The sequence below is a fragment of the Stegodyphus dumicola genome, chromosome X1 (assembly GCF_044657685.1).
Source record: "Stegodyphus dumicola isolate Sdum_Otavi_A_Nest chromosome X1, ASM4465768v1".
Lineage (NCBI taxonomy): Eukaryota > Metazoa > Arthropoda > Arachnida > Araneae > Eresidae > Stegodyphus > Stegodyphus dumicola.
The window spans coordinates 183,555,920-183,628,008 of NC_140780.1; the positions used below are offsets into that span (position 1 = coordinate 183,555,920).

Genomic DNA, 72,089 nt, shown 5'->3' on the forward strand with positions numbered 1-72,089 from the left:
CATTAAAACTCAAAAAAAGGTTATATATAATGGAAAATAAGAAAATATGAAATAAGTTTAAAATTCATCCCATATTCAATTTGGATGAACCACAAGCAGAAACACAGTGGCAAACTGCAAGAAATAGAGGGGAAAAATATGCCAAACCAAAATTGAAAATGAAATTTACACCTTTCGCTGCATAGTCATCAGAAGGGTGGTGCTACGAAAGAAGTAAATAAATAAAACAGCCTGTTTCTGAACCGAAGAAGACGCAAATTATAGTTTAAAATTTAAGATTTATAAATAATATTAGAAAAACAATCGAAGTAATATGTCTTTATCAGTCCACCCCTACAGGCAGTATAATAGCAAAAGTAAACAGTATATTAGCAAATGTAAAATAAATGCAAAATTGCCCCTATAAATGCAAAATTATAGCATCAAAATCACAGACAAAGTCAAAAAATTGCGAAATAATAGACAAGTTAAAAACATGTTTCGAGTAGATCGACAGGCCACGTTAGAAAGTAGCATAAATCATAAACAAGCAAAAAAAAAGCTTAAATATCTAATAAAAATTGTTTTCAATACGAGTGGACCAAGTGTTAAAACATGGAGAACAGACGTAATACAACATATTCAAAAATAAAAGAAACAATTGAAAATTTGATCTAAAAAATAGAGGACTAATCCAGGTAATTCTTTTCAAATTATTCATTTTTACTTCATTCTTCTTTGGGTTACAATAGAAGATTTTTCTAATTATTTTATTGAGTTTAATGTTTAAAATTTGTTGTTTATCGAATTTCATTACTTAACACATTTTAGGCTTCTCTGCTATTCACGCGTATATATATTTTTTTCTTTTGATTTTTTTCTTTTTAAAACTTTTGATGTCCTTGTGTTACAGTTTTTAAGAATTTATATCTCTATTTTTTATTTTGTATTTTGTATATTTTAGGTAACATTTTCATTTATTTCTTTCATTTTTGCATATGTTGGATTACTTCTGTTTTCCATGTTTTAAGACTCGATCCACTCATAATGAAAAATATTTTTACTAGATTTTTATGCCTTTTTGCTTATTTATGATTTATGCTATTTTTAACCCGGTTTGTATGTTTTCAAAATTTGCGTATAGATTTCTTATTTCCAATTTCGAAGTAAAAAACTTGCATATGTGTTTTTTACAAGTATCAGATTAATCTTTTCCAAGTTTTGTTTTGGGATTCGATCTACTCAAAATATTTATATTTTTTAATTTGTCAATTATTTCTCAATTTTTGGATTTTGATTTTGATACTATAATTTTGCTTTTTTGGTACTGCTTACTTCAATCTGTCAGTGTTAGACTGATAAAGGCGTAGACTACATTAATTGTATTTCTAAGAATTTTTTCAAACTTAAAATTTTTAACTTTAATTTGCGTTTTAAATTTTAACATTAATAATTTAAGCATTAAATTAAATATTTGTAACTTTAATTTATCGACTCAGAAGCTGGCCTTTATTATTTATTTAATTCTTTCCCACCAACCCACTGATGACGATGCAGCTGAGGATGTTACAAACTATTTTAAATGCGAGCAAGCTGCTTAAAATACATTTCAGTCACCCTAAAAAAATCAATTTCCATCTTCTAAACGAAACATAACATAATGTTTCCTTCTTTCCTATTTATATTACATAAGAATGTTTCTGCAGTAGAATACTCCTTCGATTATATTAATTAAAAACGATGCTTTTCATTATAAACAGCTATTCTGTAAATAAATAAAAACTGAAATTTTTATAGAGTAAATTTATACTAAATTTGAGTTTATATTTGTTTACCAAATAATTATACATACATATATACTACTAGAAATCGTCTGTTCATGTACAACAATGGCCCTAATTATGTTTCAGAAATATACGAAATCTATAACTGATTTCCTGAGACTTTCTTTTATTTATTATAATAAACACATAAAAACACATAAAAATTAACTGCGTACAATATGCCGCGACATGTTTTCGGGGTAAATTAGTAAATAGGTCTTAAAGGTTAATATTTCAAACGAATCAACTGACTTCTAGAGTACAAGTTGGTAATAAAGAATACAAGTTGAAAGTTCAGGTTATTTTGCATGAAGAACTAAATAGAAGAAACAAATTTCAAACGTTCTCGCAATGCACTGTCCTCATTTTACGTGACCTACAAGATTTCCGTCACCTGCCTGAGGCACACTTAGTATCTTTCAGAATGAGACATGTTCCAGCGACTGCACTCACTCTTTCATATAGTCCCTTTCACTTTCCAAGCTGTGCTCAGTTGTCCGTTGCTGCAGAAGCGCCGATTTGGTAGGATTAAAGCTATCTCAGAAACCCAAACACAAGGACTACCATTTTATTTTTTTATTTGTTAATAGGGAGAGTGTTTAACGATACAGGATATAACTCTTTCTGAGAAGAAATAAGAAATATTTGTTACCAAAGGTAAGTGGACTTACTAATTCGAAAAATTTAGAAGTTAGGTTTTAATTCAGTTACTACAACCGATGCTATTTTTTGTACTTAATTCAATTTTAAGGTAGTGAAATTCAGTATGTTCCGTTATTTCATTCAAGTTTGTAACTTACTCTAATGAAATTTATTTAAAATTAATACTTTCGGAATAGAGAAAGAGTTGATATCACAAATATCTTTACAGGTATGCATGACCTTATATTATTAACTAATAAGTTTCTAGTTAAAGTTATGGTTTTCATACTAAACGCTGAGTAAATGAAATGTATTTTGTACAAGCAGTAAAGTATCTAAATTGGAAAGGAAATTTGATTTTTTTTTATTTGTTACATTATTATTGAATTACGTAAACAGTTATGCGTTTATATGCTTTATTTTAACTTCATCGTCTGTTTTACGTATTATGAAAGAAAATCACAATAAAATAATCATTAGTTCATAAGAACAAGATAAGTAAGAGATAGGATGTCTTTGATATTATATGTATCGTACATATAGTCTTAGTTCAATCCGTTTTCAGTTATGAAATAATCTGTTAGAGATTTGGAGATATTTGATAATAGTACTATTTTGAAACGTTAAGAGTTTATTTGAGCTATAGTTTAAGATAAAAACTTTTTAAACATATATTTAATATATATGGTTGAAATATAATATATTATATGTAGCTTAAATATAATATGTTATATGTAGCCAAAGTAATAATTAAATAAAATAATTTGATATAAAATATTTAATATATATGTAGCCAAAGTAGCTGAAAACGTCATTTGGATTTCTTTAATTTGCTTTAGAAAGACTGCTATTAAAATTTACATTTCGAAAAATATTTTTTTTCAGTCTAATAATTTAGAAGTATTTTTATCTAAATTTCAATAGGTTTTAATTTTGAAATGCTTGTGTAAGAGCCCAAGTCTTTGTGTGCGAGCATACAACTTGAATATGAGCCAGTTCCCCTTAAAAATGTCTTCCACGAAGGTATCTTTGTCTTGCCAGATAGCTCTTGCACTAATTAAAGCAACCAAAGTAAACCCTTTACATGACCCATTTTGATCAGTTAAATACCTACTGAAAATTTTCTTTATCATTAATTTAATTTATCAGTAGTAAGAAATGCTAAGTTAACGAGCAATATCCATTTTCTGTCATGAACAAATGGGACAAAAAACATCGTTAAATAATAATTTCTCATCTGGTCAATGATTTTTTGAAAACTGATAAAGGAAAAGATATATCTAACACCTTTCTATTAACTCTAATGAAGATAATCTGAGCAATATATATGTATTTTCAAGAAAAGACTGCTTAAAAGGACCTTCATCGAAGTCAATAAAACATCAACTGTTTAGCTAATAAAAATTCGTAAATAAAGTAAATATTCTAAGCGATAAAATTTTTAATATGAGACTCTTAACTAGGTTATGTTAAATACAGTCTTTGTTACTACTATAAGCCTCAGGAGGAGGGAAAACAAACTGTTAAGTGTCGATACCGTCTGCGAAATATTTGCCTTTGTGCTCCTTAATTTACACTTATTTTATGTTACTAAATGGAGCTTTATTTTAAAAATTGGATTTTCTGTTTTTATTTTTATTTCTTTATTTAATAATTTTTGACGTTTCGAGCTGCTGCGGTAACAGCCACGATATTTTTTTCCTTGCAAAATTCAATCGCTTTCCTGTAGTTACTAATGAAAATATATTTATATCTTTGGGTTAGGTTATTCAATTACGGCAAAGCTTCGAGGGCTATCTGCCTGAGGGGGGATGCCTTCGTGAAGGACTTTCTAAGGGCAACTGGCTCGTATACACGTTACACATGGGAAAAACCACGAAAATACCCATGCAGCCAGCCCGTTCGCGAGATTCGAACCTCAGACCGAACTACCAGTGTTCAGCGACTTTATTGCTCGGCCGCTGGTGGGCTTATATCTTTGGGAGGCCTTTATATCAGAGAAAACAGACAGCTAATAACAAAATATTTTGCTTCAAAAAATTAGTTTTCGAATACTCATCTAATACAAGAAAATTAGAAATCAGATGTTTGAATCTACGGATCCTATAAATCTTTTAGTACAAGATATCGCGGGGGGGGGGAACAAAGCAAGGAGAAAACATCGTGGCAGAAAAATAAAGCGGTGCAATTACTTCGCAGGTTTAAGCATCGTCGTAAAAAATAAAGCAACTACAAATTATCGTGTCATGATAACATTGTAAACATGCTTTTCTGACTATAAAACTCTTTAGAAAATTTGGGTAATATTTCCTGAACACATGAAGTAAGTAATATTTTTACCTCCATATTTAATATTTTTGTATTAACTGATAAATTTTTATTGAAAAAGAAAGAAGGAAACTTCAGCATTCAGAATTTGGAAATTAATAAACTACCCATTGCAGTTAATAGAACTTTAAACTTATTTTGCGAATTATTAAAATTCATTACTTAATTAGTGTCTCCTATAAAGACGCATTAGTGGACTTTCATAATGTATAACATAAAAAAGATTAGAAAGAGGAAGATAACTAAGCTCAATATTCTAATAACTGCTGTACGTAGCATTAATCCTTACTAATTCCCAGATTTTAAATGATCAATTTTCCTTTTCGCTTTTTTCAGTAAAAATTTATTGGTTAATACAAAATTTGTAAAACATAGAGGTAGATTCGAGTATATTACTTATTTTCACTTCTTCTGCCAAACATTAAGCGAAAATTCAGTTATAAGTTTTCAGACAGAAAGCATTATTCGATGATTTGTAGAGGCTTTATTTTTTACACGATATTTTGTACTACAATGTTTTAAACCAGCAAAAACGTTCCTACTTCCTGCAATTTAATTATAATTGCTGTTTATTTCATTCTTCATATCAGTCATAGTTATCTCTGTATTTTCAACATACTTTTTGATGGTAAAAATGGTTTTTATGTCTGGACATGAAAGCTAGCTGTATCTGAGCTACTAACAATAAAGCTACTAACAAACCTATTGATGCTACTCAAAACAGTCTTAATATAAGGCATTTTTTTCAACGGAAAAAAAATAACGTTAATGCGGGAAAAAATTCAGTATCTGTGCTGCAGGTCATTTTGTCTTCCTATTACCCACAACAGTTTTTGTATACTACGTGTTGATAAATTCGGAAAATGATTTGAGTTTATTAACTCAGGTGTAACAAATGGGAAAATACCGAAAATCTTATAACGTTTTATTAAAGATGCCTATCAGAGTTGAATGTATGAGACCACTGAACAATGGTACATGGTTTCGGATTCGGTTCCCAGAAAATGGCTAACTGCAGGTGATTTTCATGGTTTCTCCATGTGTACACGAATATTAGCAATATTTTAAGGGGGATTTTCACAAGCCGTCTCTTGAAAGCAAGCTGATCTTGCATGCTTTCCCATAATCTGCGAATCTACCAAATTAACATAGGATCAAGACATAAAGGATCCATAACTCTTTATATACCAGTTGTGTCATAAGTACAATATAACTAATAAAAATTAAATGTTCACTGCATTTTCATGCATTTCGAGATAGATGTTATTCCTTAATTTTCTCTTCTTTCCACTAAAGTTTATAAACGTCGTATCTGCCAATACAGCAATTCAAGGAGATCTAACAGAAGTTAAATCTTATGCGCATATACTGGGCAAATTCATAAATGGTTTTGATAACTTTTCAAAGCTATCTAACTTTCATTTGCAGAATACATAAGAAAATAACAGTTCTAAAATTTCAGTCTAAATTCACTAATTCCAACATTTTCACAGTTAACTGTTTTTCTGCGTGATAAAATGTCAAGACCATAACAGCTAACTTTATATCCAAGGGGTTTGATGAAACCGCATCCTAGGTGCCTGTTCCCGTGTTATCAATACAACAACGAAGGATTAATACATGTTTTAGAGTTAAAGAAGCTTCATTTAGCTCTTCAATAATATATTCGGTGCAAATATTTGTGATTATTGTTCCGTACGTTTTCATGAATTTACTGTTAGAACGTTTGTTTCCCGTCTGAATATGCATTTCATGAATTTAAAACTATAGTTATGTTCTGGCTTGTAATAACTCAGGGTTTTCACATCTGAGAAAATTCTGATAATCATAATAAATTTTTGATAATATATTTACTTTAAGCAACACTGTTATGCTGTGTTAGATTTCATGTGGCTGACTACATCTGAACAACAGCCTTATGAAATGTAAAATTTTAGAACTGCGATAGTCCATTCCACACATTTATTGGCATGTTTAATGAAGGACATAATCTGTTCAGGCATTTCCCTTTATGTTTCAGTTACGTTTCGATATTATATGTGTGAGAAATAACATTCTAGAAATGGCTAACAACTGCTGTTAAACAGATACATTAACTTAATGTGTCTAAAACAGATACGTCTAAAGTAAGTCACAGGTAAGTTATTGCTACAGAATGTGCCCCAACTCATTTTTTGTAAGTGATCGAAATTTGCTACAATGTACTTAATCCTGAATAAGTATTTTCAAAAATTCATGATTTTAAAATTTTAAAGTAAACATATTAACGATATTTAATAAACAATGAAAAGGAAAAGTAAAATAATAACAGAAACAGAAGTACATAAAGGTAATACTGGTTATTGAGAAAGCTAGTGCAACTGGGGTCAAACTAAGAATTCGAATCGTAAACTCTCTCTTCTCTCGACTAACTTTGGCCAAAAAGAAAACAAAACTCCCGCTTGAAGCTTTCCTGCTTGTTACTGAATATAAAAGGACTTATTACTGAAGGACTGCCACCAAATAGACTAAGAGGAGGAGAGAGACCGTTTGATAGACCTGTAGTGGTTGACATAACACGAAGGAATAAAAAAAAGTTTCCCTATACTAAAACTCTTAGTATCGTACACGAAGCTAGTCAAAAATGTTAACTATCAGAAATGTTTCAGGGTTATACTAAAAAAAAAAAAAAAAGAGTGAAATCCATTAGTCGCATTTTTTTTCAGGATGAATAAATTCTGAACGATGGAAGATTTGATAAAAAAAAATAGACTGTTTCAGGAAATCGGGATGAATAAAAGCCGAAAGCAAACAATTAACATTTCGTCTCGCCTCGCCGTTAAAATCCACCAGCGGCCTAGCGGTCAAGTCGCTGAGCGCTAGTACTTTGACCAGGATTTGATTTCAAGCGAACGAGTTTAACTGCATAAGCCTTTTTCGTAGTTTTCCCCATGTATGTATACGAACCATAAAAGTTTTATATCCTTAAAGAGTCTTTACGGAAGACCTTTAGGTTACGCAGTCCTGGTGTGCTTTGCCATAATCAAATAAACAGAACAACCTTGTCGTCAACCATAAATTTTGTGATTAATTTAATTATTTAACTATTTTCACCATAGTTTATTGATTAAAGTTTAAAGAAAAGCATCTGAAATCTCAACCTGAATTTTCCCAATGGAACTCCTATCTCTTTGAAATACGTATTCAAACGGATAATTATTTTTTTTAACTGCTTGTTAGTATCATCATTAGAACTATAACATAGAACTGAAGTATGTGCGTTGTAGGGAAACGTCATGGGTTCTATTCTTGAAAAATATCAGCTTTTTTAGATATTATTATTCATTATTTTAATGTTATGATTTTTTTTAAATTGTATTATGCAAATAAGTTGATTCATAAAACTACCTTTCAAAGCAGAATACAGAAAGTGATGCGACATAAAGCCTCAAAGAGCATTTATACAGCTCTAATTTGTTTTTTACTTTTTATTTATTTATTTTTTGCAAATTTATTGACAATTAAAAGAATGCTGCTTATCATAAAAGCAGTCAAAACAGTAAAAACATTTGGACACCGTTCAAGAGACATCGTTTATTCGAATTCGAACGAAATTGGTGATCCCTCTCATTTCAAAATGGATTCCTTATTCCCTAACGAATAATACTCATACTGTAAACTGTAAACGAGATTTGTTGAATAAAAATAAAATCATTCATCACTGATAATTTAACCTCATGCTGGCTTTGTATCTTTCGTGACGTTTCTCCTGAGAAAGTCTCTTTTCCTTTTCGAGCCAAATGTTCTTTACCTGATTCTTTGCAATATGCATATTTAATTTAATTTTCCTTGCAAAGCTAATTATTGAAAATTCTGTTAAGAACTCTTAAGCCACGCATTTATTGACAAGGGAAGTACTGAGTAATTAGTCTAATACTAAGCAGTTATCTTTTTTCATTTAATTTCATATGAGGTATTCTAATTTGTAAATGTTTTACTGGACGAAAAAATTACTTTGAAACCATAAACATTTATGAAGGCTAGGAAAAATTCGATTAGCGATTTCTCAAAAAGTTTGAGAGAGTTTTTTCAAGGTATACTATAAAGGGAGGAAAGAGAGAGTATTAAAAGATATAATGAAAACTTGCTTTAAAGAAAAATAAATTGTATGAATTCTATAAAAATATCCATTTTGCGTATTTTTAAGATAATAAACTTATAAACGTTTCTTTATGATTTCACATATCTACGTGCATCTTCTCTCAAACCTAAATAACCTAAAGTAAATTTTTACGGTAGATTATTTATTGAAAATTCTTGAACACTTATTGAAGATATGATTGGAGATATCGTTCTACAATAAAAATATATACAATGGCAAACTGCTAGATAAGAAGTGAAAAATTAGAAGCCTGCATTAGAAGCCTCTTTGCCAAGAGAATTAAGGAAATTTTTAAATCTTTCATATTAAAGAATTGCAATATCAGTCATTGAGCTCCTTTATTCATAAATATAAGGCTATAATTCAGTAACCCCAAATAGTCAATTTCATTACAAACCGTCGTGGTACCTTATAGGTACCCTGCTGGACAATCAGATGCAAGACCCACGATTGAAGTAACCAACAAGCTCGTAATTTAAACCCTCCATAGACCTCGATAAGACGAGCATTTGCATTGCAGCTTGTATGCAAATCATGTTCGCCAGTAAGTCCACCCTGAACTGTTATAAAAAGGGAGAGCAGTAAGCTGTTTTAAGTACTGAAATTTTGCGTTTTCCCTCTGCTCTTGTGTCAGAATCTTTAGTATACCTCGCCCTAAAAACAGGCATAGCTATTCGAGAAAATGTTTGAATTTGACGGCTTACAGAAAATGTGAATTATCTTCTCAACAAATAAAGGCTCATATTGAACAAAATTAAACCACAATGACGAAAATACGGAAACAGTGGATAAAGAAGGGACCGAGCGGACTGATTGTTTCAGCCTCAAAACATCAACCGATTGAGAGGATAGGCATGTTGCGCTCATAATAGTGATGGTCTGAAGAGCAACATCATAAACGTTAGCGCACAAATTACAACATATTACACTACAGTCTATGTTAGAACGTAGTATTCTAAATGATCTGCAGAGGTAGAGAGTCTGAAAAGCGTCATTTTCTGCCATCTAGAAGCACTAAAGAAAGGGAGAACAGCAGGCAAGGTAATTCACGATGATTACACTTTGCATCACAAGTGTAGGTAGCTGCAATAGTGCGTGTAATGTCGGACATAGAAAAATAAAGGAATCAGTAGCTCACAAATCAGTTGCCTGTTCACTAAATTAGATGAAATACCCGTAATTTAAGGTGGAAATAGAGATTCACTTTGCTTTCAAATTCAGCTTCGCAAGACTTTAATTAATAAATAAATATTATTTTATATTTCACATTTAAATATTAAACTAAAAATATGCGTTTATCCCTTTCCCATTCTAAATTATATAAATATTGTGTATTTTTCAGTAATTAATTAAAAGGAATTTACTATCATTACTGTCCAAACATATTCACATTCGTAAACATAATCTCCTCGTAACGTATCTTGTTATCTTTTCATCTAAAAATGCAATTTTTGCAGCTAATCAGACTCGTGTTTTGCCTAACAGTTTGCCGAAATTTCGAGGTGGCGGCAGTTTTTAACCGCTAAACAGCAAACTTTCTGAAGATAAAATGCTCATTCAGGCTAAAACTACGGCAGTTTGCATATCAAAGAATCAATCCAGAGTATTGTACTCCATCTGCAAATGCTGGAGAAACATAGGAACATTATTATTGCTGTTATGCTTAAGAAACAAAAAATTATGTATATTTTATATACAAAGCAATTTTGTATGTAGAATTTATTTAAAGATTACTTTGAAAACATTGTAAATTAATCCAATTATACTCATTAAAATAATTCGATTTAATCAAAGCAATATTAATTAATATTCTAAGCCTCCATTCCATGTAAAGTTAACCACATATAGAAGTGTCATTATTAGTGTTATTAAGTATATGATCTCAAAGCAAAGGAAGCCGTTTTACGAGAAACATTAGGAAATTTATTTATGTCACATTTATATACATGTCACATTTGTAATTACATCAATTGTTATACATGAGCATAATTTTTAATTAAAATTAATTAGCTGTGAAATTCACATTCTAATTCTAGTAATTATTTCAGAATAATAAACCTAAATAATTATCCAGTAGATAAATTTTGTAGAACTGTGTGATACTATTTAAAAAGACTGAAAATAATTTTAATGAACCAAAATAATTATAAATGTTCAAGTGTGAAATTTCATTGAATGAAGAAATCAAAGTAAAGAAAGAAAAATCGCAAATTTCCATATGGAAAAACGTACGCTTCGCTGACTTGAATGTGATATTTTATGACTTGTTAGGCATAAAACCGGAGTTCAGCTTCACTCAAAGATTAAGAACACGGGAAATGAATAAAGGATGTAAAAGTTAAATAACTTTCGAGCACATAGGTGTATTTGCAAAGAAAAGAATTCCATTACTCATAATAAGTCTCCGAAACGGAAATATGTTCCCACTATTAAAAGGTTTGAGATTTGTAGACTTAGTCTTGCATATTTTATTTCTTTTCTCAAGTGTTTTTCTCGATTTTCATAATAATATAACAAAATATAAATTATATCGAGAGATGAAATATTTCACAGCACACGTAAAATATCATCACATATTTTTTTACGGTACTAAAAATTATTTGCCAGGTCTTTTTTTCTACTTTTAGACCAAGTGGAAGTACCGTAAGACATATAAAGAGATTTCTCACAGTGCTTTTAAAAATTAAATTGTGATCGTCCATTCACTTGCTTAAAAAGAAAGACTAAATTAATCAAATATGTGCTTATCAAAATATGGATGCAAGAGATATTCAGCGAAAGAGCTTTAGATAAGGCAGTATAACTAAATGTGAAAATAGGCGATATTCATCCTTGAACAAAATATGAGTAAAAAATAGACCTCTATTTCGAACCTTATTTGAGACCTTAGTTAAAAATTGAGCTTATTTCAGCACTGAAAATTCTATATATCATGTTAACAATAAAAATGTCTTATATCTGCTTTAGTGTATAAATATATTTATTTGCTCATTTTCTTTCCATTTTGAGAAATCATATAATAACAGAAAGCACTAAAATTTGTTTATAAATATTAAAAGTTAAGCTTCTCTAAAAATACCCAGTGGAAAAGTATTAATTTTTAAATTTTGCATTCTAATAATTTTGTAAAAGTAAGATTTATAAACGAATTAGCATTCTTCAAAAGAAATTTTCATTTTTTAAAGTCTTAGATCAACTATTGGATATAAAAATACTGTAAATTATTATTTACACATTATGGATTATTAAGACTTTCATTTACACATTATGGGAACTAATTGTAATGAGCCAAGTAACTGGTACATTCAAGCTCGTACATTCAAATTATAATGGTACTCTCTAGATGAAATCGAATTCAGTTAGCCAGTTATGATAGGGAAAAGAATCCATTTGAATATTTTATATTATAATCGTCTTTATATAATTAAACTTTCAAGTTAATTGAAACAGTCGTTTAAATAAGCAGTTAAACATAGAAGTGCAAATAATATTCAATGAAAATGAAATTCAATGAAAATTCAATGACTATGGAAAATTCTTGATTGAAACAGACAACTAAAACTTCTCTCGATTCCATCGCCACAGGGTTGAAGAATGGTTCATCTACAGAATTCAGTGTCAAGTTGTGAACTTGGATGAAGGGGAACGAACCGCTGAGACTTCAGCCGCAAACGAGACCTACCTAGACAAAGCGAGGTCACGTATTTCGTGAGATTTAAGTGGAATGATTCTTCAATATCACTCACGCAAGCCGCCAGTATCCGCATCAAAATGTATTGTAACAGCGAGTGAAGCATATCACTGATAAACTCATTCAAATGCGCCCTAGGACTCAATACTTTTCGATTTCTGTACGAAAGCGCATAACTGCATTTGGGAAGTGACTTGTCAGAAGTTACCAAAAATAAGCTGAAGAATTTCGCCTCTTCCTCTGCATAACAAGAACATAACATTGCACTAAGAATCTGTCATATTTTTCGGTCGCTGAGCTGTTTTCGAGAGAAAGGTCTGTTGTGTAATTGTTGCTTGTGCTCATTTGTCTGACGTAGTCAGCCCAAGCTCATGAAATTCCTCGTGGCAAAGAGCGCTAGATTACGCCTGCCGTTGGCAACAGCCTTGAGCATCATTCCATTCAGGTGACAGTGGGATTTAGCTAAGATCTGACTCCAATTTTGATGAAGAGCGCTCAGTTCTGCCCCCCAACTTTGAAACTTTGATGAAGAGCATGCCGAGAGGACGGGTCCGAGGGTCTCCCACCCTTCTTCCCTTCTACTAAACTACTCGAGAGGACTTTCGGCTCCACGCATATTTATGCCACAGAGAGAAAGGTCTTCGTCGACGGAGCTGAGGTGAATGAGTAGCTGCCGATTTCTTTGCTACTACATCAGCCCATTTCTGCAAGAAAGCGATATCCGTCTGAATATTGGCAGAAATTTGTCATTGCAAACGGTACCTATTTTCCCAACGATTATCATCGCAACTAAGACACATTAATTAGTATTACATTAATCAGTATGTGTTAGCATTTTGCTCATATATTTTAGTTTGATATTAAACTAATAACCGGGATAAATAGAAAAAGAATTCTGACTATGTCTTTTTTGTCTCATTCAAATTATTGGATTATTATTATTATTTATTATTTAAAAATTTTTCTTGGTATATTTTAATCTCATTTCCTTATCATATTGATGCCGGGTTTAAAAATGACATATGAAGTATCACTGCTTTTCTTACACTACCTTTTTTTCGACACTATTAAGTATTTTTAGAGAGAAATTAAATGTAATTTCCACTTTTAGAAAATTATAATAATGTTGTTTTAAGTTGGTGCACCATTTAACAGTTAGTAGATCATATATTGATGATCGAAAACCGAGAATTATTCTCCATATTTATCAATAGTGAAAAACTTTCCTTTCAAAAGTACATGATATTTTAATGCTTTAGACTATATTTAATATTTAAAGATATTTTTAGATCTACATTGCGAGTAGACATACATAGGGAGGTGAGTTAATTTAGTCTAATTTGTTTGATTATGGTGAAGTACGCAAGGGCTATTTTTCTTAAGAAAGGGATGCTTTTGTGAAGACTTTCTAAGGGAAAAGGTCCAACTAGTGGTTCAGTGATTTATACTCCTGAATACTGGTAATTCGAACTGACTTGGTTTCGAGCTCAGAAGAACTGGCTAGCTGCATGATTGGTTTATCCCATGCGTAACGTGAATTCGAGCTATTTTCCTCAGAACATTCTCTATGAAAACATCCTCCTCTCTTAAGCAGATGACCTTAGTGGCTTTGGTTTAGATTTAAATAACCTAATCTCCTAAGAGAAAATGGTTCTAATCTATGCCAAACATTGGGAAAACTACCAAAACACACATGCAGCCACCCGTTCATCGACATAGGATTCCGGGTTGAACTAACAGTTAGCAACTTAACCCTTCGGAGAAAATGTTATGTGAATAACGTAATTAAATCTCACTTTAAAGTTCCTGTTTTCGACATTTTCACGAACTGTTGATATCTGAAAGGAATTTCCTTATTTTCGAAATAAGTGAATTATGCTTGTTTTTCTTCGATAACTGAAACAACCATTGGTAATATAGAGCATTCGTACTTACTAATATTCCTGCCATTTTACTTTTTCGAGAATTTGAACGTTAATGTTCTATTAGTTAAAAATCAATAATTTTATATTTCATGAAGGACTTTAATTGTCATATAAAGAAAATTAAGCCAAATTTCTCAACGAATTACGCAGGTATTTCTTCATTTTATTATTTTGTGAAGACAAAGGCCTTTTACTTACAGTTGAGTTAAATAAATTAAGTATTTATCTGATTCTTTTGCGTTGAAATAGAAGAGTAAAATTAAACAAGAAAATTCAACTAAAGCTGCTCGTTACTATTCAACTTCGGAGTTTTCGGATGCAATTCAGTGACTCAAATGACACTTTTAGCTGTTCTACAAAACTACGAGGGATGTTTAATGCAGCGGAACAACTTCCTTGAAGCATCATGGAAACGCCTGCAAGTGTGAACAGTCATTTGTTCGAAGGCTAGAATAGTTTCAATATAAATTTTCATACTTCACTAGTTATAACAAATTGAAGAGACCTACTTTTCATCCAAACAATACCTGACTCACGCTAAAAGGGAAAGGAAAGTTAAAATATGTGCTAATTCATACTGTTGTTACATTCCCTGAAAATAATTATTGTGTAATGAATGTAGATATCGAAAGTGATCGTGAAGAGAAAGTTTTGTGCTGAAATTTATTTCGTCAAAGTTAGTTACATACAATAATAATATCATTACTTTGAAAATAGTTGAATAACAAAATTAAATATAGCTTGAGTTTTAGAATGTTGTTGTTATTTCAGTTTCCAGTATATTTTCAATAGGCTTAGACTAACATATGTTTTCCGTTTTTGTTGTTTTAGAACTGCGATGTTTTCTCTTTGCTTTATTTTCTCCCACGATATTTTGTACCACGAAGTTTTCGCCTTGCGTTGTTTTCTCTGCGACGTTTTCGTCCGCGATGTTTTGGGCTGTAACCACTCGTACATAACACCGTCTACAGAGTAACAAAAAATTAAAAATCTGAAAAAGTGGCTAAACCTTTTTCTCAGCAGGAAGCAGAGATGTCTAGAATGTGTTTCCTAAATGTTTTAGCAGCCAGCATGTAGATGCAGTTTATCGAGGCCTGCATGAATGTAGCCGAAGCGAAAAAGTACAGGAATGTAACAACGAAACGGATCATTGAATCAGAGCAAAGCACACTAGGGTTATCTGCGTAAGGGAATTGAGGCTTTCACGGAAGATTTTTCTAAGTAACATTGACCATAGTTACATTACATATGAGACAAAATGTGAAACTGAACTTGCAGTCAGCCCATTTAACGCTCGGAAATAACTCATTTCTAAGTGTATGCTAGATTAGCAGTTCAATATGTATCTACGGTTGTATGTTGTGTTTTCATGGATAATCTGCCTTAGAACATATGTGGGAAAAAAACTAGTGTATTAAAAAAACGAATTTGAGGCTGCATTTTTTTCACTAATATGTAAAATTATTCTTATTATTACATGTGCTTTTAATTTATTACATGTTTTCAATTATTACATGTTATTTATTATTAAATTTATTACATGTTGGAGGAAAGTAACTTCAATGGAGAAAGTCTTAAAATTTCCTCAAGTTAAATTTTCAATTTTCTTTAAGAACTTAAAGCTTGGTAAATGTCAAACAAGGGATCCATTTCAGCATGTAACTCTTTAGCAGCTTTCTACTTGCATAGTGTTAATCAAACAACTCTTATTTATTTTTGAAATATAAAGCCTCACTTGAGTTAATGATATCCATTACACTTTTTTCACCTAGAGTGACACATAAATATATTCATTATTGTCTCTTCTAAACCAAAGAACGGTTTTCCAGTTTTTGAAAGCACAGACTGGGGCTGTATGAATTTTAAAGTCATGATAAAGGTACCTTGCACATATGCTCAAGGCACAAACGTCAGAAAATTACTAGGTTTGCGATTGCATTGCAAGAAATCAGCATATTCTTTCAAGAGAGTTCTCGTGCGGTTTCGTAAGGGTTCATCTGTAAGTGATTGCTCAGTTCACTTACTAAATTGTAAGATCCATGTCTAGAATCCCAGATAGAATGCAGTTGGTGTTTCATGGTCTCTCCTCCGTTTATTATTATAATTTATTTATTTTTTAACTTGTTACAATAATTTTTACTCTGGCTCTTGAACTAAAATATGATAAACGTAACTCCACCACCTGGAATTACGCAACCGGATCTCGTGCCTCTCCACACTAGCTCTTTCAGTGGAGAGAATGTAAAGAATTACCGTATATTTCGTGCATCCTCTTGTGGTGTAAATGATTAAACACAGAACTAGGAAAGAGAAAGAAGTGAAAATCAACAGTGCAGTCGATAAGTTTGAATTACATCAAGGGCAATCTTGACTTTTTATGTTTTCCTACTCCGAAAAACTTGTTAACTTCAATATAAAAGCTTTATTTGCATTTATACAAGAATATGCATTCAGATCTTTGAAATATTTTCCCTTGAATGGCCTTTTATAAAAATTGTTTCTCCTAAAATTCAATTGTCTGTTTCTTCCTATCTGTTATTTGAGAGGTTTATATTATTGCGGAAAAAGGTTTTTTTTTCCCTGAGAATCCAGGATTCCACTTTTTATGAATTATCTCATGTTTTCATTAGATTTTTTACTTTTCGTAAATCCAAAAATCAAAAACAACGAAATCTCATCTGGGCCTGCTGACATGGCAGCTGCCTCTATACAGACAAGGCAACAATTGCAATTTCAGATAAATCTACCAGTTCATAAATGACCAAAGCCGCAAAGCACTAGTTTTCAGCCGGCTGAATTAATGCCACCTTCAAATTTTTCATTTTCATGAATCTTTATGTTTTCTAACATAAAGATCTTAACATTCTTAACTTCTTAACAGTGCAAACATCCTTCAGTTACTAAATTAGTTACATTCATCATTCAGTTACGTCGGTCGCATTCAGTTACGGAAGTTAAGAATAGCTTTACATCCCAAACTGCTTATTCAATAACTCACTGTTATAAATTTTCTGAGTGATTCAATAGTTTAAGTTGTTTTACATTTTAGGAATGGGAGACAGACGTAATTTAATGTTTTGCTTCTTTTGAAATTTTGTATTTAACATAAACAGCTAAAATTTCTAAAACTTTATTTTAAGGCTATTTATATATTATATGAAAACAGTTTAGAATTTACCCTGGTCTTTTGGATTGTACGCTTTCTATGAAATAAATCGCAACTTATAATACAAACATGTATCATGGGAAGACTGAATGAAATATGATTTCTGCTTTATTAATATCATACATAAAAATCGCAGTTCATAAATTCTGGTTTATGAAATAAATAAATAATTAGGAGTAAAATTAATATTAGGAATAAAATTTATTTTTAATAAAATTCGTCGTTTATTTAAGGAATTTAAAGTTTATGAACAAAACTTGTCAGGTTTATTTAATTTACGTAATTTTTAATTAGCTCGCATGTATTTAAATAAGGGTTTGAGATTGTTAAGTTACAGCTTCTTCTGCTTTTTAAAGACTACGGTTTGTTATTCAAGATAAGAGTTTCTGTCTTCGTCTTTGTTACTTGCCCATAGTTTGAAGTCACATCGGTGAATTCCTTGTCAACTTCGGGATCAAATTTCTCTTTGTAGCTTTAAGCTATTAGCTATTTAAATTTAGTTATACATTTGAAATTCTACATTGAGTTCTAGTCATAAGTACTGACGGATTTGCAAGCACCAAGAATGCCTTCTGTTTATCTTATTGAGTTGAAAATAAAAGGACCTTTTAGACCCTTCTCAAATTTCTGTACTTTAATTTTAGACTAAGCGATAAGTCGCATTTGAAGTCTGCATAAAAGGTTAAATCATATTTTACAGAAGACATTAAACCTTATAAAATAATGTTTTTCTAGATGTGTTTATGTATGATTATGATCATATTTAAGTTCGTTCAGACAATTTTTATCTCTTAAAGAAGTGTTCACGTTAGACAGAACGATCATATACATAATAGATTAAAATTAAAGTAAATAGCGCGAAACTTATCTGTGATCACCAATCATGGATTTAAATTATTTTGGTCTTTCGTGGAAGTAATGCCCAAAACGGAAGTTTGTTTATGTTCTCCGAAATACTCGTCTCTTTCGGAGATGGTCGTCTACAAAATGTTATTTCCAGCAGAGGTCTTCTATGTATTCATGATCGACTTTGCTGTTTTTCAGTATAATAATTTTCGTCAAGAAATGTTAACTTACTTGTTTACGGTTATAGTTAAAACATTTTATGTAAAATTAAGAAACTGTAACGTGTATTGTTAAAGTGAAATGTTCGTGTTAATTTGTTCTGGAAAATTTAGACATATTTTGTTTGTCTATAAGAACTAATGTGATTTAAATAAAAAATACAACATTTCCTGCGTATTTAAAAGAATTATAATAGAGTTTTAATAAGTTAGCTATAGTATTAATAAGTCATTGTTACAATAACAGGAAAATATATCAAATCTATCAAGTGTGAGTAATCGATTCTGAATTAAATGCGTATGTTAGGGATTATGTTGTTCCTCTTACATCTTTTCTTATCGTGTAGTGATTAGCGTATCCAATTAGCAACCCGAAGGTTCGTGGTTATGGAGCCGGAATCTGGGCACAACCAATGACAGTGAGAAAGATCAAATGTTTCAATTCAATTCAAAGGCCTTTTACTCTTTGCATTACTCGGGCGTATCGCACAATTTCAAATATAGCACTTGATACTTTAGCTGGTATTCTTCCATTATCAATCAGTGCAGAAATGGAAAGCGCCTATATGAAAGTCCTTCAACTTAACCAAGCCGCAGAATTCAACAACCAAACCTTTTGGACATCCAACTATGAAAAGAAAATTAAACCCAATCTTATCCGCCCAGCGCTTCGCTTCAGCAAAATAATATTCCCCACGTCTGAAGAAAATTCAAGTTCATCTCCAATTGCTTATACTGATGGATCAAAAATTGCAGGAAAAGTTGGTTCCGCAGTCTTTTTTCAAATCACCCCCTCAAATATCATCAAATGGAAAGGCCATCTCCATAATAATAATAGTGTTTTCCAGGCGGAATCGTCAGCTATAAAAGCAGCGATTGAAATAGCCATTCTAAAAAATCTCAACGAATTTAGCATAAAATCTGGCTCCCAAGCAGCTATTCTAGCTATTAAGAATCCCTTACCTTCCTCTCCATTGATATCTGAGATAAATTCTCTTCTTGGCAAAATTCCAAGCTACAAAATTCAAATTTCATGGATCAAAGGACATAGTGGCCGTTTTGGTAATGATTAGGCAGATAAACTAGCCAAAGAAGCAGCTATTAATCAAGATGGTACTGAAATCATCATTCCGTGGCCCCGCTCAATTTTCAAGTACCAACTAAAACAACTTACTTCAAAATCTTGGCAAGATTTGTGGAACAATGCTCCACAGGGAAGACGCACATATAACTTGATCCCCAATGTAAGCTTCGCATCTCTATACTCGAATATTTCACTAAATTACTTTATAACAGGACATGGACCCTTCCCCACATATTTCTACGCAAGAAATTTGGCAAATTCTGATATCTGTATGTGTGGGGAACAGGGAGTTCCTGATCATTACACTTTCTCATGCCCCTTAACTGAGAATATTCACATAAAATCCCCAAGAACTGATCTCCTGGTATTCCAAAGGTTTTTAATCAAAGATAAGCATCAGTATCCAAAGTTTCAGAAAATTATGCAACGACTCTCTTCCAATGGCCTAGATCTCTGTCAAGTGTAAGTCCACATACTGCTTAGTGAACTTTTACTTGCTTTGATTATGGATAAAATGGCTCCCCTCGTGAACTTTATAAACTGCAATAAACCAATATATCTGAATTAACCCATGAACACCCACCTCTTTAGCATTATTATTATAATTCATTTTAACATTGTGTTGCCAGTACTAATTATAATTATCTCATTATGTTTATTTCCTATTTTTGTTGCACCAAATCAGATGTTCAATTTATCTTGTGAATCTCAAATTGTATTCCGACTATTTTGTAATCTACTTATGTCCTACATCATTATTTTAATTAAATACTGGATGCAGGACGTAATGTGGGATTGCACGGTGTACCATAATAGGCAAACTCTAGACCTTTTGGAAAGCTTCAGTCTAAGTAAATTCCTATAAAACTTGCAATTCCCCCCCTTTTTTTAAAGAGTTAGTATGGGAAGGCATTACTAGTTGACCTGTGGTACATCGCTGGTGTCCCCCATACTTTTACCTTTACCTTTACCTTAGGAAAACGATCATACCAATTAACCGCTGTGGTAGAGGGGTGGTGCTCGAGTCCTCTGTCACTTGTCACTTAGGAAAACGATGCGAAAACCTACAGTGTTATTTCAATTCATCGAATATCTAAGATAGAACGAGGTTTCCGCTTAGGAGATAATTATATTATAATAAGTTGTTTCTTATAAATTCAATCAGGAATAACTTTATGACTTCAAAATCAGATGAAATCTTTCCTCGACGAATCCATATATGCGAATATTAAAGGTCATTAAAATATCTTTCCTTGTTTAACATTATTTGAATGATGACTCTTAAGCAAATGAGTACACAGATTTTATATTTTATTCTTTAAAGCTTAAATTCTTAAAGCTCGTTCTGATCCGTTTCTTCCCTCATCAAAAGCTTAGAAAACCTCTAGTATCTAATCGCTATTGTCATTGAGAAGAAACTATTATCTTGACATCAGATTTATATTATTACCCGGAGAATATTATCAAAAGAGGAGTCGTGTACTTAAATTAATTTATATTTTGATTAAATGAAGAATATCTACATATACGATGTATATCATTTAAATATTTAGAGAGAGTTTCGGATATCACATCTTGAAAGCTATTTCCTGTCGTCGAAAATTGTATTTTATTAGTTAAATTATAATAGTTAAATTGCAGAGACTATGATTTGTATATACAGCATATATACATTCGTATTTGTAACATAGAGTGTATTTTGTAACATATTGTACAGAACACAAATATTTGTAATTATTACATTATTATTTTTAATTAATTATTTGTATGTAGCATCAATCATAGCTTTCTTTAACCAGTTGAATTTCTTAACTATCATGCACCAATAAAGAAGTTGACAAAGAAACACAAACCTGATTTCAACATCTTATCATTTAGATTGCTACACAACATCGCTCAAAGGCTAAATATTCTCTTTGGCCTCGGTTATTACATAAGAAAAAGCTGTTCTTACTTTATGAAGAAATTTTCCAACCCCTGCCACTCACTCACTGTTTGAGTTCAACTTTTGACACTGAGTGAACTGTTACCTAACAGGTAACTAACTCATCGCAGTTTGAATGACGGCGACCTAATTGCTTTGCGAGTTACGCGCTGAAAAAAATAGTCCCGTCGTGATTTGATCTTAAATTTTCACTTCGGAAAGCTGTAACTTTTCGGCAGCCACAGAGTTTTTGTTATTTTTTTTTTTAATTTCTTTGATCTACTTTACACAGGAAACTAGGCAAATGTCACTCACTTTCGTTATTTCTATATGCAAGTAGAAATTTCTTAAAATCAAATGCAACAATTTCATAGAATATTTTTCATTCCGTTATTGATACAAGTGCATTACATCGATATATTCTTATACTTACTATAAAATAAATAGAGGATCATGAAACTAAATTAATAACACGTTTTCAGTGTATTAACTTTCAAAGAGGAGATAATAAAAAAGATAATGTCTTCTGACCATGCTCGTTTAAAATTCTTCTTTCAGGGTGTGTCAAAAGTAACATTTATAATTACTTTCCTATGGCAACGACATAATTATTTATATGAGTGAAACGGCAAATTAGTAAATAATACAAGAAAATAGGAATTACTCAGCCATAGCATTTTATAGCCTCAGACAAAGGAAAACAAATAACCCATTAATCGATAAAAATAGAACAAATTCAAATAAGCATACTCTCAAAAACTTTTGTAATTATCAAGAAGGGAAAGAGAGAATAATTAGAAACTACGGTAACAATAATGAAAAAAATACAATACAAATATTTCTTTAACGAGTGACTTTAACATTAATTTTATGCCAGGTATTTAATAAAGGACACTAACAGAAAATTAAATAAGCATTAATTCATGCTTAAATATTACTAAATGTTAAAGTTACGATAAATAAAAGTGAAGTTTATATATAAATATACATGCATGGTACCCACTAAAATCCGGTACCACCCGTTTAACTGTCGAACAGCTGCAGCTATAGTCGTAAAACTGGTGTCTAGATATTAGTAAAGTGGCTATGCGCCAAAGGATGAGACTGCTTACTGCGCCACCTGTGGAAAACAGCGAAGTTAGCGTTCCTATCCCAGAAACAGTATGGGATAGGAAGAAAAAATGAATTAAAAAGTTGTAAAGAATTATCAGTTTAATACGGAAAGCTATCTTGTGAATATGAATGTTAAACGAATATTTGTTTCTTCGAGATTTCCGAAACTGTGACGTCACGAAATTTGAACGAAAGGAGAAAAGATTAATTTTGGGGCGAAGAAAGAGTGTTACCGCTTGTAATTCACAGTTGATAAGATTATGGTTCAAACCCCGTGGGGTGCATCCTAGTACTTATTGCCTTTACATACAGGGTAGACAGACAAAATACAGATCGTGTACAATCATGTCGCAAAATTCATCAGCTCAACGCAACTTGAGTTCGGTGTGTGAAATTTATGCATTATGAAAACAGTGTATGAAACGTCACACCTGTTCACTTGAGACAGCTGTAAAAGCGCTACCTCCTCGAAACGACATGTTGAACTCATGTTCATGGAACGATTTTCAAAAAATGATTAATGAAAAATGGTTGCTGTAAAAGTTTATAACTGTATTTATGAACCCTTTAGTTTAATATTTATTTCGATTTTTATTTCATTTTCTTTTTTAATCCATTTACCTATTGTTAGTTTAAGCACTGTTCTGTATGATTACTTTTTTTATTTTAATTGTTTCCAATGGGCTGGCATCGAGTCGGGGAATTATCTCGCGGACGGAATTAATAAGATGAGACTGGCATATGTTAAATTGTTACTTAAAGGAGATTTTTTCGGATTTGCGAGATGACGAAACGCGCTGTTCATGAATTGTTGATGGTTATATGGAAAGATTCCAATTTTCTTTGAAAAGTCAATATCTTTCCATGAAACCAGCAATGAGTCTTCTGTTTTATTCTGCTGTTTTACTTTTAATTTACACCGACGTTTCTTTATTTATTTCAGTGTCCTTAATAGTGCATATTAGCTTTCAAAAATGCTTTCTTAATTGCCAATTTTTACCACAATAGTACACTTTTGTATTCTAAATATATATATATATACACACGCCATGTGTTATGTAAATGCTACGCCAAAGTCCTGGGGGACGTAGGACACATCATAAGGATTAAGAATTGCACAGGAACCCAAGCCCGGAAATGTCAGGGGTAAATGATAGCAGAGGTAGAAGATGGGAAAAAAAAACAAGAAAGTGGTTAATTTGAAACATTTAATTGGAAATGAACACAAATGGTGTACGACAGCTTGAATATTACAACAGGTGCTCGAAGGTTCCACCATCAGACGCCAAACATGCCTGACACGCCCGACATGTTCAAACACACCGGAAATTTCTTAGATTGTAGCAGCTGCGTAGGCGAGTCTTGCCACGAGATAGGATCGTGATACACGACACTTTTGATAGCTCCACACAAAAAGAAATCAAGGTTCGATAAATCCGGTGAGCGGGGGGGGGAGGGGGCCAGGCAACCAGTCCATCACGCTCAATCCTTCGATGCAGGAATGATCTGTTCAAATGGCTACAAATATCCATCCCATTAATTGAATACATCATCCCTATTGAATGTGCCCTCATCGGTGAACAACACATAAGCTGGGAAATTAACATCACGTGCACTTTCTTGCAGACACCACTATGCGAAACGCGCACGTTCAGGATGGCCATCGGGGAGCAGTAACTGAATGCTTTGGAGACGAAAAGCGTGGAAGGACTCGACGTTCAAGACCCACTGGACACTGGTACGAGACATTCTTAACTGAGAGGCAATGGCACGTATGCTGGTCCTTGGATTAGTTTCCACCGTATCCAACATACTTTCTTCCCTAACGACCGAGGAGTCGATCGTGATCTACCCTCACTTGCCCTGCTACTACTTAATGAGCCGTAGTCGCACAAATTTTGATGCAGACGTGCAAACAAACTGGGGTGTGGTTGATGTCTATCGGGGAAGCGTTCTCGATAAAGGCGTGTAGCCACTCGTCCTTTATCCTCAGCTATTCCATACACTAAGTGCATGTCTGCAAGCTTTCCATTTGTATGGCGCTCCATGTTCTTCGTATGGTGCTTGCCGTACGCCGCTCTCCTATACAGCACCCCAATAAAAGTTTCAATAAAAAGGGATTAATTATTATTTTTATATTTTTATTAGCTTGTATTTTTTTCTCTTTTGCATTTTCAATTTTACTTTTAGAGTTTGTACTACTATGAATTCTTATTTTAATTTTGATATGTTTGAATATTGTGTTAAACCTCTTATACATGAATGCTAATATTAATACTGTTGAGAACGAACCTTGCTTTGACTCCAAATTACTTTTAACTTTAGAATCTTTAAGACTATGTGTATATATATATACACACATACATGAAGAGAAAAAGAGGCTATCGGAAACTTTTCATTTTTAAGCTGGTAGTACTCCATCCTTTCACCTCTTGCTTACAGAGTTCATATTTGTCCTTTCCAAGCAAACAGAACATTTTTGTTACATTTACAGTTGTGATCATAATTATGGATACATCTTGAAAGTTTTTGTATTTTAAAGCTTTGGATGTTTATGAAAAAATATCATGTTTCATTTAAACAAAAATTTTTCTGCATTAAGTAGACGAGAACTTATTGCAGTATTAGGGATAAAAATAATTCTAATGGCTACTGTATAATAATGTTCTTATGAAAACTCTATGCATGTTTAAATAAGTACAGATATGATTAAGTTAAGCAACCGATTGTAACTGAGGATCCTACCGTTTTCCTTGTATCAATAGTATCTGTGATGGGTCATCTTTCAAACTAAGAAGCTTAGTTTCGGCAGCTTGATTTGTAGAATAGAATAGTTACTGAACAACCTTTCTTGAAGATCATAGACGTAGCTTACGCACAACTGAAAACTAAGCAAATATTGTTAGTCTTTTAACAGATTAAAAATATCGATATTATAACTAGGTCAATGACTTTTGTAAGAATCACTTGTCTGTCTTCTAAAGTGACAACTGAAGTCAGTGTAGAAACTGCACAAGAGAAGGGTTAAAAGCACCCTTTATTAAACTTTTTAAAACTCACAATGCGTCGACTTGACACTAACACACTACGCCTCACTCAGGCTGTGACTGAAATAACAAAAATTAAAATAAAAATTCGAAGATTTTAACAGGTAGTAGAAATTACGCAGCAGGGCTCAGGACACCTGTTACTTAAAACCGCGTCGAAATCTAGCGGCAGCAAAGTAATAGCTATTATGCCACGTAAACCAGCAATAACTGTAGTAATAGAAACTCAAGCTACAGAGGTGACGGCGATTGCCCAAAACTCTCTCACTTCCCTTCTAGAACTTCTAGTATTTAAGCCTTTCCTCCTAAGAGTAGAATTTGCATTACTTAACGCCCGCTACCAAATTTTAATATTCTGGCGTTGACAATTAGGGTAATGAAGGCTTATAGGAAAGAACTTAAACTAAATTTCTTATTTAAAATAAATATAAATTCCTACACTTTTAAAAATAAAACTGAGTGGACAATTAAGAAAACAAGTAGTATGCGAATCTGGCTTTTTCTTTTCTGAAATTAAAATGCATGCAGACTAAATCACGGATATAAAAGTTTGTTTTCGTTGTAGAGATTAAAATCGCTTTAATTGGGAATTTAGAAAGGGGTTCACTTTGGACACCACTATAATATTTGATTTTCAAGGCCAATTTTTAATATTCTCCATAATATTAAATGATCTGGGCTATCCCATGAAACAGACAGAATAAAGTTTTCACATACGATGTTGCTGTTGGGCAGAAGTTTTTAGCTTCCATGAACTTTAAAAAAATTTTAGATAGTCCTTCATTTATCGTTGTCTGTACTTTGAGTTACCTATCAGTCTTAACATAGTTCTTAGTAGTCGTATCGTACAAGTAGCATTTCATAATACAAATTGTGATAAATATTACTGTACATTTGACATTTAAGTGCACTTTTGAACTTTTTCCTCAAGCAAAGTTTAAGATAAATAAAATAACTTAAATTAAAAAACTACGGTTGTAACAGAAAGAAGAAAGTGACTTTGATAATGGTTAAAAATCCCATTTTATTTCCAGTACCTGAAAGAAACTATCTATTGCTTCAAAACTTTTAAATCATGATTCTACTCACAGCGGTTCTCAGAAAACGCTTTAAGATGTAACCTACTAAAATGACCTACATAGGTGTAGAGGAATTGTTTCAGAATGTAACAGTCCCAAAAGGCATTTAAACCTTATGAAAGTTGATCTATGAATCCTAAAATTGAAACCAGTTACTGAAAACTTCTAAATGCGGGTCATCACGAGTTCTTAACTATTTTCGGTCATCATTTTTCTCTTTTCTAACACAATTCAGCTTTTTAACGAGAACATACTGAATCAGTGTGACATTATGAAGTTTCATAAATTATACTAAATGTCTCGCTTTTCATTCGCATTTGGACAATAAGGACAATGGCTTTTAGCTTAATGCTAGGATTATCTAAAAGTATATGTGCATGTGTAAAAATTAGTTGTCTAATTTATTACATCAAAACAGCTCAGTGCTCTTTTAATTTCGGGAAGCGTATTTCACAAAGTGGTTTAAAACAGAATGTAGATTTTGTGCAGAAAAGATCCACCTTTTTAGCTGAACTATTTAGTTGCTTTCTTTGAATAAACGGAAGTAGCCCAGGCTGTCATTTCTAGTAGTTTAGCTTCAAGTGTAACTAAAGAACACTACAAAGAACTGAAAGTCGGAAGTATTCGAATTTTGTACCCTTACCAATCAATGGGATCTGGAAGAAATTTTATTGTTCGGATCAGTTAATGACTGTGTTAAATTTCGATTGATGATAAGAATTCTGTTTAAGCTTCTCTATTTAAAACTGGAATTAGTATACCAGCTGACGCTTAGGATAGTTTGGAATTTTGGGTAATTCAAAGTCTTTTAAAAAACGACATCTCTTCAGTTAGGAAAATCCTTACAGTTATTAAATGGTGTTGCTCGGTGGCTGAATAATTTTAATCAGAAAAAAAGTTGAGAGTTCTCTCTACATTACATTCCCCAGCGTCTGAAAGGGCTGGTTATAGGAGGATTTATTGTTTTTCTCATATGTAATGTAAATACGGCTAGTTTTCTTTAGAAAGACCTCCATGCAGACATCTCAAAGGAAGGTAGACATAGTATGCTTTGCCATAATCAAATAATTCAATCATTTCCTCTAAGATAACATTACTAATTTACATGCTTAGGAAAATTGTTTTCATTATAATGTTAGAGGCTATAGGAATGAGGCATATTGCAAGCTACGCGTAAAACGATCAAATATCTCTTTGAGGACCCTGTATCAATTTATCAACGGTAAGTCCATACTGCTCCTTTTTAAAATACTTACAGAATGTGCAAGGCATAGTATTGATGGCGGAATCAAATTGAACTTGGTTATACTAAAAGAAATTTAGAAATTTTATTTAGAAAAATATTTATTCGTCAATTCTTATGCATAAAACTATAGTATTACTTATCAAGGAAGCATATGAACAAGTATCAATTTTTATTTTTTAAAAAGCAAGTAAAATTGCTGATTATATTACATTCGTGGTTATCTTGCAATAAAGTTTCACACACATGGATAAGGAATAATGTAAAAAAACAAAACAAAAAAAAAAAAAAACTTAAAATTTCTCCAAAAATGACACGTTTTTTACGTTACAATAAAATAACCCAAAACATAACAGATTTTCTTTCTTGCTTTTTGTTTTATTTCATCTCGCATTTTAAGCAAACAAGATTTAGTCACTGCATCTTTTCTTAAAATAAGATAACCCATAATATGAGTCTTTTTAATTATTTAATTTTATGTCATTCACAATAAAATGTTTGTTTTCCGCCTGCCATCTTTATGATTATCAGCTGTGCGTTAATACTGTAATTGTTTCAGCTTTTGAAAATGATTTGTTATAATTATTATTATTTTTCCCTAGTTAAAGCCCTCATCATGGGCGCTAAGGAAGAGTTCTACGATGCTCTGGAGAATCAAGAAGATGCTTTCGACGACCTAAATGAAACTGAAGAACTAAGAAGATGTAGTTTACATGAACTGAGAGAATGGGCGAAAAGTCAACCTCATTTCATCAACTGTAGATTAGGTTTGTAGAGAGTAATTCTTATTATTTGCACTTGTCATGACATTTCGCGAGGAACACAAAACTGCGTGTGTTTAAAATTTATTACTTTAATTTCCATTTTCAAAATTTTGCTTTCGAATTTTTAACATTCAGGAGAATACATTAAAATAAAAGAATTAAAGAATATATATGACATTTTTAATAGACAGAAAGGTTTCTAGATGAAGTATTAAATAGCATAAATATCAGAAAGTAAATCACGCAATAATACTCGTAATACACTGAAGCGAGAAAACATTATTATGACCACCTACTCAATAGCGCGCTGCGCGAACTTTGCGTTTTACTGCTGGAAATTACATTTCCATTTGGGAAGACAGACATCATATAAAGGTGCAAATGATCTGTAATTATGTTCAGCTAGTCTGCAGTTTTTATGGTCTGTTCTACCACAACTAAGGGTTCCAGAGCCGCCCACGCGAACGTCCCCCTATAACATAGTACCACCACCAGCAGCCTGTGTATGACCTGCTGTATAGAGAGAGAGCAATTGTTCGCCTGGAGAACGGCTTTCTCTGACACGATCATCGGCGTGATGAACGAGATGTTATTCATTCGACTAGGGAACTGTTTTCTACTTACCCATGGAACAGTGTCCATGTTTCCGGACCCACTGTAGACGTAGCTGACAATGACGTTTGGTCAACAGAGGCACATGAGCAGGGCGTCTGCCGCGCACTCCCATATTCAGCAGTGTCCGCTGAACTGTGTGTTCCGAAACACTTGCTCTTGGACCTGCATTGTATTCGACTGTCAGCTGAGTCGCTGCCTGGTGCCGATTTTGCTGTACCAAGAGGAACAGTCGTCGATGTCCTTTTTCTTGGATGAAGCGTGGACGTCCAACACTTTGGCGTCTACCGCTGATTTAACTGTCATTTATCCACTTTGCATAAACATTAACAACGGAAAATAGTGAGCAACTTACCAGTCGTGCAGTCGGAGTCTTCGAACCATTACAATCTTCCCTGTATCAAATTCGCTTAGATCAGCAGCCTTTCCCTTCACTCTTAAAAGTGAGTGCAAGAATGGTTCCTCACCTTCTCCAATAGCAGTTAAATACCATTCTCACTTAGTCATGTGCCCTCCACATTGTCCAGACAAGTTCATTGAAAAATGTGGAGATGTTCATAATGTTTTAGCTCTTTAGTGTATATACCCGTTTGTAGAAAGAATTATTTTCTGTATGTTAAGTATAAAGTCTTCCCCTTACTAAAGCATTTTTCACAGAATGAAAATGAACTTCCAAAATTTTATGGACTATATTCATACGTTTAAATCTGAGGAAAAAAGTGGCTGACATTTAGTTTTGATACATCTTTATTTTTTTAGTTTTAGGCGCAATGAATTAAACAACTGTATTGTAATGCGCTGTATAATTTTGTGGGAAATGGACTACTTATTTGTTAAAGTTAACAAAAGATAATTTTTTGAAATTTCATTGTGTAATGATAAATTCAATTTGTTATGTGTTAAGCGGTTTTGGTAATTGTTGAACACTTTAACGTTGAACGTTTGAACAAAGAAATATCGTAACTATGGCAATTAACTACGCTTCGTCAGAGTTATTGACATTTAAACGTAGTCAACAGTGTTACATTTTAAATTTATTTAAAAAAAGATTTATACTAAAATTTTTTAATTTTCATGTAGATAACAACTTTTTATTACGATTTCTACGTATGCGGAAATATAGAGTGGATTTGGCCCAACAAGTTTTGGACAAGTATCTGACGGTGAAGACAAAATACCCTGTCACATACCAGAAGCTAGATATACAAAATCCTGGTATAAGGGACCTTATATCCAGAGGGTAAGTACATCGTTTTCAAAACTCAGCAATAAATTATTAATTTAGAAGAAGACTCAGATACTATGCATAACTCATTTAGAATATCGGTGGTAATTAAATTTAGCTGCTTTACCGTTTGCAAAAATCTTACTATCGCCATTTTGCGCGCAGTTTGGTCTTATGAGAATTTAGGTAAGTTAAATTTAATTCACCGTTTAGTACTTTAAAACTGTTTTTGCCTTCGTATTCAAATAGGGCGAACATTTAGAATATGGTGTAATTTAAGTACTTGGATTTAGCTATTGGATAATACACTTTTTATGCATTTAGTAAGAAAAATATTTATTCTTAACTTTCTTTACTGTTTAGTGTGTCATAATGATAAACCATAGTGATCATAATGAAACATAATGAAAATAACGTTTCTAAATCATTGAATCTGAACTAAATAATTAATTTGAACCAAGAAATATTGTGCTTACCATTACTATAATTATTTACCAAATTTATAGAGATACGTGATTTGCAGATGAATTATTTGAATTTAAAGGTATAGCGACTCAATTCAAAAATAATTGCTTCTATATAATATAGTAGAGCACTAATGAGTGGTGAAATTAGAATTATAAATTTAGTTTACATCACTTTTGATTTATATTTAAGTCAAGACGATACCACACTTTTGATCCTTTTTTCAGGTATGTATTTCCCCTGCCACAAAGAGACAAGCATGGCAGAACAGTTTTATTTTGCATAGCAGGTGAGTTTAATTTGTATTCATATTTTTACTTTTATTACTTCAAGTATATTTAAACTTAATTTTAGATCATAAAGCAAATTTAAATGCTAATTGTACCTTACTTCTGATGCAAACATTCTTCCAGTATCGGCTTATCGCAATAACCGATATCACTTCCACAAGATACTAATAATATAAAGCAAGTCTAATAAATTTATTTCTGTTAGGTATGAAGGTTAAAATTTATCACCAGTCTATGAAATGTACGTATATCTCGAATTATTATGAGTTTGAATTCAGACCACAGTATAATAAGACGCACGAACAATTTTATTATCCTATTCCACACGAAAGCCGTATTTATATATATGCTGTAGTTAATGTAATCAATAATTAGTTTAAGCAGTTTAATAGCATTAAATTTATAAAACATTGTTACGATATCTTAATTAAAAAACTTTTATTACTTGAAATTGCTAATCAGTATATGAGACATCAGAAAGTTATAGTATTTCTCTTAATCAGGAATTTTGTTTTGGTGCTCATCCATGCTGACTGATCAGGAGAATAGGTACCACTTCCGAAAAGACTGAATATTTTTAGCAGCAATTCTTGTTACGAATGCAAATTCATAACAAGAATTCTTCCCTATGAATTTGCATTCATAAAAGTGGTATTCCTTTCCGCCCTATTGTATCAAATTTAGGCACTGCTTCGTACCCGTTAGCTAAATATTTAGTTTCTACATTTTCAACTGTATTAGGTAATAAATAACATTTACACCATAAAAAATTGAACAGAGTTTGTAAAAAAAAGTTAAAAGCATCATTATTCATCAATGCTATTCACCAATATTCCAGTGAAGGGTGCACTAATATGCCTAAAAACCAGATTTCATGAATTTCATTTCTGTTGCATCGAAATTGATGGGCTAATTTCCCTCACTCAACTTTGTTTGAAACAAACGCACTTTGTTTTCAAAACTAAGTATTACAAGCAAACCGAGTTATTAGCTATAGGAAGCCCCCTTAGTCCCATCCTGGCTCATATCTACATGCATTATTATGAATCAAAATTTTTTGAAACTTTAAACTTCCCGGTATGGTTCCGCTACGCAGACGATACTTTTACCCTGTTTGACGGTAATAAAGATGATTTAAATAAAGTTCTTTCAACAATGAATTACATTTATCCTGCTATTCAGTTCCCTTTTGAACTTGAGACATGCAATTCTCTTCCATTCTTCGACAATTTGGTCACACATAACACATGCAACTTCAGTACTACACTACGGTTTACCGTAAGCATTTATCGGTTTGCCTTCCACCACACTTCAAATCATGTCATCCGACTAAACAAAAGTTAGCTTCATTTTATTCCTATGTTTTCCGTGCACTTCAAGTTTGCTCCAGAAAACTGGCTCTGAATCAAGAACTAAATTATTTAAAAGCAGTAGCTATTGACAGGGGCTTTTCACCCAACATTATTAATCAAGCAATTAAAAATTCTCATCTCAGCACACCAAAGGGCACAGAATTCTGTATAAGAATTCTGTTGCCATTCCTTTCTTTCCATCTATTAGCTATAAAATTACACGTATTTTACAAAAATTAAACTTTCGGGCCGATTATTCTCCTATCAATAAAATTCCGAATTCCACACTCAAAGACCCATTCCGAATATGAATTCCTGGGGTATATACAGGATTCCTTGCCAGTGTGGTTTCATTTACATTGGTCAAACTCAGGAACCCTTAAAATTTCGCGTTAAGGAACATGAGCCATATGTTAGAAAAAAGGAAACACAGAAGTCATCTGTTCCCTAGCATTGTTGGTCCAAAAATCACACTTTCAATTTTTCTGCAGCCAAAATTATTAAAAAAAATACAACTACCATTGGTGAATTAAATTTTCTAGAGGCATTTCACATTCAAAAAATATTTCTGTTCTAGTTAACGATCCTAATTCCAATCTAGCTTCGCCTTCAGCTTTTATGGAAATTATATTTTGATTCTAGTTTCATCAATAGATGGCGCCAATAGCTTAACTCCTGTCCAGCCATTCTTATCTTATCTTATCTAATCACTGTATCTTATCTCATTCATTTAGGCTTTGGCAGCTGAAGTTGATGTTTCAGTAAAACCATCGAAACTAGTCCTGTGAAAATTTGTAAATATAACGCTGATTTTTGTTGTTTGACTTCCAAATTAATTCGCATTTATCTATCTTTTTTATCAAGGCTTTCTCTGTAACATGTTATATCATTTCATAACATTTTGCTGTCACAGTAGTCTTTAGGGGCAGTGGGAGGCAAACTGGTGTGAATCTTCTCAAACCTTACTGGTTTATAAACTAAATATGTGATATAACATTGTAATTGCACATCAACTGGCTAAAGCTTGAAATTTTATTCCATACTTCAGTATTACATTATTTTAAGCCTTCCTTCTATGCATTTCGATATCATATTACTGAAGTCTTTATTTACTTGTTAAATATTACAAGAATAAACCATTTATACACATATTAAACAAACAAAATTTACAGAAATGTTGTAAAACTCTAAAACATAAGTAGATCAAGAGACAGGCAATTTAGATTATGAAATATGTATGAACAGTATTAATGGTTACTTGACTACATCAATACTAAATATTACAATACTCACTGATCACTCAAGGGTCATTGTACGGGTATCGGTTAGCCTAATTTATGTATAATAAAAACTAAAATTTTAAAACTTTGAGAGCATTACGAAAATGGGACAGAAAGACTCAGAAATGGCCGAATGGATAAGAACGCTCTGAACAGAATGTGCTATATACATTCAGTTCATTAAAATAGTGCAGTAACTACAAAGTGTGTCATAATAAATCGAGATATGCATGAGCAAAATTTGTAATAACTAATAATGATAAGTAAATAGAATTTACAGCTCAAGTGTTATTAATTTCAAATGCTGTTAATTAATGCTATAGCGCTATTAATTAATACTGTAGGCAAGTGTTGTTAATTAATACTATAATCAGCTGATTTTCAAACTTCTCTAAAGTGCCAAGAAAAAACTGAAAATATCAGCTTACGTTTTTTACTAGAGAAAATATGCAGCCAGGTTTGTAATCTATGCTTTAATTTTGATTTGAAAGCTTTTTCCTAGTGCTGATGATGCGACAGAATCCAAGCAAAGAGATATTTAATCATTTCTTTAAATCTCGACGTACTGATAAAATGCGATCAATACATCAGCTGGATATCTTTGTTATTCTTGCCTTTCTTAAATTTTAATATTTCAGTTGTTAATTCCTTTGTATTTTTATGTTACAAACATAATAATGTACTCTAACTTAGTAGTTATGTCTATTATTGTATAATTCACAAAATAAAATTAACTTTAGTACTATAATCTGATTTTGTATATGGATTGTTACAAATGCTATCAGGTTAAGCTTTTCAGACCATAACGAATGAAATGATCTAATATACAATATATTCTAAGAGTCTCTTCCTTCAAAAATAAAAAGAAAAATGTGCTGAGAGATTTTCATGTGCTCTTGCAGGTGCTCTTGATGCAACAAAGCACAAACAATCGGATGTTTTTAAGTCTTTTCTTTTGACTTTTGAAGCGCTAATGGAATGTGAATTGAATCAGAAGCGAGGCATTACTTACATCTTCACACAAGAAGGGTATCAAATAAGCCACGCTCTTTTGGTAGGCCTAAGAGACCTACAGAGGATGGTACACAGTGGAGAGGTACTATTTTGTATTCAATAATATTCGGAGTTATGGAAGTTAGCATGTTAAGTTATATAAATTATAGAAGTTAGCATGTAAATTAATTACAAAATTTCAATTTGTCTTCAGAGCCTATTTTATCATTTTTATCAAACACGTGGAAATTTTTGCTTCAAATCTACATTTTGTCGTTCCTTTTTGTTAAATGATTAGTGAATAAGTAACTAATGAGAATATTGAATAAATTTCTTAAATATTTATAGTATACATGTAAAATTATCTTCATATTTTTAGTCCTGAAGTATTGCATTTCAGTTTCTAAATCATTATTTATACTTAGTTTAATTTATGTATTAAATTTATATAAAAGCATTATTCTTCAGTATTAAAGTTTTCATTAAGTAACTCTGCTTTTTTAGATGCATCAAGCATTTTCTTTGAATTAATCAAGTATCAAAAAGAACTTTTTATGATTTATGTGTTTTAATTTAAACCAATTATTCATCTAAAATAACCTTTATATGAAGTATTTTGTATTAAACAAATGTTTCAATTTTCTTCTTGTTTTGTAGAAAGCAGTTCCATTAAGGCATAAACTTCTACATTGGATGAATGTGCCAAAGTATTTAGCAACATTATTTTTGTTGCTGAAAACATTTTTAAGCCAAAAACTTCAAGATCGCGTAAGTATTAAACGATCAAATTCGTTAAAATCTAGCCTCATTATGATTTTGAAAAGTTGCTGAAATACTGTGCACTGAAAGTGATGGTTGCAAAACTTGGTCAAAGCTGAATATGTAAAACTTCTGGTGTGTATTGGTGTATCGTGAATACGGCAAAGCACACTAGGGCTATCTGCCTAAGGGGATGGATGCCTTCGTGGAGGACTTTCTTAGGGAAACTGGCTCGTATACACGTTACACATGGGGAAAACTACGGAAACGCCCATACAGCCCGCCCGTTCGCAGGATTCGAACCTAACTACTAGTGTTCAGCGATTTTACCACTTGGCCGCTGGTGGGCTCATATAAAACTTCTGAAATTCTGATAAATTGTTGTTTTGATATTTGTTACAGATAATATTTAACTAGTAAAAAAACAAATCTCAAATGTAACACTCTTCATTGTAACAGAACGTTATTTAAAACTGTGTTCTAAAACATGTTTTATTTTTTCTGCAAATAATGAAACCTATTTATGACCGTAAGATTTCATATAAAATACTATTTAAATAGCAGAAAATATTTAAAAACTTTTTATTTCCCTAAGTAATAATTTATGCATATTATGATTATTATCATATGTAATGTTCTTATCATAAATAATAATTTAAATAGAATAAAATAACTTAGGAAAATTCGTTAGATATCTCTTAAGCTGAAATTAAGTTCTACTGACCTTAGTAGACAAATCAGAGAGTTGTCGCAGCCTCTGAAATATTATGACAAAGTCCTCGCAAGGTTTAAGAAAGCAATAACAGACAATTCATTTCGAACGCTGATAACGAAGTCTAAGATTAACAGTCACCAAAGTAAGCTGTAAGCTGGTTCACTTAATTTTACCGGGGCGTAAGCTTAAAGTATCGGCTAGCGAGAGAATGCAAAAGCCGGAATAATCCCTTTTAGATACAGCTGACAAAATGCTATCAGCGAGGAGAGAGTGCCAGGAACTCTCTCTCTCTAAGATACAAAACCCTTAGCTTATATATTCTGAAAGCCAGTTTGCATTCTGGTGAAGAATAAGGAAAGAAGAAATTAGAGAACAAAACCATAATAGCTGGTTAATCAATTAACAAAAGAACTTTACACATTTAAAATCCTTTTCTACCTTGTGAAAAAATTCTGCCTCTTCTCTAACAAAGATGCTGCTTTTATTTTCTGATTAATTTCATTAATAAAATAAGATTACATTCAAAGAGTAATAAATATGTAACGAAATCATTACATATTAGGAAGATTTGAGAATACAAACACTCTGATATAAGTATTTTATAGGACTGCAGCTACAGGAAAACTAGTTTCAGCTTCTGTTCTAAATGATGATAGTGTTAAAATTTTATATACTGTAATTAGTTAATACTGTTATCCCGAGCACTCAGACTGCAGTCCGGGATGCATTACTAAAAGGCAAACATGTCGTTCGTTATGAAATACCACCATCATCCATGAATGTAGTTTGGAACTATTCGCATTCGAGAGAAAAAAGACGCGCGTCTTTCGGTTAGAGATAAAACCAATTAAGAAATATTCGAAACAGTTAGTTGACTCTATGTAGGCGATAGCAGCTTAAATTTAAAAGTGAATAAGGCTTAGAGTCATTAGATTATTTTGAAGCAAAAGACATGGAAAATGAGCAATGCTCTTACCGTGACTCGAACCTGGACCTCTCGAATACGTACCGAGTGTGCAACTCTTACACCATGAAGGCGTGCTGGAACGAGAAAATACCTTATATACTGCCCCTTTTAAAGGGCGACTGGGTATTTAGGGCACCCAGTCGCCATATCCTGGTGGTGACGGATTATTGATCACCACCTTTTAGTTCGGGCACCACTGTAGTGTCATTAGGTTATTTTGAAGCAGGAGACATGAAAAAAAAATGAGCAATGCACTCGCCGGGACTCGAACCTGGACGTCTCGAATACGTGCCGAGTGTGCTACTGTTATACCACGAAGGCATACTAGAAAGAGAAAATAATCTTATGAGGTAAAAACAAAAACTGGTAATTTCGTTCCAAATTTGATCCTTACCGGCATGGGTTGCTTGTATGAGAGTTTCAGGATTTTCCAAATCCGAAATATAATTAGTTCTCTACAGATAAAACCGCAACATGTTTCATAACTCAGATGACGTCCGTATGCTTTCAAAATAAATTATTCATTTTTCTGTTCGTTTCCTTTATTATTCTCCCCCCCCCAGAATTAATTATTCAAAAGAAAGTTATATACAGGTTAAAAAAAGAATATTTGATATATATTAGAAGTCGGGGAAATGCAGTATCTATTTTAATGAAACAAAACCCACACTTAAGTGATTGGTTGTATATTTACGTTTTCAGAAAAAAATTCTGAACAGGCCCATTGTTTCTGATTTCAAAGCTATCCAACTACAGACCCAAATAACTCAGAAACACGAGGGGATACATTGCTTATTATGCCTCAGAATAAACCCAGGCTTGTTTAAAAAGAGCTCCGAATTATTTATTTGCATTTTTGACTCGATATAAGAGTAAAGTAGCTCAAGTTACGTGTGCAGTACATCTTTAAAGATGGACCTTTGGCCAACAGGGATCTGGATCGGATATTTTAGCAAAGCACTCGAGAGATGGCTTCGTGGAGGATTATCAAAGGGAAATGTCTCTTATTTATGTTTCGAAATGTGGAAAACCGCAATAACTCCCATACAGCTTGCCCATTCACCAGGATTTACCCTTTCGGCCAACAAGAATTGCTGCCTGAGTTATACAGGGTACTCATCAAGACAGCGTATGCTCTAGAAGATGAAGATTTCTTGCCCTAAATGCATAAACAGTGCTCAAGTACCTTAACTCTTTGACCCTTTGCCTTCGAGGATAGAGCGAAGGAAAAAAATATAATGTCACGGTCCGCTTATAGAAAATAAGATGTACTGCAGGTTTAAAATTGCATAACGGTTGAAAATATCATAAACAACAATTTACCCAACACTCTGTTTGCAAAAAGCAAAATTTGCATAATAAGCGACTGACAATATGGGCAAATATGTTGTACTTCCATCGGTTTTCTCATGTGTTCATCTTGTGTTGTCTCATGCGTGCTCTTGTATTGTAAGTACTTAACCATCCAGCTTAACATTTCGAAGATATGTACTTCGAAATCCCAGTAAAAACACAACTGATTTCTCATGCTTCCTGGTCCGAAATCCTTACTAGTCTTTTTAACAGTACCCGAGTTAATATGTAGTAGGTGATGTCTCGTCATCACCTATATTTTATCTACTGTATCTCGCGTATCTCTTTGTTGTCCCATTAAGTGGCGAGAATTTTCTATTTTCCCATGCATGTTCTCCTGGTGTAAATGGTTAGCACACCCAGCTAACTAATGGAAGATAGACGGTTTAAATACTGGCAAGGACACGATTGATTTTTCAGGTTTTTTGCTCTTGAAAGCCTAATGGCCTCTACAGTGTAAATGAACAGCCTTCGTGGGCTCATTGGAAAAAAATGAAGGCGTCAAAATGCATAATAATTTCGCAAATTCAATGGTCTGACTGATATAAAATGAAAAAATTCTAAAACGTAATTTCAGTTAATGGAGACTGATTTGTAACTGAATGAGCATATTTACAAACACATTTGGAAACACTACGAAGAATTTGAATATTATAGCATCACTTCTTTCACAAAATACTATACATAGTGAGTTTTAACTTCTAAGCAAGGATTTCACCCAATATTCAGGAAAGCTACTGAAAATGACCAGTATTATAAGCAGTTGTTAGAATGAAAATCTGTAGTCAAAGGCCACCATTTCTACATGATTCACCATCATAATCAGTAACTACAAATTCAAACTATAAATTTTGGCGCACATCGTATAATTACTGAATTTGAAAATAGAACCTATGCTAATGAAATGGCCGAAGTCGAGCATTTTGAAAATATTGAATAAAAGCCTCCATGTATTCTGTAACTAAAATTGATATGATTAATAACATTTGATGTTTTCAGACGGACTATATTTTACTGCCCATAATGTTGTAAGGTTTGTAATAAGTTTCCACCAGTTAACTTTTACCTAAAGCGACTTTCCTGTCCTTTCTAAATTTCAGCTTACAATTTCCTGCCAGAATGTGTTTTCAGAATCGTGGTTAAACGCAAATGAAAGAAGTGCAAGTATTTAAAGTTGAAGTTCTACTAACTTCGTTAGAGAGCCAGTGATTCTGAGCAAGGCGTGTTCGCCTTTTGTCTATACTCGCTCTTAAACTTTTTTTACGTTCGGCCGTATTTTAGGACATTAATAGCTTCGCAGTTTAGTTAGCTTTAAGGGGCCAACTCTTGTAGAATCTTGATACCTTCGACTATACCTCTTTAGTTAATTTTAGTTAAGTTTTATTCTTAGTATTCCTGAGTTCAAGCCCAAGTGGAGGTTTTGCTGTAAACTCCAAGAAAGAGTCAACTATTAAATTCATTTTGAATAATAAAGGGTAATTAACCTTTCATACATTTACGTTTCTATCTTTCTGAATTAAGCGATTATTCTCTTACCAGTTCTTAAGGTTCCACACATTTAGCTGTAAGTTATAGATTGAAACATTACAATGTTATTAGTAACAATTAGCAATAATTTGACTAGGTCTAATGCACTCTTTGGTATACACATATATTTCCGTTGTTTGACATCAGTGTAATAGATTAAAACAATAGTACTAAAGTGATCGTTTTAGACTAAAATATATCTGCATAAGCTACTTAAAAATATTTGTGATTCAGTTTAAAAAGTGAGTGTCAATTTTATGTTAAAAGTATGTGTAAATTTTATACATAAAAGTTCCATCAAATCTTCGTTGATTCCCCAGGCACTGCGACCTTTTGAGCAACGCATTTAAAATTATCTAAAATATTTGATCACTTCTCATGAGCTGATCCAGGCTATCATAAAAACCGACAAGGATTCATACTGATACTCCCTGCTGATTGGTAATTCCAGAGTCCCAAGACCATTCAAGCAGGACACCAATACACTTCCATTTAGCAGACATTCTTTGATAACGGGCAAAAACTTTGTTCTGCGGACATCCCCCTAAAAAGATGTTGAACTGTAATAAAATCTGACGCAATTTGCTTGCCTCCTTTAACTGCAATTTTTTTATGCAGTCTACTTACAGTAAATCTTTATTTTTTATTATTAGCGTTAATGCAATAAACATTATACATTTATTCACATAAAGCATGCTTTTGCTTTAATCAGTAAATTAATAATTTATATAACCATCTGAATTATTAATCATTTAAAAACATGAAACTGTACCGTTTCCAAATTTCACGTTCATTATAATTGCATTTATTTCGCTCAGATATAACATTTAAAAATCATTTTTAATCAAATGCAAAGCAACATTTTTAATTTAACTTTCAAATCAAAGCGAGATTTTACTAATTTTTAGGGCCATTGAATTAACGCTCTTAGAGTTATTATCATGAATGCGACCTGACCAGTTTCCTCAGCATGGGTTAAGGTTTTACAAATCGGAAGCTAAAATGTTAATGATATTTCTTAAACTTCTAAGATATCCAGTAAAGAGCAAATTTTCAGAATTACCTTTCGACAAGCCACGAAAAATTAATTACTCTTCAGAGTTACTACAGAAATTTTAAAGCAATAAACTAACTTCTTAATACACAGGTATCTATTCAAAATGCAACACCATGATAAAAGCATCCAACAGACTTGAAATTGGCACACTTCGCTGATCTCGATATATCATACATTGGCACTGCAACGCTTATGCAGATTATGTGCTCTAATAATTCCATCTGGAATTAGTATGAAAAGGGAGCACAGTAGAACGTTTTAGTGTGTGTCGTTTCTGCGCTTGGGAAAGTTCGATATATCTAGTCGAAAAAATAATCAGAGTCATTCGAGTAAGCCTCTGAGTTTGGCAGAAAAAGAATTGCTACCTATAGAGGTGCGGATTATCTATCCTTCGAGAAATTAGTGCTTGTGCTGAACAAATTGAAGCCACAGAGACACGAATATGGTATCGGTAGATACTACATTCATGTCACTGTGTCTGTCCGCAGAAGGGACGGAATGACCGAGAAAACTAATTGTACCAGCCTTCACACCACCAAAAGAGAAGATAGGCATGTTGTGCATATGATAGTAACGGATAGCACAACAGCAGCAAGGACTTAATCTGTTGCTTAATATGTGCTAGCACGTACCATTCGACGTTGCCCGCAGAGGACAAGAGTCTTTGCAAAGCGTTCATTGCTGTCTTTACTGTTGATTCTACACCACAAGTGTATGTGGCTGTAATGTAGCATTGAAAATGTACATTACAGCAGATTCTGAAATGTAGCCGATGCTGAAAAGAATTGGAATGGCACTGTATTTTCAGACAGATGTCAACTCTGCTTATGATGATGGTCGTATTCGAGCCTGGATTCACCGCAGCGACAAATATCATGACCCTCGCACTGTGCATCGTCATATCGGTTCGTCACCTGGAATAATAGTTCGGAGTGCTAATGGGTTTTATTTTCGTTACCGCCTAATACCCATTACCGACACTAAACAGCCATTGCTACATTCTGAAGCTACGGAGACGTTTGCACTCCCTTACTGACGCCATGATCGGTATAATGGTTTGCGATTTCTGGACTCGGACTCAAGTCCCGGTAAAGATTTGGATGTTTGTATAAGCGTAGCATCTTTGCGGTAGAGAGCATGTAAAATAATTGCAACCGAAAGTCCTCTCGTGTGGTTTTGATTGTTAGGGAAGAAGTGTGAGGGACCATCGGATCCATCCTTCGGCATGTTCTCCTTCAAAATTAAGGCAGAGTTGCATAATTAGTGTAGCGGGATGTACCTGTACGACAAACGACGAAATTCTGGCGGTCCGGTGGCTCGCCCACTTCTACCTGTACCTGTCATTTACTTTTAAGGCTTACTTACAACAATGTTTCAATAAAACACTATGCGTCCACACATGTCAGGCAACGTTCAACAGCTCTTCGTTGCTCACCAGATCGCCTCATCAGTTTGTCTGTTCTCCCAGTATGTTACTCGACGAACACAGCCAGTTGATGATTGTCAAACGAGTGTCTCACTATATACCATTTGCGGCTATGCTGTAAAATTTGGCAAGGTATGGAAAAAGCCTGAACTGATGTACTCGAAGCGCGTATCCAAAGTTTCTTTCTTCGAATGCCGAGACGTGTCGCAGCAGTTATTGCCAGTCATAGCAGATAATCAAAATACTAATTTCTTCGTGGTCCGAACGAGGTCGTGATTTTATTAATTCCCCCTTATGCCTATTATTTTTCCTGTAATGACAGCTTTAACATCTTTTATTCTTCGTCGCGTTGCATTCTGAATTATCAGAAGTTAGTATATTCTTTTCAGTTTTTTAATATTTTAGTTTGTTAACTTGTAGGGATTCATTTAATTCACTTAACAGTTATTTTATTTTGAAGTAACCTTTCTTATCGCTCTTGCTTTTAATTCACACTTTCTTGTAAGAATGCAAATTATCTAGAGCGCCGTATTCAAATGAGATAGAAACAAGTTGGTATTTAAGAGAAGGTACTGGAAGATGAAATCAGAGCGTGTTCCGCCTGCCTGAAGATCTTGCTATCTTGCTTTCTCTAGCGATTATCCATAAGCCTTGCTGACGCCGATTTTCAAATCAGATCCAGCCTGGGCGGTAATTAATCTGTGAAGCCATTAGGCTACCTTAATTTCATTTAATTTTAAGCTGTTCCTTACCTTTGGAGCTAAGCCAAAGATTTTAGTTTCTTTAAACACGAGTTGAGGCCATCTGTGAATTTTATTTGAGTTAATTAAAGGGTTCTTTACATCCTTTATAAGGTATTTCTCCCACTTTCCTAACTTGTCTTCTTGGTGTAACGGTAGCACGCTGGGCCGGTATTCCAGAGGTCCGTGGTTCGATTCCCGGCGAAGGCGGTTGCTAATTTTTCATCTTCCTTGCTTCCAAAAAAAATCCTAATGACTTTACAAGTGGCACCCGAAATAAAAGGGTTGTGGATGATGATTCTCTGCACCCAGGATTTGGCGACTAGGTCCCCTAAAACCCTAGTCGCCCTTTAAAAAGGGGAGTATATAAGGTATTTCTCCCACTACACTAGCGTGCCTTCTTGGTGTAACGGTAGTACGCTGGGCCGGTATTCCAGAGGTCCGTGGTTCGATTCCCGGCGAAAGCGGTGTCTAATTTTTCCTCTTCCTTGCTTCCAAAAATATCCTAATGACTCTACACCTTCTCCTGACTTTGTCATACTTTAAGACTTAGGTATAATTCCCTAAACCGTCTTCTAACGTCTAGTTGAGTTTAGGATTGTAAAACACCCCAGACGTTATAAATTACATGAATGAGTTATAACTTTTAACACATTTAATTTATTTTATTTATTATGTATCCAACTGATTGATATGATTTATAAAATAAAAAATCTAATAATTTTTACACCTCTATTTTAACTTGTAAAAGATGTTTCTGGTGCTATACTATATAATCTCGGTACTAAACAAAAGATACTTATTTGAGTTTGGTTTTTCTTTTTTTCTTTAAATTGTTGTATAAATGTTAAGCTTGCTAATTAAAGTTTTGTTGCAAGAAATGTAATTTAAGTAAAGAAACCTTTCTCATACTGAACGTCAATATATGTTTTGATGGTTTACTATATGAATAATATTACGCTTACGTATTTAATTTTATGCTTTTCTTATAAGCTGTTTTTTAGTTCATCTGAGTATAAAGAATTTTACGTAAATGTTCGAACATATTACGTAAATGTTTTACGTAATATGTTCGAATTAGATTTAGAAAAGGATAAAAAGCACAGCCAAACTCTTGAACTCGAAATGTTTTCTTAGTTTCTGGGTTTTCTGTAAAAAAAAAAAAAAAAAAGGAAATAATATATTGTGTTTCATTTTTAGTTGCAGGTACGTGATGTTAAGTAAATAGTTAATTAGTATTTGCAATGAAAATAATATTACTCTTTTTACATTACAGATTATTCTCCATGCCAATGCAGAATCACTGTACGAACATTTTGAGCCAAGTATGTTACCGAAGGAATATGGAGGCTCTATACCCGTTAGTGAAATGACAGGTTAGTTTATATCTTACTAATTTAAAATGTCTTTTATGCATTTCTCAAGCAAGTTGAAAACAATAAGATAATATTTCATAAGCTAAACCCTAAATGGAAATATATTTGACGACGATTTCTTATATGAATAATTTCAATAGCGTAATGAAAAAGAATTTTCATGTGAACTTAAAATGATAATTTTTGTTATCGAATCTTGTACTTGATAACAAAAAAATCCATAAAAAGTGTTTAGCAGAAAACAAGATCAGTTTCTGGCAAATGAAACTGCTTTAAATTTTAACTTTAATATAAAAGATAATGTTAATTTTATGTAAAACATAATTTTTTTTTTTTTTTTTTTTTTGTTGCTACTGCTCACTTGTCTGACTTATAGTCAGCCTAAGCCCACGAAATTCCACGTGGCAAGGAAAGCAAGTTTACGCCTGCTGTTGGCAACAGCCTTGAGTGACAGTTCGATTTAGCTCAGTTCCGCGCCCAGTTTTGATGGAGAGCACCCAGGGGCTGACAGGTCCGAGGGTCTCCCACCCCCTCTTCTCCTAGCACCTGCCTCTCGAGAGGACTTTCGGCTCGTTACATATTTAGAGTGTCCCCAATACTAGATAACATGGATATATTATAAATTAAAGGTATTAAAAGTCATTCATATAATTTATAACGTCTTGGGTGCTTTAGTATCCTAAACTCAACTAGATGTTAGAAGGCTGTTTAGGGAATTATTCCTAAGTCTTACATTTGGGCTTGCCGCATACTTGGAGTGCCTCATACCGAAAGAAAACCATACATTTACAAACATCCATGCCTTCTCCGGGATTCTAACCCGTCGGCACGGTAGTCAGCGACGGTAACCACTATACCGGTTGGGCGGCAGATAATTTTTTTTAACTACCATTTGTTGACGATGATTACGAGAAATATCCCTGGCTCAGTTCTTTCCGAAAGTAGAGATTATATGCATGTAACTTTGTTATGAACTATTAACCCAGAAGGGAAAAGCAAGTATATTCCCACTTTTATATGGCTAATGTCAGAATAAATGTATGTAAATTAGGTGTAGCCCATTTTTCGAAAATTTTTCAGTTTCATGACTTAATTATTTTCTAATAAATTGGCTGTAATTAGTTCTCTTTTTCTCTTTTTTAAATCAAAAGAATTAAATTAAATTTTTAATTACTCACAGAGAGAGCGAAATTTCGAAAATATAAAACAGTATTCGTATCTGTTCTTAAGTACATATGGCAAAAAAATTATAAGAATATTTTATCTATTCAAAAATGCTATATGTTATTAATTAAACGGTTGCAATTTTTATTTTACTGATATTATCTGAAATTTTACTTTATTTTGTGTGCTTAATTCTTTTTTCTGGTAGTTGAGTACCTGTCGTATTTTATTTCCTGAGAATATTTAAAATTTTCTTCTATTGTGTCAGTTCTATTTTTTTGGAACTTTTTAAGCTTGTACAAAAATTTGAAACATAGCATAATTGCCGTGTTTTCTAAAAGAGCAGTCATATTCCAAATGGCACTTATGTTTATTCAGAGAAGCCAGTTTTCTGTCTTTAGGTTCATTTTTATCACAAATGAACATAAAGTCTGCAAGCTGACCGCTAATTTTACGTTTTGAGAAGAGACACAGAAGCATATGTTAGTGTCTTTTCACTATGCAATAAATAAAATTCGAGGTGAACAAATATAAGTCAAGGAATGCAAAATATTGTTACGTATTTTATATTTATTTAGTTATTTTTAGTAGAATGTGTAATTAAAATTGTTTTATATTCTCGTGCAATGCAGCACGAGACTTATTTGAAGAGAAAGCTACACTGGAAAAATTAAAATACAGGAGCAAGCGCATTTAACATTTTAATAAATAGATATCTCGTAATTGTACTCTTTTGCTATCGAGAAAAATCGAGGAAATACCAGAATATTCTCGTGCGCGATTAAAAACCTTATAAAAGCCTAAGAAACACATCTCAATTCAGTTGTTTACTTAATTCTTGTTATTGATTATAGCGAATTCGCGGTGAGACCGGATTAGTTTTCTCTGTTTTGAATTGAGTTCTATTTATATTTTAGTAGTTCAAAATATAACTACTTTGAGGTATTACGATATTGTACTAATATGTCTCAGGAAATTTCAGCATTTTGTTTAATTTCTTGGAATAAAAATAAATTTTGTTAACTTTTTATCGACTTGTGCATTCAATTCATTACGAATCCGTACGCACGCAATAATATGTTTTCATAGAAATTTTCGAAATACTGGAAATGTGGGAAATGAAAACTTTAAGGGAAATTCCAGTTGTTGATTTCCTTTTTTTATTTCATCTTGAATAAGAGTTAATAACTTTTCTTAACTTACATAAAATTTATAATAATATGCCATTTAGAGACATTCTGTTGAAGATATGCTTTCTATTTCACGTGTTTAAATTTTTTTCAGTGAAAAACAATACAGTCTTCCCAAAATGTAAAAATTCTCCTAATTAAATTTTAAAATCAGTTTTCCTCAGTTCAATCCCATAATATTAACTTTGTGACTACTGTACATTAAAAGAAGTAATATACTACTATAAGTACAGGAACAGTCTTTAACTTCTGCATTCAGACAGTTTCGAATATCACCTGTAAATTTACATGTTCCCTAAGCATTTTAAACTGTTTACTTTATACATTGCAATTTTTTCTACATCTTAACTTGGCTGAAAATTCTGAGATCGAAAGCTTCTAATGAGGCAAGCGTATTGCCACTAAAAATTTAAATTCATTAATAACTTGTAAAAGAAAACATTTTGAAGCGATATTATTTCACGTCGTCAGTTTATTAATGAAATTTTTCCAGTCTTCGATTTCCAATATGTTACATGTTCAAAATGCTCAGAACGTGTATGGATAAGTACCACCTCCTAGACCAGATATGTTCTGAAAAGTCTATTAACCAGTTACAGTAATAAAATCGTGAATTGGAGAAACTGGTGAAATGGAGAAAGGTTTTATTTGGAGGGGTGCCCCATTTTTAACTGCCACTTCCGTTAAGTAGCTTGGCGATAGCTGGTACTTTTTGTACAGAGAGAGCTGTATAACTGTGCTTTGTTATAATATTAGTTCTTAGTTTCAAAAACTAAACTTCATAAATAGTCCATCCCCATTTAATCGATGCAAATATATAACGATACGAATAATATATAACGGTATAGTACATAAGGTACCGTTATATAGGTAAGATTTTTAATCTGCTGCTCTGATTAAAATGAATAATTTTATGCTTGGCGGAGGTCGCAAGCTCGCGGAATGCTGTTAAACAGTATGCACTGTAACAAATTGGTGTTGCTGTAATTGTCGGTTTTGCAACAGGTAATATGCTGCTCTTTTAAATAATAATTTTATGAGTTTTGTACATATATGAATAATTTCAGTGAAATTGTTGTATTTTTTCTGTACAGAATCTTAAGAGACGATGCTCTACGGGAAAAATAAGAATACAGGGGCAAGTCTATTTAACATTGAGTAAATGGTTATCTTGCGGCCAATCTAGCGATGGCTTTTTACGATTAATCTTAGTCGCCAAACTTGGTGGCCATTTGATAACATTTTGGTCCGGTCCCTTTATGACCGTAATAGGTATTGTAATTGAATAACTGTAATTGATTTCATATGTAGCTGTAACCGTATCCTTCCTCATATGCGTTCCAGTAATTTCAAGAAGTGCTAGAGATTTCTGGGCGGCGGAGTGAAAACTATATAAGACCGGAGACAGCAACTGCTCTCAATTAGTTCAGATGAACTACGGATATTCCGATATCCGTGAGAGCAGCTTCGCCTTTTAGATGCGCTTTCCATTGCGTTGTGTTGAACCTGCTCAGTAGTTTGAAGTGTAATTATTGATTGCACTCCGCGATACTGGGAAAAGCAGTACGAGTATTTTGGGGAAAAGTTCTAGAAATATGAAGTGCTTCTTTTGGTAAAGTAAGTTTCATCAAGCTATCCTCAGTTCTGCGTGCATTCAAACTATAATGAAACTGTCCCACGCAACAACAATATTTACAATTAATTATAGTTTAATTAACTTATTTTCGTGTTTTTTTTTCCTTTTTTTAAAATTTTTATTAGTTTTGTTATTTTATAGTTTATTATTATTTTTTATACCTCAGTTCTTATGCTACTTTTCTTATGATTTTTATTCAATATTATTTTATCCATACCTTGCATTCTAAATATATTATGCGTAATTTATTCCTTAATTCGTCGAATTTTTTATCCATGCCTGGTTTAGAAAAAACATATTTAAATGAGTATTTAATCAAAATATTTTAAAAACTATCCATTTACTTTCCCTAATTACACACATCTGATTTTATGTTTTAGCTTATGGTACATTTTTTATTTACGGATTTATGGATTCATAACGCTGTGTCTCTTAAAATTTGAGTATCTAACATTTTCTATTATTTCTAGCAAAATGGATTGAAGTCTTGGAGTCCAAGCGAGATCGAATTTTAGCTTTAGATGACATGAAAATCGATGAAAGTAAAAGACCTAAAGGAAAAATCTCTGGAAATTTAATACCTCGTTTGGTTAGTAGCATAAGCAGAATGGACATTAAATAACTGCATTGTTACATATTTATTCTTGCATTATTTGGAGCATTACAAGTGTCATCACGATTCGAACCCATTTACTTTACAGCATTTATGACGACACTTTGTATGTTACATCCTTTTTATACTTTGACTCATAATATCTGTAATATTTAAACAGTATATGTATAATCAGAATGATATTTGTGTAATTTTAAATAAAGTTCATAAAATGTTATTGCTCCTTATTTCTTGTTACAGACAAACTGGTGCTGGATTATTCTCTCGAGGTAGTTTACTTCAAAAACATTCTTTCAAGAAAACAGAAAAAGACTGTTTATACACATACCTATCGAATATATTAAAAATGACGATCCATTTTCCATTTCATATTATCAAGCACTAAGAAAAAAAAATTACGGAAGAGAGGGAGGGCAAAAGCTTGTAACGTTGCGCGCTTCAAACTGCACGCAACAATAGTGGTGACTGCTAAGAACTGGAAGTAGACCAAAGTCTTGAGAAGGGTTTTAATCCCTTTTCATTCAACTTTAGAAATTACAAATGCGTGCTCTTGACGCTCACAAACTACGCCGACCCGGCGGTAAAATAAAAATAAGAAACTAAGAAAAGAATAGTAACAAGCGACTAACTACGAGGCTCTCTAAACGTAAATAACCTCACCGCGTTCTAAAATACCGCTGATAATTCAGCAAACTCTGAATATTACGTTGAAAGATTAACAAACTGCCGAGGCAAGCACACAGGCCGAAACGCGTGGTTCTTCAATTTCTAACTAGCCACCTTCACGCTCGTGAAGCAAGAAAGCACACTTTCGAACTCGTTTCCCTTCTATTTAACTTAGATTACTTCCGCTGACAATTTGAATCCTTTCGCGTTCTACTAAAATTTACATACTCTGGCATTGGCAATTCCAGGGGAAAGTAAGGCTTGACAGGAAAGATATTTTAAACTTAAAATAAATGTTAGTTAAAATAAATATAAACCCTACATTTGCCGCTGCCAGAATTTGGTAAACTTGGAAACAGGTCCTAGAAACGACCTGTTGAAAAGTTTCCACAATTCTGAACTAAATTTTAAGAGCCTCGTTTACATAAAAAAAATCTTATCTTACAAAAGGTAGAATAAATTTCTGTAGATACTTATTTTAATTCTCTCTTCTTACAGCAACCTTTCCTGGACTTCAGAAATCAATCTGTTCTCTTCCTTCCAGCATCTGGAAGGAATAAGTATCAGTATCTTTCTAAATACATTATAATTTACACTTTCTTGACACTGAATAAGTTTTGGTTTTTCAACGATTTATTTTCCTTAGTTACTGCTTAATTCACATTCATTCAAGTATTCAAACATGAATTTAACTTTACCCTGGCTCTCCATCATGTGTGGTGTCAAACGGGAATATTCGTGTTTTAGTATTGCAACACTTCCCCTAACCACAATGATTTGTTAGAATTCAACGACCAAATAGACACACCTTACTCGACATTTTACAACTCGATGAGCTACTTTAACATTCTTAAAATTCAAGTGCAGGTGGAGAACCCTGCAAAACACATTCATTCTAAATTCCCCCTCATTCATCTTTAGATATGCAGGCTTTCGCTCTAAAGCATTATTTTATCTACAGTTTAATACTTAAATTTTGAATTCATTGCTTTTGAGCATTTACTTTTAGCATCTAAAATTTTATGCTTCTACACTAAATTCTACTTTTACAAAACTTCAAGTATTTACGTATATTTACAAAATTCTAATACATATGATTTCTACAATTTACCATAAAATGAATAAGAGAAAAATAAATTTTTACTTTACTCATTCTTCGCCAAGCTGGCGGCACTGAAACTAAAGTTCTTATTAATACAAGAATACGAAGTTATTTTTATCTTCGGCCAAATTTTGGCTTTAACATAACAAAATTAGTCTTTCGACCAACAGAAACTGCTTGTTCTTAGATTTTATACTTAAAGAAAATAATACTTTTGCCTTAGCTAAATAAAGTAAAAGAAAACTAAGTCTCAACCGAGACACATTGACTTCCGTCAAAACATAGAACTTCGTATTTACGCATAACATTTAGGAACAAAAGAAAGAAAAATTTATAGAAGATTTTAACTTATCTTTGAGTTTTCGATGATTGGAACTCCGACATCCTTTTCTGGCAGAACTGCTCCCACGTTATAGGTTTCATCGACGTCAGTCTTCTCCTTAGTGTCCTCCGAGTGTCGTCCACGTTACTTTTTCTTTTTCGCCCTCTGCATGCTGGCCTCTTGAAGTGGTAGTCGTCGGGTTGCTGTCTTTTCCGTTTTTCCCCTGGACGGCTGGTCTTGGCGCCCTCCGGTCTGGAGTCATGCTTGAATTTCTTCTGTTGTTGGTGGTCTTTTCGTTCCTCCTGCTGTCTTTTCTTTCTCGGGAACGGCGGCCTTGTTTGCACCGGACTCTCTGGCCCTGGAAGCGTTCTCCTCGATGTAGAATTTCTACTGCGATACGTTGTAAGTGGTGTTTTCCTCTTTACCAAGGTTTCTTTACGCGGCGGCTTTACTTTCTTGTATTTCTTAAATGCTGGAGTCTGAAAGTTTTCATTTCTTCTTTTCGGTACCATCGCATGGGTTGTAGAAGGGTTAGGTTTCTCTTCAGTTCTCTGCTTCTTGGGTGGTTGAACGGGTGACGTTACTTCTGGACCTTCTACATCTTTTACGCTTGAGTCCTGCAAGAAACTTTTAAGGATTTCAAAATCATTTTGATTATAATATTTTTTCACTTGGTCGGGACTTGCTTTACAGATTTCCCCTCTCTCGTTCTTAAGGTACAATACGACTCCCTTGATTTCCTGAATTACATAGGGGCCTTCAAATTTTGGAGCTAACTTTGCAGTAAAATTGTCTGGGGCACTTGATAAAGAAAATTTCCGCTTCAAAACTTTATCCCCAACTTTAAAATCTGCTTCACGGCGTTTTCTATCATAATATAATTTTTGCCTATTCCTTGCCGTATCCGAGCTTTTAACCGCCTGGTCAATAAGTGTTTGCACGTCTTTCTGTTTAAATTCTTGCTCTCTTTGTTGCACAAAGAATAATTTATCTAATGGCGTAATTAACTTTCGTCCTAAAAATAATTCTGCTGGGGTTTTTCCCGTAGTATCGTGATTTGCCGTTCTTAAAGTATAAGCTAACTCATTTATGTAGCCATCCCTGCGCTTGTGATGTGTGCTAACATAACTTCGAATTATTTTTACAATGTTTTTATTAACTCTTTCTGCTATGTTTGCCTGTGGTCTATACGGAACCATTTTTATATGGCGTATGCCAAGTCCAGTGCATATGTTTTCAAATATTTGACTAAGGAATTGTTTACCGTTATCGCTAATGACTTTTATCGGTGCTCCGTATTTTAAAATGTATCTGTGTAAGAATGCATCTGCGACTGTTTTGGCTGATGCGCGTTTAAGTGGAACAATTTCTGTCCATTTTGAAAAATGATCTACAATTACTAAAGGAAAATGATTTTTATTTAACTCACTCTGGGGGAAAGGACCAAGAAGATCTATGCCTAAAATTTCATTCGGAAATGTAGCTCGAATTCTATTTAAGTACCCGGCCGGGCTGTAATTAATATCATTTATTAGCTGACATTGATTGCAGGACCTGACATACGCAGTTACTATTTTGTGTAATTGCGCGAAATATACCGCCTCGCGTACCCTTTTTAAAGTCTTTCTGACCCCTAAATGACCCGCTGCTTTCGCGTCGTGTAATTCCTTCAAAATGCTTAATCGAAGCGAGGCTGGGATGACTGGTTTGTACTCGAGATTTTCGTTTGTTGTTTTCGTATAAAATAATAAATTATCTATTATTTCATAGTTTTCTGCTCTATTTCTTATCGCATCGATATCTGTGTGCTCAAAGCTTTCGGGGTCTTTCAAATATGCATAGATACTTCCAAATTCAGGATCAGCTTTCAATTCAGCAATAATTGTATCTCTAGAATCTAAAATTTTTGAAGTCAACACAGCGCATTTAAGTTCGTTGCCTTCATCGTCCAGTTTTATACGAGAAAGTGCGTCAGCTACATTGTTTTCCTTACCCGGTTTATATTTGATTATAAGATTATATTCTTGGAGTTTTAAAGCCCATCTTATTAACCTGGGCGTTAGGTTTTTCCCCGAGTAAAGTCTACCAACAGCCGCATGATCCGAAAAGACTGTTACTGGCGCTTTGCCGAAATAAACTCGAAATTTGTGTACAGCCATTAATACGGCTAATGTTTCTCTCTCAGTAGCTGTATAATTCCTTTGTGTAGGATTCAACGTTTTACTAAAAAATGCCAAAGGAGGGCCATTTTTCATAATAACCGCACCCACAGCATAGTCCGACGCATCTGCTGCAATTTCCAGGTTTTCGTCCCCCTCCGGGAATTTCAAAACAGGGGCATTGATGAGCGCTTCTTTAATCTTTCAAATGCGGTATTTGCTTCCGCTGTCCACATGAATTTACTTTTCTTTCTTTTAATTACTAACAAGGGTTCAACAATATTAGCAAAATCTTTTATGAATGACCGATAACAAGAACATAACCAAGGAAAGAAGAAAGTTTCTTGGCGGTGTTGGGCGGTGGGAAATTCTTGATTGCTTTTATTTTTGAAACTTGGGTTTCTATACCCTTTTGCGAAATTTTATAACCCAGATATTTAAGTTCTTTAGTTGCGAACTTGCATTTTGAGGCGTTAATTGTAAGACCGACCTCTTTTAATAATTTAGAAACTTTTTCTAGATCTTTAATATGTTGTGCCAACGTACTACTCGTTATAATTATATCATCTAGATAGAAGTCGATTTTCCTAGGACAGGCTTTAGAACAATGTCCATAGCTCTCTGGAATGTTGATGGGGCCCCAGACAACCCAAAGGACATGCGTAAAAATGCATAAGTGCCCGATTTTGTTATAAATGCGGTTTTATGTATGTCTTCGGGTCTCATAGCTATTTGATAGTAGCCAGACGTTAAGTCCAAAGTAGTCATGTATCTAGTAGATTTAATCTTTCTAATAATTTCCTCTATAACCGGCAAAGGGTAAACTGGGAATTTAGTAACACTATTCAGTTTTCTGTAATCGATAACAAACCTCCAAGCCCTTTTATCCGAAGGAGGAAACTCGTTCTTTTTTCTACATTATACGACTGGACTCGCGTACTCACTATTTATGGGCGTTATTATTTTGTTCTTTAACATTTCCTGAATATGTTCTTCTATGATTAGCTCTTTCTGTTTATCATAGCGATAAGGTTTAGTCCTACAGGGTTTGTCGGCAGTTAACTGTATCTCATGTGTAACTATTTGGCAGCTACCAGGCCGTTCTGAAAACAAGTTTGGAAAAGTACTCACCACTTGCTGGATGGCTTGACTTTCATGGTCATTCAAATGGCTAAGGTCGACTTGCGGTTGTTTCCCTGGTTCCACCACCCTCCGGTCCATCTCTAGCACAATAGAACTGTCCTGAAAATTCAGTTTGGCCTTCGCGGCTCTTTAAAACTCCATACCTAAAATAAGTGGATTTTGCAAATTTTTTACTACAAAAATTAATACTTTAAGGCTTTCATTTTGAAGTTGTATTTTTAAAGATAGTTTTCCGATACATTGACAAGTTTGTCCTTGCGCTGCTATGATTTCTGTGTTTTTATTTTTAAATAATCGACACCTATTAAAGTTCTTCTTAAAAAAAATATCGCTCATAAAATTACCTTCTGCTCCTGTATCGATGAGGGCTTCTACTGGTACATCGCCAACCATGACTTGTATAATTGGTAACTGGGAGTTCTTTACGATGACCGTGTTTAAGTGTCTTCTTGAGGGTTTTTTTTAAAACTTCCGGGGTCTGGATCCTCGCTTTCACAGGCCCCTCTACTCGTTTAAAGCTTTCCTTTCAACTTCTGCCTTCTGGGTACGCGGACGGTTTTTTTCAAATTTCCTTTTTGGCCGTTGACCTTCGAGCTTCGATGAGTTAGCTTGATAGCTCTTTCCCCCATAAGAGCGGTTTGCATTTCTGGTCTGCTCATTTGAAGATTGCCTTCGGATACTTTGAGAATACGATGCCCCTCTAGCTTTTCCCGCTATTCTGCGATTTTGAAACTTGACCGCCAATTTGAAGAGCTCCTGCAATGTGCTTGGGTTTCTAATTTCAAAGTAATCTTGAACAGCAGGTAACAATCTTGGTAAGATTATTTCAATAATCTCCGCGTCGGGTTTCTTCCCATACAGCATATCCGTCAGCTTAATTTTTCGCAGAATAAAGTCCGTCAACTCTTCTATATTCCGTTGATAAAAACTATACAGTTCGGCTTCTAGCCTTGCTCGATCTTTCACTATGGGGAAGGCCTTTAACAAATTTTTTGAAATTTTCAAATGTATATGTCTGGCCTCCGAATTCCCCTAATAAAAATTTGCTTTTATTCTTCCACCATAGCGCGGCCTGTCCTCTTAGTGCAGATGTGGCGATGGCAACTTTTTGTCTTTCAGGCACAGGGTAGAGCTGGAAGTGATTGTCGAGGCTTTCTAGAAATATCGCCACCGAATTTTTTCCGTCGAAATTGACGTTTGGCTTAATTGACGCTCTCATCGTCTGGACCAGGTATCCAAATCCTTCCAATTGGCTTGCCATTTCTTGTTGTTGTCCAGCAACTTCCATCCAATTTTCGGCCATTTCAGTTCGACAAGTGTTCGGGCGCCAATGTAACGTTGCGCGCTTCCAACCTGCACGCAACAATAGTGGTGACTGCTAAGAACTGGAAGTAGACCAAAGTCTTAAGAAGGGTTTTAATCCCTTTTTATTCAACTTTAGAAATTACAAATGCGTGCTCTTGACGCTCACAAACTACGCCGACCCGGCGGTAAAATAAAAATAAGAAACTAAGAAAAGAATAGTAACAAGTGACTAACTACGAGGCTCTCTAAACGTAACTAACCTCACCGCGTTCTAGAATACCGCTGATAATTCAGCAAACTCTGAATATTACGTTGAAAGATTAACAAACTGCCGAGGCAAGCACACAGGCCGAAACGCGTGGTTCTTCAATTTCTAACTAGCCACCTCCACGCTCGTGATGCAAGAAAGCACACTTTCGAACTCGTTTCCCTTCTATTTAACTTAGATTACTTCCGCTGACAATTTGAATCCTTGCGCGTTCTACTAAAATTTACATACTCTGGCATTGGCAATTCCAGGGAAAAGTAAGGCTTGACAGGAAAGATAGTTTAAACTTAAAATAAATGTTAGTTAAAGTAAATATAAACCCTACAAGCTTCCAAGCTAAACTTAAGCTTTCATTCTGAATTTTTAAAGGGAACTTTTAAATTCACCTATAGCATTTCTGCTTTCTTATGCTATTTTTTTACATCCTGATATACAAAGGTCTATGATTGTAAGGTCTTTACTTACGTCTTTTCAGTTCGTTGCTAGTTAATTTCAACTGTTAAGTGACAGTTATCTCCATCATTTATATTAACTTAAATTAATTTATATTTAAATTAAAAGATCCTGCAAGAATGTAACAATAACAAAATACTTATTTCTAATTATTTACCTGAAGAATTATACATCACTTAAAATTATTGCAACTTAAAGCTCCTGTAGCTTGCAAATCATCAGGTGCCTATGTTCCATTAATTCATCGATCATCCTGTTCCGGAGAGATATAATATGCTTATTCAACTCTTGTTAATTCTGATCTGTAAGATATCATGTTAATATCAGTGAACGAAAAAGATCGGGAATTTAGAACGAATCTTGCTGGCACTCATGATAACTCGGCACAGTAACTTAAAAATTTAGGGGTAGGAGAAGAGGGATAAGAGAATCTCGGATTCTATACCATAAGGCTTTCGGCACAAAAGTAGGAGGACACTTAGAGAAACAGTTCTTATGTTCTTTATTTTAATTCAGTAACTTAACCCAATAAAAGTCGCACAGTAAATTATGAGCAAGGAATATGTGTATGTGAGTAAACTGATAATAACTAGGAAATTCAACTAAGATGTGCTCTACATTTAACCATGAGTGTCAAATTTTGTATTATTTTAATTTTCATCTGCATTCTAAGTGATAGCAAATTGCAAAAATGACACTTGAAAGAATAGTTCAGCTGAAAGACTGAACATAACTATTAAACTCGAAATAAAGCTTTCGTAGGAGCCACAAATAAATATTCCAACAAATACTGCATCCGTGCTCGTATTGCCCTGAATGATATAAAGGTTTAGATTCCTTTTTAGTACCATGAATATGAAAGCGTTTCAAGTCGAACATGGCTCTTGGTCAAATCGTATGCTGAAATCTTCTAAGAAATTCGCGAATGTATCTGTGTACTATCGGATAACTATTATACAGCTACCAAAGTCATTGAAGTTTAGTAAAAACTATAACATTACAAAATTGAGAACAAGAATTCTGTCCGACGATCCAGTAGTCCCAACTAGAACTTCAAATTAATATCTGTAATAACAGTTCTAATGCAATAATACATTTCCGAGAAATTTGCATCAAACATGCACTAAGTTTTACGTAATATTATTTTATGCTATATCTGTAATAAATGCCTTTTTATTTGTAATATTTTATATGAATAAAGCACTTTTTATAATAAATGCTTAATAATTATGTTTTCTATAACCATTACCACTGCAAAATAAAAATTACTGACCAAGATGTTTGTCCAAAAGGAAAAATTTAACGATTCTCTAAAAGCTAGTTAATTGTTTTAAATGTAGTGTGAGTAATATCTAGATACTTAGTTTATAGCACATGCTGAATGTGTTTCGAAAACAACCAGTGTTGTACGTTGTAATGTAAGCATGGTTGAAACAAGTACCAATTTAGCATGTCATACAGAATGCGCTTCTGCTTTATAGCCCATGCTATTTCGGAAAAGTGCCAAAGTTGTAAGTTGAAATGTTCGCCTTAAGAGAACGCTTGGAACATGCATAACATTAGCACATCGTGCAGGTCGTGCATGTCTAAATTTATGTAACACCTCTGCAGAACTAACGACACATTCTCTGAACATGCTCTGAACGTTCCGGTGTGGCTTGGGATAAAATGATCCGTGCCGAGCAAAGATTATTCCTTTATCTGTAATATTTATTACAGATATAGCCGAAGAGATAGCACTTTATTTTTCAAGAAGTAAATATGCTAATGGGTACTCTTTCTGTATTTATGATTTAAATCCTAAACTGTGTAACGGAGAATATTTGGATCTTCTATATCATAGTAGTCTAAGAGTGAAAGTAAAAGTTAAAATTTGAGAACGATCTGTGATAATTATGCTAAACACGAAATTTTGATTGAAATCAATAAAGTTATAAATATTTAATTCGATTTCAAGAGTTAACTGCATGCTTCTCAAATGCATCTAATTATTACCAAAAAAAACAGATATACAGCTGGAAAATTTATAAGAGTATTTCCCTCTAACAAATCTCCTTGTGAGAAGAATAATGCATGTCTCATGGTGAGTTCAGATCCGAATGAAAGTTTTTAATGGCTTGCAATATCACTGAAATACAAACTCTAGAATGCTTCAATGGCTTGCGATATCATTAAAATACAAACTCTAGAATGCTTCAACCTTTATGTCATGCCATTTCATGGAGATAACTTTGTCTCATATGTTATGCAATTTCAGCTCATAGAGTTGAACACAAAAAAAGCTTCAAAGCCTCACATCAAAACATTTGCGTCCAGTATTGCGTCTACTACGTGTTCGAGGGATGTGGAGATTACTCAACGGACTCTGCAGTAGATTATATCAAGAAAAAAAGACTCTTTCACTCGTTAAACGTTTTCATAAAACATACGGTAGAAAAATACTTTTTTAAAATAAAATTGTTTCCACTCACAAAATATATGTGTACTGAATTGCTTATCAAAATACATTTGAAAGCTGATATTTTTATGTTAACTTTCCTAATGTAAATTCCTCAACCATAATTTTTCCCTCTTTTTTCGATAAAAGGAAATTTTAATCAACTTCTCAATTGCACAAAAGGAGTTATCCCGACGTCTAAGAATTATTTTTTTATATCGAAAAAAAAATGTACGATCATCCTGGTGTTTTGAAAATTAAGTTTATGGCATAAATGTAAAGATCATACTCAAGGGTAAATGTAAAGGTCATATTTTAGTTTAAGTTTCATTTAGTTTAAGTTTAAGTTTCATATCAAACCTGAAGGAGTTTTTTAGCTTTAAAAATTGAATTGTTTTGACAAGCATAAAGATAAATTTCGACTTTTGGAAACTACTTTTTGTTTATAGAAAGGTATATTGATAAGGCTTAACATTATAAAATAATGTTACTTAAAAGTGATTTTGAATTTTGTGAAACAAAAGTTTCCTATAAACAAATAATGACAGGTCATTTTATTGTTTAAAAATTTGAAATTTGTAATGAATGTAAGGAAGTATAATGGCTCTACAAAATAAAATTTCGTACAACATAAAGGTGACGTTTTTCAAAATAAGTTTATATCCATATAAGTAAAGATATTTTTAACACGAAATTCAATTAGGTTTTCTTGCAAACAATTGTCTTACACGTTTAGGTTGCAATGTTTGTTTGTATTTCTAAAATAGATATTTTTAACAGACTTTATAGAAAATTTCAAATCTCTCAAAACATTTTAAAGCACAAAGCGACCAAGAGGAGTTTTTCTTCTGCTTTGAAAGTAAATCATTAACTAGTTCCACGTTTTGGTGTTTCTAACACCTTGTCCGCCGCTGTTAACTCTTTTGATGCTTTCCAAGAGAGTTCATTACTATGTTGCTGAAAATGTGACCTTTCAGTCAAATTTTGTCTTGTAACCGGAGTGAATGTAAATTGTAAACTATCCAAAGAAATATCAAAGTTATCATCCATAATTTTCAGTTCTAATTTCTTTTGCCCTTCAAACTTAAAAACTTTTAATTTCTCTACGATATTCATTTCATTTACTTTCTATATAATCTTAGGTAGAAAGCTATTCGAAATATTTCAGTAAAGGTTATATGTAAAGAAGAATAGCCTTTTTACTACCATTTAAATTTACCGTAGCATTTTAAGGATAAATTTCATTTGCTTGTCCAAGTCCTACAAATAATTATTTGCCAGACATTGTTTATATTCAAAATATCAATCTGCGGGAATTAGGATGAACTTTCATTAAGCTTCTTTTAAATAATGAGTCTAGAGTAGTTATTCTAGCAGAAACAATAAAACTCAGAGCCACTTCGTTCTTCTGAATCATAAATTGCTGCCTTTTGTATATTAGAACTTTGCTAATAGCAGCAGTTTTTGTAAGGCGCAAGAGTTTGTTTCTGGTATTTGCTTAAAGGAATATTTCCTTGTAATAAACTGATAGCACATTCACACACTGCTTTAATTAGGGAGCTGGTTCTATTTAAAAAATATATATTTGCTTATCTTTTACTTTTAGACAGTAATTCTATCTCACATAAGTGTTGACCTGCACATGTTTATAAATTGACGCAAAACGGTATGATTAATCTGAAGTCACTGGCATACATTTAAAATAAATTTTGCAAAGGCGTGGCCTTAAATAATGTACAGTACGTTTGATATGGAAAAAGAAATCTAAATTTAATGGAATCTGGTGGCAAATCATCCACCTTAAAGTAACAAAGATTATACAGATAAAAAATATCCTGACTTGACAACTTTTCTAAATCTTACAGTCAGATCGGATCACGAATAATCAGTCAGGCACTTTTATAAATACTGTTTGTTAGTGATCTACATAGAATTTACATAGAATAGGTAGACATTTTTCGTAAGATAATTCAGCAGAATTCTTTAATACTCCGTAAATTTCTTATATGTTACATTCCAGTCCTGAAAAAATAGTTTTCTTGCTTTTATCAAGATTTTTCCATGTTCTGGAAGACAGAAATGTCTAGTAACAACGATAGAAATCCCCAGCACCTCGAAAGGATAATTCTTTAATGATGAAACTGCTTTAACTTGGAATTCTTCTAAATCAATAAGCACGATGATGCTTCATATCAAACTGACCATCGTGAAACACACGCGAACTTCTTATCACCAGGGAAGATGTTTGGTACACAAGTGAAATTTTTCGTTTGTTTCTAATTTTAGATAACGGTATGTTGCACTACTTTCGTCCTAAGTTCTTTCACTAAAAAAATTCGTTTGACTTGGATACTGCCTTTCTAAACAGAGAAATTATAGTTTATTTTTTATATTGTTGAAACAGCATAAAAAGAAAGTGTTTAAAAAATATTTTTCTTTTCTTGAATCTCATGAAACACATTTTATACCTTAAAATAACAAATAACTTTCTGTCATGGCTTCCTTTGGTAAACAATATGGATTGCATTGAATCGTCTCCTAATATCTATAATAACAAATACATTAAATATTCGATTGATATCTGTGGGCACGCCATTATAAAATTCTACCCAAATTATTTTTCAGACAGTTTTGAAATGTTTTATAGCACTAAATAACTAGGAAATGGAATAATATGGAACTAGGAAATAAGTTTACTAGGAAATGGTTATATATATATATATTTATCAACAAGAAAGTATGCTTCAACTACATAAATTCCATACCAAGTGAATTTCTTTTTACTCTGAGAAGCTTGTTTATATACGATAAATAAATGATGAATATGGCTGTACCCTCAACTAAACATAAAACAGTCATACTCAACACAAACATATATATTAAAAGCTCGTGACAGTTTTGATTAAATATATATATAAAACAAGAGTACTTTTCCTTTTCCGAATTAAAATTTCAATTTTGCTTTTAATAAAGATAACTTGAACATGATTTTTACCACATATTCATTTCAAATTCAGTTAAAAACATTTTTGATAAAATGAGATCTTAATGTAAGTGTAAATGCAGTTGCGTACATATTAACAAAAAATAGCTATTTTCCTCACACAAATAAATGTTAACAAGATATGCTTCTTTACTAAATTTATATATAAAATAGGAACACAGATTCTCTTCCTTCATTAGAATATCCCCTTCACTGTCAAGAGAATAATCTGAGCACAATATTTAATACATATTCAGTTCCCATTCAATGCAAAGTTTTTCAGATAAGCGCAATATATACAAAACAAATGAGAAGGAAATAAAATTGCAACCTTATTAACAACAAAATAAGATCCTCCACATGCACTTAAATACGCTTTATAAAAGATAATGTTTCTTAAATAAATGTAATAATAAAAAATATTTGTTCTTTACCTTCATTATAATTTCAGTATCATTTTCCATAAGGATAATCTTAATCTAACGTTTAACACTAGAACGCAAAGAGTACGAAGATTAAGGAAAAATTGTTATCTGAAATATTCAGCTCAAGCCGTATTCGCTTTAGAAATTTCCTATTAGTCGTATTCTAAAAACGTAACTCATGACGAATAATTTTATAATGTCCAAAAGCAATTATGTTTGTTATCCAATATATGTTGTTTCTCGTCCTATGACGAAAGAGCAAATCTGCTATTCTTTACAGAGAAAAGATCATGAATTCTGGATTTTATTACGTTAATTTAAGTTAACAGTTCCTTATCTGAAAAAGTACCTTTTATAATTATCAAAAGAGATTTTGTTTCCTTCATTGTAAATTTTTTAATACCTTTTGATCTTTTAAAGGTATATCTGCTTTCTACTTTGAAAGCTTACAGTTTCAACGCAGTCTTACAAATTTAGTCGTAATTCTTGCCTTATTATCATCTTTCATTTTGCCTGTCACGTTTTTAGTCACATATGACATTTTAGGTAAATTTTCGTTTTGCAAATATGCTGAAGCTCAATACAACAGATTTTACAGTTTTATGGTTTTAAAGAAATCAGAAATTTTGTGTTAAAACACAGGTTCAACGGAATTTCAGGTTATGATTCAGAGTCTTAGCTCAAATGCCATTCCAAAAGCGAGAAGCTAACGTAAACTTGCATTTAATTCATTTTCAAGGAAAACACAAAGATTGTCGAGTAACAGTTAAAATTGTTGATATTCGTCCTTATTTACGCATACTTCTATTTTTTTTAATAATGCTAATTTATTTGCTACTGATTATGTGTACTGGTTCAAGAATATACTTTTTCAGGACAAATGAGAACATAAACGGAAAATCTTCCATGATTTCCAAGCAGGAAATATTACGAATATAAAATATGATTGATCTCCATTATATTCACTTAATTAATTAATAGCATTTAATATTATCTTTCTTAAGATACGTAGGTAATGTTCGGGTAGAATCATTTTCAGTTTTCATTTTTATTCAATAGTACCAGAACAGAGTTACAATCGCTAATGAAGATGAGCAGTTGTGATGAATTATGAAGAAAAATCCTACTCTTAATTTCTTTTTCAGTGTCAGGATTGAAATTAATACTGTGTTTGGTGTTTGATAGAGATAACTGTAAAATAAAAGCAATGTTACTTTTAATACCTGCGCGAACAAAAAAAAAAAGAAAGAAAGAAAATGCATTTCCTTATCATGCTGGCAAATATAAACAAATCATAAAGAAAATAAAAACTTGTTATTACTTAGTAGAATCAGATTTTAAGGCATAAATCTGTAACTTTAGGATTCAAAAAATGTACTGATTTATAAACAATTGATCAGTTGTAATTATTAAATCAGACTCTATTCTTATGCATTAAACCTTGATCTGTAATAATTTCAAATCTTTCCATTCCTCAGAAACATTTGTTTTGTTAGTTACCAAGGGGCTTATTTATTAACACGAAATTTTGGAATTCGGTATTTAATAATTCATAAGCTACGTCTTTGAAAAGGACACTAAATTTTTAAAAGTTCAGTAGCTGAACAACACTTAACAATAGGATAAATGAGGAAATAGACCGAAAGGAAACGCAAGTCTCTTAAAGACGCATTACTTTCTGTCACGAACGCGTGAAGCCGGCTGATTACCATAAGACTATTGCCTCAATATTGCGATTTTTCATGCAAAATCTTCCAAATGGACGGGAAAATTCAATTGCTGATCAACTGTATCATGAATATGCGGTTTCTTCTGCTGCCGTGATCGGTGTAATGGTTAGAGTTGCTGGCTCCCGTATTGTTGGGCTCAGGCTCAAATCCCAGAAATGTGTGGATATTTGTAAGCGCGTGAGGTATATATTATTTTTACTAATAGTCATTTTAATTTGTTGGCCTTTTCTGTCATTTCTTGTTTCTCTCGTGTTTCTACGCAAGGATATAAAGGAGTTAGGGTGAACGAGATTGCATTTAAACTGAACTAACGAAAAGGTTCAGTAAAAGCTTCGAAAAGCTTCGCTATTTTGAGTGTGCACGTTGTTGTTTCAACTAGCTGTTTGATATCTGAATCTCGGCTTCACATTCTTCCGAAATTTAATATCGCGTCGGTGTAGCAGTCAACCCGCTAGATTAAATCAATTTGTGTAGTGTTGAATTACTAGCTAATCTTTAAACTTAGTTTAATTTACCATTATCTTTGGTTTTATCACCCCAAGTCGATGGAGAATTCGTAAGCACAAGGATTGTTCCGTCTGTAAATAATTGAGTGTAATAAAATAATCCTTTTCACTCTTGCCTTGTTGTAGTCATCTTATTAGTCTTAGCAGTAAGCCGTTATAATACCTTCAAATACGTCTAGCAGCAGTGTATGCTAGCCAAGAATACTAGACGTCACAAGCGTGTAGTGACTTTGCGGAATGGGGTACCTAAAATACAGAAATGGGGTACCTATATCCCTGTAACCAACAAATTTTAAATGAAGTAACTTAAACATCGGATTTATATTTAAAAATATGACATTCAAAGCGAAGTAAAAACTCAGAATGATTTCAATCAAAATGGTTTCAAATCCAAAATAATTATAAACAAGATCATCCAGAATTATGAGGTAACATTTACTTGTTAATGTTATCAAATTAGAAAGCCGCATCTTCTTATCAAAACGAGAATAATAATTCAACGCAACCACGGAAACATGTATTAAATAATTAAGATAATTAACAACTACACTGAAAAGGAAATTTAAAAGAAAGCACCTAACTATTGAAAATGAAGATATTTCTTCCTAGACTTTCAGTATGATCATTCTACAGAACAGGAACCCAGTTCAGTGCAGAAATTGAGTAGCAACATCGTCTCGTAAAGTATTCTGCTATCATAAATACCTTGATATGCTTAAAATCGGTTCTGATATTTTTATTTACAATATACGTAATCATTTTAGGAACAGAGGGAGAATATGTATTAAACGAAATCCTTGAAACCTTGGGTATAATGTACGAAACATTTAGGTCAATTAGAAGGGTAACTTGAGAAGTGAAAATACTTTAGCACACTTTAAATAAGCATTTGGTATGCTGAAATCTTCAAATAAAGGCAGATTTTTTTTACCCCACTTTAACGAAAATTAAATTGTTCTGCTGCCTGAAATACCTTAGAATAGAGATATATGTCTATTAATTATATTTAAGCTGTAGTAGTTGTAAGTTTAGTAAAGCTAAGTAAAATCTAACATATGAAGGGGAAATAATGTTTCTTTCCCAAAGAGTTTTTACAGACCATATATATATGGATATGATTAATACAGAAGTCAAAGAAAACGCAAACTGGAAACATCCGCTTTTTTTAGTTATTTGATTCCATTTCTTTTTCATTTCCTCGTTCAAATTACTATAAAAGATTTTCTTCCATAACTTCACCTTAACTCTAATATACGAAAAACTCAACATTGTAATTCTGTGTATAAAGGTTAATAAAATCACTGGACGTAAAGATTAACAGTTTCTTTGATTTGCTTTCTAAAGGTTATTCCTGCAGCTTACAGTCATACACACAAATAGGCCATGGTTATTATGTCAATAGTTCCTTCCCATTATTTTCCTCGAACCTGCATTCCTAGAGGGTATAGTCGTGACAAAGTAGGAAAGAAATATACTAAGATTGAGGAAATTTCTGAGAGGAAACGCTGATTAAAAGCACGAAATTCCTAAACGTAACTAAGTACAAATGATTAAATTAGTGATGCTGAGCTAGAAAAAAATCCAGCACAAAGGGAAATGTAAATCCATATGGGTCAAGGCTTAAAATATTAATAAAAGATTGGAAATGAAAGACATAGTGGCTATATAATAGTATTTGCTTACTTTTGGAAACAGGAACTCAGAAAAGCTAGCAGCGTGATAAAATTAAATGATATGTATAGGAGGAGGGAGATAAAATGCTGAGTGATCAGAATCTAGTCTAAGGAAACATGATTTTAACTTAAGAATTACATCGTCAGTGAGTTTTATGCATAGCCTGAAAGTAAAACATTTATTGGTTGACAAACAATTATTTTATTACGAATTTTATTTAATCATTGTTAGTTGAAAAATGGCAAAGAAGTTATTTAATTATCCTTTTAATATTATGAATGAGTTAGCCCTAATAATGATACCGAAAAATGCATGCAGTTAATGAAAATATAGTAGTATGACTAAGCTACCACCGCAAAAAAATAGAAACAACTGGAAATTTATGTAGAAAAAGAGGACAAGGAAATATCATATACATGCTAGTGAAGGCTTTTTAAAGAAAATAAACTAGAACTATATTTTCATTTGATAGGATACCTTTTTAAAGTATTGCGTTTTCTCCTCTTTCCTGGTCTGATTATCAAGCATTGAACACAGAGCTTGCAATTCCCTACTTAGTAGTAAAATAAGTATAAATGCGAGATACTCTCACACGCCAGTTTACTATTCTTCCAGGAAAAAGAAACGCTGTAAAAGTACCTTATATCATTTAAAAGTATTGACTTTCGAGGACTATAGGGCACTTTGGTTCGTAAACCTGCTCTCACTTTTATATGTCTAAAATTTTACCATATTCGGCCCTTTTAATTGCTGTTAGGTGTTTCTTTTCAGTTTTGCGTAGTGAAAAAAAATCCTTGAAAGTGAAGAATCTGGAAATAAAAGATCCTTTTCACATTGTTGAGGTAGAAGTAAAAAAGAATAATAAGAAAGAATACAGAGAATTTTAAGAATTTAACAAATTTTCTGTATTCATAATAAAGCTAATTTAAAACTAATTTTAATTTTAATTTTAAAATTTTAAATTATGAAAAAACTTTTATTATGAGTTTATTTTATTATGATTAACTTTTATTATAAACTTTTTATTATGAGAATTTTAAGAAGTTACTTTATGTTGTAAGGATCTTAAGTTTTACTAACGTTTATTTTATTTTAAATCTTTACTATCACTTCTTATTTTCTACTTCCGGCCAGAATTATAGCGTTAAGGTTTTTATGCAAAGTTTGTCTGGCGAACGCCAAGTATTTAAGTTGTGGCCTTTTGCCAAGCGAGAGAGAGGAAGCAGTGAGTCAAAGCAGGCCGCTTACCTTAGAAGTTACGCAGTTGCTGTTTGCCTTCCAGGCCAGAGGTTTTAATCCTCTTGATAAATTAAACGTATTGTAGTGTTCACAGTCTCTGTGCTACATACGCTTCCTGTTATTATAAGGCCAATCTTCCACGTGTATTATTCTAAAGTTAAATTAGAGTTTAGTTTTATTTTTATACTTTTACGTTAGACCCCAAGTGGCGGGTCAGTGTATTCCGAAGTACGGAAGTTATTGTATATAGAGAAAAATAAAGGGTTTTGTATACCCTTCGTCTGTATCCTGTCTACTTACCACAATTAGTGAACATAGCTTTAGTAAGCTCTCTGTTCCGAGTCAGGTCCTTGTATGTTCCCGAAGAAGGTTAGAAGGAACATTGACCCTGATAGTGGCGCCCAACGAAGAAGAATAACCATGACCGAGTTTCAAGAAGAACCTGTGCTGCCTGCAGAAACGGCTCAGAATCCAGAAATGCCAGCTGCCGCCCTGGAAGGATTTGGTTACATCGTCCAGACCATGCGCGCTTCGATGAAACCAGAAGCAACATTTAACGGAAACTCACCGGTAACCAGTTTTTTGGAAAAATTGGATGACCACTTCATGCTCTACCCCGTGCACGAGTTTCAAAAAGTTACCTTAGCTACCAGCGCTTTGAGGGGCCAAGCGCTTAACTGGTTCAAATGTATAGGCAGAAGTCTCTTGGGTCAAGCAGGAAGTCCCACCTATACTTACGAAAATTTCAAGACTGCCCTACTAAAAGCCTTCCCTGTTGTAAGGGATCGTGCGAAATTAGAAACGGAACTTTTCAGTATATATCAACAAAGAATCGAAAACCTCTCGAGCTTTATTTTAAGAAAAATTCACGTTTTCAAGCTCTTGTATGGAAACCGTCCGGATCCTGAAATAATTCAAGTGATTTTGCCGAGGTTACTACCCGAAGTGCAAGACTTTATTGAATTAAGAAATCCGACTACACTGGAAAAGTTATTTGAGCTAGCAATCCAGTTTGAAAGTAGAAGAACGGCGGACGTCGAAAGAAGACGCCAATATCAACAGCGAAACCAATTTGGTACGCCAAGACTACAGCAAACTCAAGGATACGGCTACGGAGAAAAAGCGAATCAGTGGGCAAGGAAACCCGAGCATTCAAAAACAGCCGGCGAACGTCGACAGTTCAATAGCAACCCAGGAAAAAAGTCTCAAGGCCAGTGGAAAAAGAAGGAAAGCACGGAAAGGAAACATAATTTAAACTAAAACGGATTTCTGCTGACGGGAGGGTGCGGAAATCCGAAAGCCAAGAAAACCCCTCTTTCTTCAAGTTAAATACAGTAATGGTGAAAAATCTGACTCTTCCGAAGATTGAAGTCTTGGTGAATAATATCCCAGCCACCGCACTCCTGGATACAGGCGCGCAGTGTTCCTGTGTGGCAGAAGAGTTTTTTAGGAAGTATTTTCGCAAATACCGCATATATAATGCGGATAATACGACAGTGTTAGCGGCGCAAGGAGAAAAATGTAAGTGTGTAGATAAAGTACCTTTGTATATCCGTATCAAGGACGAACAAATAAAGGTGATGTTTTTTATAGTAAAGAATCTGCAAGCACATTTAATTTTAGGAATAGATTTTCTTTCAGAAGCCCAAGCTACGCTGGATTTTAATGAAGCGTCCCTTAAGCTGACAATGAAACCAGTTCGTACTGAAAACGCTGAACCGCCGATGTTAAAACTTGACCACCTGCCTAATGACGAGCAAGATAGAATCCGACAAGTGGTAAGTGAATTTGCTTCGTTATTTAGTGATATTCCAGGATTTACTCAGGTTACTAACCATAGTATTGACACCGGAGATGCAATGCCAGTTCGTCAAAAACCATACCGATATGATAAGAATAAGGAAAAAATTATAGAATGGCATATTACCGATAGGCTACGTAAAAAGATCATAACGCCCATTTCAAGTAGTTATGCTAGCCCGGTGGTTTTATGTAAGAAAAATAATGACTATCCTTTGGAGCATCCAAAAAGGTGGAGATTCGCTATTGATTACCGTAAATTAAATTCCATAACGAAATATCCGGTATATCCGTTACCGGTCATAGAAGAAATTTTAAGGAACATAAAATCAACCAAATTTATGACGACTTTAGACTTAACGACTGGTTATTTTCAAATAGGGGTTAGGCCCGAGGACGTGCCTAAGACTGCTTTTATAACCAAGTCTGGCACTTATGCATTTTTGCGTATGCCGTTTGGCCTTTCAGGGGCCCCGGCAACATTTCAGCGATGCATGGACATTGTGTTAAGACCTGTTCTTGGAAAGTCCACATTTATCTATTTAGACGATATCATTATTACTAGTGATAATCTCGACCAACATGTACAGGATTTAAGACAGGTGTTTTCTTTATTAAATGAGGCCGGTCTAAAAGTTAATGTCGAAAAGTGCAAATTTGCAGCCCCTGAATTAAAATATTTAGGTTACAAAATATCTCAAAAAGGGATCGAGACAGATGAATCAAAAATAATCGCTGTACAAAAGTATCCGACTCCAAACACGGCAAAGAAGCTCTCTTCTTTTCTAGGACTTTGTTCATATTATAGGTCCTTTATAAAAGATTTTGCGGCTATAGCTGAGCCATTGTTAAAATTAAAAAGGAAAAAGGCAAGATTCTCGTGGACGGCCGAAGCCAATAGTGCTTTCGAAAAATTAAAACAAGCATTAACGCAAGCCCCTGTGTTGAAATTTCCTGAAAAGGATGAGAATTTAGAAATTTGAGCGGATGCTTCGGATTATGCGGTAGGAGCGGTACTTTCGCAAAATCAGCAGCCAGTAGCATTTTTTAGCCGAACTTTAAATCAAACACAAAGAAACTATTCCGCGACCGAGAGAGAGGCACTTGCAGTTCTGTTAGCAGTGCAAAAGTTCCGAGTCTATTTTGGAAAGGCGCCGATAACAGTATACTCTGATCATGCGGCGGTAACTAGATTGTACTCAGGGAAAAATTTATCCCCAAGGTTAATAAGATGGGCACTCAAGCTGCAAGAATATAATCTGGTAATCAAGCATACCCCTGGAAAGGAAAATATCGTAGCAGATGCCCTATCAAGGATTAAAATAGACGAACAAGGCAATACCGTAAAGATGGCAATGCTTACAGCATGTACAATAAATTCCCGAGAAACTGTAATAACCGAACTGGGTAAGGGTCCTGAGTGTGGAAGCATTTATGAGTATTTGAAGGATCCTGAAAATTTTAGCCACCAAGATATTGTGGCGATAAGAAATAGGGCGGCCCATTACGAACTAATAGATGGTCTATTATTTTATACAAAAACTACGAATTCCAGCAACGAATTTCGACCTGTTATCCCAGCTAGTCTTAGATTAAATATCCTGCAGGAGCTCCATGACAGCCCTTTAGCTTCTCATGCTGGTATTCGAAAAACTATCCAACGCGTACGCGAGGCAGTCTACTTTCCTGAACTGCAAAAGTTAACAAGGGCGTATGTCCAGTCCTGCCCAACATGTCAAGCAGTTAATTATATTAATTTCCGCCCGGCCGGGTTTCTAAATAGTATTAAATCCGAATTTCCAAATGAAATAATTGGCATCGATTTATTGGGCCCTTTCCCAAAAAGTCAGTTAAATAAAAGTCGCTATCTCCTTGTTATGGTTGATCATTTTAGTAAATGGACCGAAATTGTTCCCTTAAAACGAGCCTCCGCGAAATTAGTTACTGATTCTATTTTAAATAAATATATTTTAAAATACGGGGCGCCCCTAAAAGTTATAACGGATAATGGTCCTCAATTTGTAAGTAATATATTTGAAGACATGTGCCAAAAACTGGGCATACGTCATTTAAAAATGGTCCCGTATCGGCCGCAATCAAATATAGCGGAACGGGTCAATAGAA

General features: G+C 33.2%; 1 protein-coding gene across 1 annotated transcript; it reads left to right on the forward strand.

Moving 5' to 3' along the window:
- Nucleotides 1–2,245: 2,245 nt before the first annotated feature.
- On the forward strand, nucleotides 2,246–49,970 carry LOC118182282 (alpha-tocopherol transfer protein-like). Its single transcript, XM_035351607.2, has 8 exons — nucleotides 2,246–2,459; nucleotides 28,852–29,016; nucleotides 30,706–30,865; nucleotides 31,543–31,604; nucleotides 35,140–35,333; nucleotides 35,888–35,998; nucleotides 45,051–45,150; nucleotides 49,611–49,970. The coding sequence occupies exons 2-8, from the start codon at nucleotides 28,866–28,868 to the stop codon at nucleotides 49,760–49,762; spliced, it is 930 nt and encodes a 309-aa protein (XP_035207498.1). The 5' UTR covers nucleotides 2,246–2,459; nucleotides 28,852–28,865; the 3' UTR covers nucleotides 49,763–49,970.
- Nucleotides 49,971–72,089: the final 22,119 nt, after the last annotated feature.

What these genes read in the sequence shown, in the direction of transcription:
- LOC118182282 (XM_035351607.2), top strand. Translation starts at nt 28,866, where the DNA reads ATGGGCGCTAAGGAAGAGTTCTACGATGCTCTGGAGAATCAAGAAGAT. An exon ending in GGATGGTACACAGTGGAGAG is followed by an intron (nt 35,334 to 35,887) that starts GTACTATTTTGT and finishes CTTGTTTTGTAG; the next exon opens with AAAGCAGTTCCATTAAGGCA. An exon ending in ACCCGTTAGTGAAATGACAG is followed by an intron (nt 45,151 to 49,610) that starts GTTAGTTTATAT and finishes TATTATTTCTAG; the next exon opens with CAAAATGGATTGAAGTCTTG.